Raw genomic sequence first — 72,089 nt, forward strand, 5'->3', positions numbered from 1 at the left:
TAAAAAATTAGAACTACCATATGATCCAGCAATTCCACTGCTGGGGATATATCTGAAAAGAAAAAAGATTGGAAAAGATACATGGACCTCAGTGTTCATAGCAGCATTATTTACAGTGGGCAAGACATGTAAGCAATCAAGTACCCATCAACAGACAAGTGAATTAAGAAGATATGGTAGAGATACACAATGGAATATTACTCAACCACGAAAAAGAATGAAATACCACCATCTGTGGCAATGTGGATGGATCCAGAGAATATTATGCTTGGAGAAATAAGTTAGAGAAAGATAAATACTCTATTTTATCACTTATATGTGGAATCTAAAAAATAAAACGAATGAATAAAACAGAAACAGACTCACAGATATAGAGAATGAGGGAGAAAAAGGGGTAAAGGATTAAGATTTACAAATTAGTGTGATTAAATAACCACCAAGGATATAATGTACAGCACAGGGAAATATGGCCATCAATTTGTAATAACTTTAAATGGAGATGGTGAAGGACAGAGAAGCTTTGTGTGCTGCAGTCCAAGGCATCGCAAACAGTTGGACACGACCAAGCAACTGAACAACAACTTTAAATGGAGCATAATCCATAAAAATATTGAATCACTATGTTGTATACCTGAAACTAATACTATTGTTAATCAACCATACTTTAATTGAAAAAAAAAAGGGAAAGCAGAGAAATGCTTTCTCCCTGGCTCCAGACCCCACCTACCTGCCCAGCACTCAGCTGGATGTACTGCCTCTCTGAGGGTGGGGGCACTGGGGCGCCCCTCCCTGCTCCACCCATGCTCACAACTTCTGCTGTCTCTGCACTTATCACCCTGTTTTGGGATTGCTCCTGGAATGCCTGCATCTTGCAACCCCCACTGCCCAGGGCACTGGGAGGGATCAGGATTCGGGATGATGAGCCAGAAGGGAGCACAGCCATGGAGGGGCTCTGTGAACATGCTTTAAATAAATGAATGCCAAGTCCTCCTGGATTGTTTTTGTCTGCCATGGCACTGGTTTCAGAACCCATTTTAGAAAATCAGTCCTGGCATGCTCCCATCTCTCCACAGACCAGGGTCAGTTTTGTCTCTTGTTTACTCAACACTGTAATCCGGAGATATGTCACCAGGAGTTTTAATCAGGGGCAGACCCTGTGAGCTGTGTAACCTCAAGCAAGCTATGGAACCTCCACGACCCTTAGTTTTTACATCAGTCAAAGAGCTGCTCTTTTTCTGCCTCATGGATATGTGGTGTCTCCTGCTCAGTTCTGAAGCAAAAACATGGGTATGTGGATTCACGACTCTCTATGGGCTCCGAAACAAAGGCACAATCAATGAGTTTCTCAGAGAAGAGCTGGTTAGTATGTGTATACGGAGGGGGCAGATTGAGTCTCTCAATAGTCTTTATTCAGAATTGTGAATTTTAAAAAAACTTAATGAAAAGTATGCTTAAGTTGTGGCTCAGATGGTAAAGAATCTGCCGCCGAGGCAGGAGACCTGGGTTCAGTCCCTGGGTTGGGAAGATCCTCTGGAGGAGGGAATGGTAACCCACTTTGGTATTCTTGCCTGGGAATTCCCATGGACAGTGAAGCCTGGAGGGTCTATGTTGCAAAGACTCAGACATGACTGAGCAACTTTCACATGCTTAGGTTGTGGCAAAATATACATAACATAAAATTTACCATCTTAGCCGTTTCTCTTTTTTTGGTGGGTTTGCTGACTTTTTAAATTGAAATATAGTTGATTTACTATGTTGTGAGTATGGTTTCAGTGTGTCTGCCCTCTGATGCCCTCTTGCAACATCTACCATCTTACTTGGGTTTCTCTTACCTTGGACGTGGGGTATCTCTTCACGGCTGCTCCAGCAAAGCACAGCTGCTGCTCCTTACGTTGGACGAGGGGAATCTCCTCACTGACGCCCCTCCTGACCTTGAACGTGGAGTAGCTCCTCTTGGGCCTCCTGCACACACATGGACATCACCGGATGGTCAACACCGAAATCAGATTGATTATATTCTTTGCAGCCAAAGATGGAGAAGCTCTATACAGTCAGCAAAAACAAGACCGGAAGCTGACTGTGCCTCAGATCATGAGCTCCTTATTGCCAAATTCAGACTTAAATTGAAGAAAGTAGGGAAAACCACTAGACCATTCAGGTATGACCTAAATCAAATCCCTTATGATTATACAGTGGAAGTGAGAAATAGATTTAAGGGACTAGATCTGATAGATAGAGTGCCTGATGAACTATGGACTGAGGTTCATGACATTGTACAGGAGACAGGGATCAAGACCATCTCCACGGAAAAGAAATGCAAAAAAGCAAAATGGCTGACTGGGGAGGCCTTACAAACAGCTGTGAAAAGAAGAGAAGCAAAAAGCAAAGGAGAAAAGGAAAGATATAAGCATCTGAATGCAGAGTGCCAAAGAATAGCAAGAACAGACAAGAAAGCCTTCCTCAGTGATCAATGCAAAGAAATAGAGGAAAACAACAGAATGGGAAAGACTAGAGATCTCTTCAAGAAATTAGAGATACCAAGGGAACATTTCATGGAAAGATGGGCTCGATAAAGGACAGAAATGGTATGGACTTAACAGAAGCAGAAGATATTAAGAAGAGGTGGCAAGAATACACAGAAGAACTGTACAAAGAAGATCTTCACCACCAAGATAATCACAATGGTGTGAATGTGAAGTCAAGTGGGCCTTAGAAAGCATCACTATGAACAAAGCTAATGGAGGTGATGGAATTCCAGTTGAGCTATTTCAAATCCTGAAAGATGATGCTGTGAAAGTGCTGCACTCAATATGCCAGCAAATTTGGAAAACTCAGCAGTGGCCACAGGACTGGAAAAGGTCAGTTTTCATTCCAATCCCAAAGAAAAGCAATGCCAAAGAATGCTCAAACTACTGCACAATTGCATTCATCTCAAACGCTAGTAAAATAATGCTCAAAATTCTTCAAGCCAGGCTTCAGCAATACATGAACCATGAACTTCCAGATGTTCAAGCTGGTTTTAGAAAAGGCAGAGGAACCAGAGATCAAATTGCTAACATCTGCTGGATCGTGAAAAAAGCAAGAGAGCTCCAGAAAAACATCTATTTCTGCTTTATTGACTATGCCAAAGCCTTTGACTGTGTGGATCACAATCAACTGTGGAAAATTCTGAAAGAGATGGGAATACCAGACCACCTGACCTGCCTCTTGAGAAACCTATATGCAGGTCAGGAAGCAACAGTTACAACTGGACATGGCACAACAGACTGGTTCCAAATAGGAAAAGGAGTACGTCAAGGCTGTCTATTGTCACCCTGCTTATTTAACTTCTATGCAGAGTACATCATGAGAAACGCTGGGCTGGAGGAAGCACAAGCTGGAATCAAGATTGCCGGGAGAAATATCAAGAACCTCAGATATGCAGATGACATGACCCTTATGGCAGAAAGTGAAGAGGAACTCAAAAGCCTCTTGATGAAAGTGAAAGAGGAGAGTGAAAAAGTTGGCTTAAAGCTCAACATTCAGAAAACAAAGATCATGGCATCTGGTCCCATCACTTCATGGGAGATAGATGGAGAAACAGTGGAAACAGTGTCAGACTTTATTTTTCTGGGCTCCAAAATCACTGCAGATGGTGATTGCAGCCATGAAATTAAAAGACGCTTACTCCTTGGAAGAAAAGTTATGACCATCCTAGATAGCGTATTGCAAAGCAGAGACATTACTTTGCCAACAAAAGTCCGTCTAGTCAAGGCTATGGTTTTTCCAGTAGTCATGTATGGATGCGAGAGTTGGACTGTGAAGGAAGCTGAGCGCCGAAGAAGTGATGCTTTTGAACTGTGGTGTTGGAGAAGACTCTTGAGAGTCCCTTGGACTGCAAGAAGATCCAACCAGTCCATTCTGAAGGAGATCCGCCCTGGAATTTCTTTGGAAGGACTGATGCTAAAGCTGAAACCCCAGTACTTTGGCCACCTCATGCGAAGAGTTGACTCATTGGAAAAACTCTGATGATGGGAGGGATTGGGGGCAGGAGGAGAAGGGGACAACAGAGGATGAGATGGCTGGATGGCATCACTGACTCGATGGATGTGAGTTTGAGTGAACTCCGGGAGTTGGTGATGGACAGAGAGGCCTGGTGTGCTGCAATTCATGGGGTGGCAGAGTCGGACACGACTGAGCAACTGAACTGAACTACAATGTTGTATTAATTTCTGTTGTTCAGCAAAGTGATCCAGCTTTATATATATATATATATATATGTATTGGAGAAGGCAATGGCACCCCATTCCAGTACTCTTGCCTGGGAAATCCCATGGACGGAGGGGCCTGGTAGGCTGCAGTCCATGGGGTCACTAAGAGTTGGACATGACTGAACGACTTCACTTTCACTTTTCACTTTCATGCATTGGAGAAGGAAATGGCACCCCACTCCAGTGTTCTTGCCTGGAGAATCCCAGGGATGGGGGAGCCTTGTGGGCTGCCATCTATGGGGTCACACAGAGTCGGACATGACTGCAGCAACTTAGCAACAGCAGCAGCAGGGACCTCGAGGACTCAGACAGTACTTGTTCTTCTGTTTACTGGTTCAGTTCATGTAGCATTTGTTGTCGTTTTTTATTTGCTGAGTTGTTTATTTGCTTGTATTTTGCTAAGTCTGACTCTTTGTGACCTGATCGTCTGTAGCCCACCAAGTTCCTCTGTCTGTGGAATTCTCCAGGCAAGAATCCTGGAGTGAGTTGCCATTCCCATCTCCAGGGGATCTTTCCCGACCCAGGGATTGAACTCAGGTCCCCTGCACTACAGGAAGATTCTATACCATCTGAGTCACAAGGGAAGCCCTCACCTACATAATGTCCTCAAAATTCACCCATGTTGTAGGCTGTGTCAGAACTTTCCTTGTTTTAAAGGTTGAATAATATTCCATTTATAGTCCAAGTCATTTTATCTTTTCACCTACTGATGGACACTTGGGTTGCTTCTGCATGTGTGCGTGCTAAGTCGCTTCAGTCCTGTCCTACTCTTTGTGACCCTAGGGACTATAGCCCTCCAGGCTCCTCTGTTCATGGGATTCTCCAGGCAAGAATTCTGGAGCAGGCTGCCGCGCCGTTCTCCGTGAGTTGCTTCTGCTCCTTGGCTAATAAGAATAATGCTGCTATGAATATGGGTGTCCTATCAGAACTCTGAATTGTATATTATAGCTTGACTCACATTCATTCTCTCAGCATCCTTGGTTTTCTTGGTCCTGTGGTTGATTTATCTAAAGCTATAAGAAACCTGAAATCATCTGAGCTGTTGTTCCTGCACAGTCTATGTTTTAAACTATTAAAAAAAAATTCCACAAGGTTTTTGTTGAGGGAGTTAAACATTAGATAACTTACAGTTTTATGGTTTGGGAGATACAGTTACTATTTTTTTTTTCCTGAAGAATCATCTGTTTTATCTCCACTTGACTTTTTTAAAATGCTGGAACAGTTTTTTGATTGAACATGAAGCTTTTCTTTCTTTCTTTTTCCTGTGATGTTTATATGACCAAAGGTGGAAAAATAAGACCTTTGCTTATTAACAGAATGAATCAATCTCTTTCCCTCCTGGGAAATTGAAAACAATTTGGAGAAGAGAGTAAACTTCAGATTTCCTGTGATATGAATTGGGTGGACCTTTCCTCGAGGTAAGATTTAAGGTGGACCTAGCTGGGCTTGACAGACAGTGATGGAACCTGGTGTTACCATATTACATTCCAACTGGATCATTCTTTTCAACTGGAACCACCTGGCTCTCAACATTGGTACAGCCTCTTACAGCATCCCCAGGGAGAGCACAGACGGAGAATGTCACTTTGTTAGCAAAGGTCACCCAGGGAGATATCTCAGCCCAGAGCCTTTCATGAGGCTACAGTGGACACCTGCTCCCACAGCAAATTCTTGAAGGCAGCGGTGGTTTACTGTTTGGTTCTTTCTTCCTTTTTTCTTTGTATGTGTTAGATGTGTTTGGGGAAACTCCCCCCAAGACTGGCGCATGGTTCACACATCCTTTGACTGTTTCACACGTTCTCCCTCTGGAGCTGGTGGCCGGGAGTTTCCAGCCAGCCTGAACTGGAGCCATTGGCCAGGGCATGCTGTCCATGGCTGGAGTTGTATCTAGTAGCATCTGGTACTTGCCCAGAAGTGGGACACAAAGAATAAACAAAGCAAAGAGACTGCCTTGGAAACTGGACTGCAGAACTGAGAAGATACTCAGAGAAGTGGCTTCAGGCCAGCTCCTACTCTCTCCAAATATGCCAGGAATGCAGGGCCCGGAGGAAGGGGACAAAACAGTGGAAAGAAGGAAAAACCACAGCCCATCACCAAGGGCACCCTTCCAGCTCCTCGTCTAGCTGTCCAAACAAAGCAAAAGGATGCGCCTCACCCCAAATAAAAGTGTATCGGAACTGAAAAACAATTGTTAGTACAGTTTGCATTTATATTGGGCAAGCATCTCCCCAAACAGATCTCTGAATCTTTTTAGCATCCCCTTTTTGGGTGAGGACCAGTAAGAGTGAGGATTTATAGAAGCACCTACAGGGAGCGAGCAGGGCTGAGATAGAAAACTTTAGTTGCCAGGGAACTGCTTGGAGCTGGAGATTCTTTCTCAGTTTGAGATGAAGATCAAGACAAAGGACAAAAGGCCAAAGCGGGGTTGGTTAAAGAACAAAACAAAAACAGGAAGTGGCCGACTCAGGGATTTTCCATGGAAGGTTAGGAAGCATATCCGGATATAAAGAGAAAAAGGAAGAAAAAGGGCACCTCTGAATCTCCTGGAAGCCACTTGAGATGCTGGGAAATTGGGTTTTCAGCAGACCCCAGCTTGATGGAGGCACAGCCGGCGATCAGGACACCAGACGGGAAGCCAGAGCCCTAGACTCAGCGCCGGCTCATCCTTGGCATGTCCCCAGGTCTCTGACTGCCTTTGTTCTTCTCTTCTAAGGAGGCTTCTTCACCTCTTGAGTTCCTTAGAGCTGTTTCTGTGTGTCCTAACGAACTGTGAAAACAGTCTAGAATAACCCAGAAGCACATCCTCACCTGTAAGCAAGCATTCCCAAAGGATATTTGGCACACAGATGGAAAAATATACGTGTTCCCTGCCTGTTGCTGTTAGGACTATATGACTCAGTTCTTTTGCCACCACATTTAGAAGAGGCTGTGTGATGGGGGGCGGGGAGGGGAGGTGCTGTCTGCTGTCCTTTTCATCTTGAACTCTGCCCTTCCCTTACTCCCTAGTCAGGGCAGAAGCAGGCTTCTTAGACCTGGCTCATTCCCCATCTCTGCCTTCTCAGAAGTCAGTGGGTGAGGGTCTGTGGGGCAGGGGAATGACCCATCTTGGGTGAGGGCCCAATAGAGAAAATGTCTCTGTTGCTGTCAGTAAATCTCAAGAGCAGGGATGTCCTGGATGCAGACTGTGTCCTCTGGGCAGTGGTCCTCGAAGGGCCCCACTTAGCACCATGAGGGAGATGTTGATTTGAGTTGAAGAGGTTTTTTTTTTTTTTTGGCCAAGACAGGAGGAGACAGGGAATCTCCGGTTCCCGCCTGGGCTTGTTTTGTCTTGAGATCTTGTTTTACTCCCTAGTAGATCAAGGAAGTCAGAATTTTATCTGAGATGAGAAGAAGGTGCCAGAGGGTTTCTAACACCCTTTATGCAGATGAGCCAGGAAAGTAGATTGTAGGCAGCCATCAGAGGTCAAAGGTCACGCTCCGCAAGTCAACAATTATTTTGCTCCAAATGAAGGAGGGCAGCAGGACTGCAGGAAATGAGTTGCAACTACCTCAATTCATGTGTGAAAGTTTCCAATTAGAAATTCAAAGGACTTGTTTAATGAAAAAGTGAAGCAAATTCCTTTTATGTGTTTCCCAACTTCCTTGGTGGTCTCTGTTGAAGAGCTGGATCGTACTGCAGGAATCCTTTGGTTCCTGACCAGAAGCAGAATCTGAAATAAAGGAAAGGTCATCGATTACTTGGCTTCTGTTGCGAGCAGGGCGGGGTGGGGGTGGGGGGAGGGTAGGCATGGTGTTGGCACCCTACTGCCTGGGCCAAATCTGTCCCACAGCCTGATTTTGTCAATAAAGTTTTATTGGAACTCAGCTTCACCCATTTGTTGGTAGATGATCTGTGATTGGTTTCATAGTACAAGGGCAGAGTTGAGTAGCTGGGGCAGAGATCATACAGTCTGCAGAGTCAAAATATTTACTTTCTGTAAAGCTAGTTTGGAATGCTCAAACTACCGCACAATTGCACTCATCTCACATGCTAGTAAAGTAATCTCAAAATTCTCCAAGCCAGGCTTCAGCAATACGTGAACCGTCAACTTCCAGATGTTCAAGCTGGTTTTAGAAAAGGCAGAGGAACCAGAGATCAAATTGCCAACATCCGCTGGATCATGGAAAAAGCAAGAGAGTTCCAAAAAAATATCTATTTCTACTTTATTGACTATGCCAAAGCCTTTGACTGTGTGGATCACAATAAACTGTGGAAAATTCTGAAAGAGATGGGAATACCAGACCACCTGACCTGCCTCTTGAGAAACCTATATGCAGATCAGGAAGCAACAGTTAGAACTGGACATGGAACAACAGACCGATTCCAAATAGGAAAAGGAGTACATCAAGGCTGTATATTGTCACCCTGCTTATTTAACTTCTATGCAGAGTACATCATGAGAAACGCTGGACTGGAAGAAACACAAGCTGGAATCAAGATTGCCGGGAGAAATATCAAGAACCTCAGATATGCAGATGACACGACCCTTATGGCAGAAAGTGAAGAGGAACTCAAAAGCCTCTTGATGAAAGTGAAAGAGAAGAGTGAAAAGGTTGGCTTAAAGCTCAACATTCAGAAAACGAAGATCATGGCATCTGGTCCCATCACTTCTTGGGAAATAGATGGGGAAACAGTGGAAACAGTGTCAGACTTTATTTTTTTGGGCTCCAAAATCACTGCAGATGGTGACTGCAGCCATGAAATTAAAAGACGCTTACTCCTTGGGAGAAAAGTTATGACCAACCTAGATAGCATATTCAAAAGCAGAGACATTACTTTGCCGACTAAGCTCCGTCTAGTCAAGGCTATGGTTTTTCCTGTGGTCATGTATGGATGTGAGAGTTGGACTGTGAAGAAGGCTGAGCCCCGATGAATTGATGCTTTTGAGCTGTGGTGTTGGAGAAGACTCATGAGAGTCCCTTGGACTGCAAGGAGATCCAACCAGTCCATTCTGAAGGAGATCAGCCCTGGGATTTCTTTGGAAGGAATGATGCTAAAGCTGAAACTCCAGTACTTTGGCCACCTCATGTGAAGAGTTGACTCATTGGAAAAGACTCTGATGCTGGGAGGGATTGGGGACAGGAGGAGAAAGGGACGACAGAGGCATCACTGACTCGATGGACGTGAGTCTGAGTGAACTCCAGGAGTTGGTGATGGACAGGGAGGCCTGGCGTGCTGCGATTCATGGGGTCGCAAAGAGTCAGACACGACTGAGCGACTGAACTGAACTGAAAGCTAGTTTACAACCCATGTTCTCATTCACTGGTTCTTCCAGCTACCCCCTCCCCGTCATTCACTGGCTCTTAATTTTTGATCTGCAATGGGTCCCTTTGGAAATATACGAAAGTTCTATAATCCCATTTTAGAAAAATATTAATATGTGATCTCTTGGTTAAAAATACCTAGATGCAGGACTTCTCTGGTGGTCAGTAGTTGGGACTCTGTGCCCCCACTGCACAGGGCACAGGTTCGATCCCTGGTGGGGAACTCAGATGCCTCATACTGCATGGCATGGCCAAAAAAAAGAAAAGTAACATGGGGGACCCAGTTCAACTCTTCAGAACTCAAGAGAAACAACTCAGAGCCCAAGGCCCCCTGGCAGAATGGTCCACAGTCCACCTTCTACCAGAGAGAGGACACACAATTTGTCTTGGCCAGATACAGCCTGTCAGGGACACAGACTTACTTTTGGGCTTACTTACTTTTGTCTTACTTTCAGTTTTAAAATGAAAACAGATACATAATTTTCTCTGATCATAAAAATGCTTTGTGTTTCTTATCAAGAATTTTAAGAAGTACAGAAAACATGGAAAAGGTAAAAATCACCTTGAAATCCACCTCCACAGAGATGAGCAGTGCTAACAACTTGATAAACCCTTTCAGGTGTCTCTTTTAGGCCTACACGCCATCAACAAGTCCATAGATGGGCTCCACATATTCTATCTCCTACTTCTATCAAAATCATCCAGGAGAATATTATTATTAGGGACTTCCCAGGTGGTGCTAGAGGCAAAGAACCTGCCTGCCAATGCAGGTAAACTTAAGAGACTCAGGTAGAGACCTGGGTTTGATCCCTGGGTCAGGAAGATCCCCTGGCAACCCACTCCGGTATTCTTGCCTATCCTATGACAGGGGAGGTTTGGGAGTCCATAGGGTCACACAGAGTCAGACAAGACTGATGATCCATGTGAATATTGTTCTCTGGCTTTGCATGTACATGTCCAACAACAAAGTTGCACAGTACTTTTATTTATTTATTTATTTACAATAAATATTTATATATTTGGCTTTGCTGGGTCTTATTTGCGGCACACAGACTTTCAGTTGTGGTATGTGGGATCTAGTTCCCTGACCAGGGACTGAATCCAGGCTCCCTGCTTTGGGAGCTTGGAATCTTAGCACCTTAGTCTTAGTCTCCCGTTGGGAGGTCCCAACAATTACACAGCATTAATAGTTTATTAAGTGGGGGTATAATTCACTGGCTCAATCACATCTAGGTTGTTTCCTGTTTTCTTGGTTTTGTTTTATATTTATTTACCACACAGTCATGTGACTTTCTTTGTACTTACCTTTTTGTGCGTTTTCCTGATTGTTCAGCTGAGGCTAAATGTCTAGCCTTGAAATGAAGGAGTCAATGTTACTCATTAATAATGGTAATACGCAGGATCAAACTGCCTCCAGAAAATGTGTAACACTCCACATCCACCAACAGTATAGGGCAGTGCTCGTTTCTCACTCTCTGGCCACTGTTAATATTTAAGGTTTTAGTCAATCTGATAGGTTAAAACTGACACAATATTGTCATATTGATTCGTTTCTTAGGTTGTTTTACATTTTTTTTAGCCGTGCCTCTCAGCACTCAGGATCTTAGCTCCCTGACCAGGGACCGAACCTGCACTCCCTGCAGTGGAAGCTCGGAATTGTAACCACTAGGATCTCCAGGGAAGTCCTAAGATTGCTTTACTTTCAAATAGCATTGTCTATGATTGAATAGAGGCAAAAATAATGACTTCAAATTAGGTTCTCCTTATTACACAAGAACCCAACACTGGCACGAAAGCAGAGTTACTATTCAGAGGAGCCAGTTGCCTAGCACAGGACAGTTTGAAGCTCTTTGAGGACGATACTCTTTCATTGATTGATTTATTCATAGGATCACTGGTGACTACTTTCGGGTGCTTACTGAATGGCATCTGGAAGGCCACATGGTTTCGGTCAACAAGAGGCTTGGATGACAGGGATGACCTTTGTAACATTCTTGCAAGACTGCTTGCAGGCAGAGAGCCAACTCCGTGTTCTGTTAGTGACTCTACTCTATGTTGCATTCCCCCACTTGTTTGGCTGCTCAGGCACTTTGTTTGAGCACAAGGCCTTTGTCAGTTGCAGCGCGCAGGCTTAGTTGCCCTGCAGCATGTGGGATCCTACTTTCCAGACCAGGGATCGAATCTGGGTCCCCTGCACTGGAAGGTGGATTCTTAACTCCTGGACCACCAGGGAAGTCCCAGCTCCCTGGGTCTTGAATGGATCTGCCCATTTCTCTCCCTCCCAGCACTGGAAGATGACAGCTTCACGTTAGCCAACACAACCAAGAAAGCCGTAAGAACAAAGTCAGAAATGCTGTCTGGAACTCAGGGCAAGAGTGGATCAGAGTAGAGGACAGCCATGGCAGACAATGGAGGAGAATGAGTCCCCAGAGTGGCAGCTCCGTCCTCTAGGCTTTATGGGGTCCTCAGGATGCCCAGGCGCGCCAGAGTCAGCTGCAGAATTGTGGTCCCTTCTAGGTCTGCCCCTCCGTGGTTTCCTGCCCGGCTGAATGGCCGTTGCTCCGTGGTGATGATTCACGGCATTTGGAAAGTGTGGCTGTGTTCTGAACAGGGAAGTGAAAAATAACCCAGCCAAGGGCAGCACAGGACAGCAATGGGGCTGTCACAAGACGTGAAGCTTTACTTTGGAAAACGCAGGGGGTGGGGCACCTCGGGGAAGTGGGTCTTGGTGGTTCGGCCCTGCTAGCCCTTCTGCAGAGCCTCAGCTTTTCCGAGCACTGGTCACCGAGCTGCCCCTTGGAAGCGGCTGCTGGTCTTGGCCCAGCGGCTGTGGGTAGAAGGAAGTGGACGGGTGATTCAGTGACTGTCGGCTTCCTCTCTGACTCAAGACTGGATCCGTTTTTTAGGGTGGTGCCAGGGGCCCTAGGCTGCTTTAGCTAGAATCTTTGGAGTCAGAACAGAGGCGCTGACCCCTGTGGTTGCTGGCTTTCCTCCGACCCTTTGGGATGGGTAAGGGGATTAGGCTGAACTCTCTGCCTCCCTCCTCGTTGGGTAAGCCCTTCTGACTTGAGGCCTGCCTGTGCTTCCAGCTGAGAGAGATCAGTGAGCTGGGGAGCAGAAGCCTCTCTAGGTCTGTGGCCATCTAGGGGGCTTGCTTGATTTGGGGGTCATATTTGGAAGAACATTTGGGCTCTGACGGGCTTGGCTTTGGCAGGTATCAGACGTGTTGAACTAGCTTTCATGGAGTCCATCTGTCCATCATGGTACACAGGGGCCCTGCTGCTCCCTTCCCATGAGCAGAGTCATGATCACCTCCATCCTCTGTGTGCTGCTTACACACCATCACCACCATCACTGAATCCTGTTCTAAGAAACACTTTAACTAGCCAGACAATGACCTCTGCCTGAGAGTGTCCAATCCTGAAAGTACTGACTTGATAAAGACGTGGAAATCCTCTCAAGAATTGCAACAGGGGTTCTGTATTTCAGTGTCCTAAACAACCTTGGATGATGGTCCCTTCTCCTCTCTTTTCCCTCCTGTTCCCATGGCCAAAGCTGAGGACAGCTGGTCTTGCTTGGGCAGGATGGCCAGAGTCCACTCCCTGGTGAGTTTCATGGGGAAGCTATTATTCAGTTCAGTTCAGTTCAGTCACTCAGTCATGTCCGACTCTTTGTGACCCCATGAGTTGCACCACGCCAGGCCTCCCTGTCCATCACCAACTCCCAGAGTTCACTCAGACTCATGTCCATCGAGTCAGTGATGCCATCCAGCCATCTCATCCTCTGTCGTCCCTTCTCCTCCTGCCCCCAATCTCTCCCAGCATCAGAGTCTTTTCCAGTGAGTCAACTCTTCGCATGAGGTGGCCAAAGTACTGGAGTTTCAGCTTTAGCATCATTCCTTCCAAAGAAATCCCAGGGCTTATTAGCCACACGAAAGAGAAATGTGACCCAGATCACTCAGGGCTTCAAGAAGGGACTCAGGGCTTCAAAAAGGATGCCTGAAATGGGACCTGACCCTGCCAGGCACTCTCATCACTTACAAAATCTTGGTCTCATCTACCCCAATATGGATTTCAATCTCTTTGATAAGCTTTCTCTACATGGCAGGGAATGTACAGGACAGCAGCTTCTGCTTATCACACCTCCCAGCTTCACTGCTGGAGAGGGGGCCAAGAGTTCAAAAGTTCCACCTGATGGCCTTTGTGGGGGTCAGATGATAGTTCCCGGTTCCATCTCTGTGGTCGGGGGAGGCTCTCTGAGCAAGAGGCTGCCCACATTGGGTTGCTATGATCAGTTCAGGGGTGGCAGTATTTTCCAAAGAAGGGGGCGTTCATCCTCGGTAGACAAACAGTAGGTCCACTAACCCTGGGCACTGCAGGCTGGGGTCCTGGGCCGCCTCACCTCTGTTTGTAGGGGCTGCAGTGAGTGGCCTGGCCAAGGGGAGGAGGTGACTTTTGAACACTCAGAAACCATCATTTTACTGCTTGAAAATCCATAAAAGATGGGGGTTTCCTCAACCATCTTTTTTTGGGGGGATACATGTTTGAGGCCACAGCTGTGTGTGATCTGAGGGGACGGCCTTGGAGGCTCAGAGCAGAGTGAGAAGAACAAAGGAAATGTTCTGAGAAGCATGGCAAAAATGAAACCAAATAAAAACCCCATAAAAATCCCTCCGAGGGCAGAGGAAATACCAACCCAAGGCTTCTGAGCCACAGATTCGGTAGTAAAAATTGAAGGACAGGCCACTCGGAGGCGATCCCATTGGGGCCAGAGAAAGAATGTACTGGAACACAATAAAAGGGAATCATCCGAGCAGGGAAGGACCGCTGGGGTGTGTGTCTGTGTGCTGTAATTCAGGAACTGACTGATGACCAGGGTTCACGGGGAGCCTGACAGACATAGGCCACAGGAACCGGTTCAAACTGTGCTTGCAGCGGCCTCGATCAGATGATGGACAGCTGGCCTGCCCCCTGCAGGCTCTGACTGATGGTCCTGGGAACTCTGACCTCTACTAGGCCACAAAAAGACCTGTTTAGAAATCTCTTTACTGATTAAGTAAACACCCACAGGAAAGATAATAATAATTGTGTGACGTGGCTGGTGTGCTTGCAGTCAGGAGAAACACGTGTTAATAATGACTGGGGCAGGAATCTTGCCTTTCTGTTCCTCTTCATTGACTTCCTGGCTCCTGGTGTCAGTTCTAGGCTCAGAGAGTATTTGCAGGGGATGGAGTTGAGGGTGTGGAGACTTTCACTCATTTCACGGGTGTCGACATCACAGGGATAGGACCCCACCTGTCACTGCATGGCAGCTGGTGGGCAGGTGGTCTTCCTTCCTGCCCTGGCTAACCTGAGATGCTGCTCCTGGTGGCTTTCCATCTGATTTGTGGCCCTGGGGCCACTGGAATCATAGCAGGAGTGTCTCCCCAGGTCTCCCCTGGAGTAGTAGGCTAAGCATGAAGAAAAGTCTGGTTTTCATCTGCAAGCATCTCTGAGCACACTGATCCTGTTTAGTTTTAGCCAAGAGCTGGTCAGACTCCCCTGGACAGGGAATAGAAGCCCCTTTGCCACTTTGCTTCTCTAATGATCTCTGAGACCCCTTTGTAGATGGAGGTGGGAGTGGGCTGCTGGCTCTGGACTCAGCTATGCTTCTGGACGCAGTATGGTTATGTCTAATCAGCTCTCTGGGCTCCAGCAGCAGTTTTGATGTTTGTTCATCCCATTCATTCATCATTGATCCATCCACTGACTCACTTGCTAGGACTGTCATTTAGTCATTCAGCCACAATGAGACTGTATCTTCTTATCTTTGGTCTCTGCTGTCTGGCATGGCTCCAAGCCCATGGTAGCGGCTCTGTGCGTTTGCTAACTTCCTTCCTGGCCTCACTTTTGTGGAAATTCTTACTTTTGGGACCTCAGAATGTGGCTGTATTTGGATGCAGGGTCTTTAAAGAGGGGATTAAGCTAAAATGAGGCTGCTTTCAGTTAAAAATGAGGCTCTGATTCAATCTGGTTGGTGTCTGTATACGAAGAAGAGATTAAGGGACTCCCCTGGTGGTTGGATGGCATCACTGACTCAACAGACATGAGTTTGAGCAAACTCCGGGAGACACTGAAGGACAAGGAAGCCTGGTGTGCTGCAATCCATCGGATTGCAAAGAGGTGGACATGACTGAGTGACTGAACAGCCACAATAACCTGGTGGTCTAGTGGTTAAGACTCTGCCTTCTACTGCAGGGGGTGCAGGTTCAGTTCCTGATCGGGAAAGTAAGATCCCACATGCTGCAGGGCAACTAAGCCCATGTGCTACAACGAGGGAGGACCCCAAAGAGCCCATGCATTAAAACTAAGACCTGACACAGCCAAAAATAAATTTAAAAAAATTTTAAAAGAAGAGATTTAGACCCAGACACACACAGCGGAAAGACGGTGTGAAGACACAGAATACAGCCATCTACAAGCCCAGGAGAGAGGCCTGGCACAGATCCTTCCTTCATGGCCTCCAGAAGGAACCAACCTTGCTGACTCCTCGATCGTGGACTTCCAGCATCCAGCCCTGGGAGGACATACATGTTTTCTGTTTAAGCTATCAGGCTGTGGTTCTTTGTTCTGGCAGCCCCAGCAAACTGGTACAAGCTTTCAACACATTCACCAAGCACAGGACCACATGCAAGGTGTTCTAGGAGGTCTGGAGACAAAGCAGAGAAATAGATACAGGGAAAGAGGAACAGCTAGGGGCCCATCCTCTCTATACATTTTCTCCTCCCAAACCCCTCTCTACTCGGCCTCTCCTTCCCTCTACCTCCAACAGAAAGAGGAAACACAGGGGGAAATGAAACAGAGGGTTCCCCAGCAAAAGGACTGGCATCCTACAGAAGCTCTGTAGTAGAATGCATATAGAATCAGAAGCACTTTTGTCTCTTTGTTTTTTACACAATAAAGAAGTTTATTTCAGTCTCATATCAAAGAAGTCTAGCAGTAGATAGCCTAGGACTGCTTTAGTGGTTCTACACTCATCAGTATTCCATGTACCTTTCTTTCTATTCTTAGAATTTGGCATCTATTGCAAAGAACACCTCATGGTCCAAAATGGCTGCTTTAGCTCTAGCCATCATATCCTTATTCCAGGCCACAAAGGATAAAGCAGGTAAATAAGTCATCTTTGCTGGGTTAACTCCCTTTAAGCACTCATCCAAAAAGTATTTTCCATGTGTATTTGCAGAAGTGCTTTTTTTTTTTTTTTCCTGGCTACCTCTCTCTCCACCGTCTTTACTTGGTGCATGTATGTATATGTGCATGGCCAGCCTGAATGTGTGTGTGCACCTGAGGAAGGCCTGGGAAAGGGTTCACAGCTGTTGTGGACACATTGTGAGCATTCAGCTGGCAGGGCCTTCCCCAGGGTGCTTGCCAGCCCCAGTTTTATGATACATGGTGGCTGGGAAGGGCCACGATCATACCTTTCTCGGGATCATGAAGTACATCCCTTGTTGTGCTTTTTGACTAAATATGATGCCAATGTTGTGTCTCCACGCAACTGCTACAGGAGAAATGTCCTTTGGTTTATGGCCCTGGCCAGTGGTCGTGGGGCTGTGACCTCCTTGTCTTCAGGAATCAGGAGCTCTTGTCATCATGCAATAATCTTGTGATCTCTGGCAACTTCTCTGAGCCTGCAGACCTAGCCTATTAAGAAACTAAGTCTATTTGCAAATGTGCCTGAGATATGTCTTGATACTTCTGGTTCTTCCACGGTGTCCACCACTTTTCAATCAAAGACATTTTGCACCACACAGCTCAGTACTAATCCTGTCCCTCATGGGTCTCTTTTGCAATCCTAGCTTAGCTCATCGATTTTAAAGGGAACTGGAATTCCAGGAGCTCAGTGTTGACCAACCTGTCCCATGTTGCGTAGTGCTGGGTCCCCAGTGGACTTTGGCAGAGATGTAACCGCCCCTGTGGTTGCAATCAGCTTCTGTGTGCATGTTGGGGGTGAAGTTTGCAACAGGGTCACTTGTACTGATCGTGGCGTTTCTGAAGCGTGGTGCCAATTTCTTCATTTAACGTTGATGTGAAAGAAGCTTCCTTTCTTTTTTTTTTTTCGAACTTTAAACTTGCTATTTTGTATTAGGGCATAGCTGATTAGCAATGTTGTGGCAGTCTCAGGTGAACAGCAAAGAGACTCAGCCATACATATACATGTATCCATTCTCCCCCAAACCCCTTCCCATCCAGGCTGGCACATAACATTGAGCAGAGTTCCATGTGCTATACAGTAGGTCCTTGTTGATTATTCATTTTGAATACAGCAGTGTGTATATGACCTTCCCAATCTCCCTGAGTATCCCTTCCCTGCCGGCAACCATAAATTCATTTTCTAAGTCTGTGGGTCTCTTTCTGTTTTTTAAGTCCATTTGTATCATTTCCACAAATAAGGGATTCCATACACTGTTTCTTCCTCTCTGTCTGCCTTAGTATGACACTCTTTAGGTCCATCCACTTTCCTGCAAATGGCATTATTTCATTCTTTTTACGGCTGGGTAATATTCCATTGTATACATGTACCACGTCTTTATCCATTCCTCTGTCAATGGACATTTAGGTTGAAGCTGCTTTTCTTTTCTGCATACAGACAAATGAACATCTTCCAGAATAGTCATGTCCTGCATGTGCTGGGCTCTCCCCAGCCCACTTCCTCCTGCAGTGCCCTCCTTGCTTGGCTTGCCTGCCATCCTTGCCCTCTTTTTCTTGCTTCCTGATTCTCACCAAGCATAATCCCCCTACTTGATAAACCTTAGGTTTTATCAAGAGGCAACTCCAGAGGTTATCTATATTTTAGATTTCTTTGATGTCTCTTTTAAAGTCTATATTGTTGTTACAATATTGTTTCTGTTTTATGTTTTGATTTTTTTTTTTTTTTTGGCTGAGAAGGTATATAGGATCTTAGCTCCCTGACCAGGAAACTGAACCCTCACCCTCTGCATTGGAAGGCGAAGTCTTGACCACTGGACCACCAAGGAAGTCCCAGAGGTTACTGGCATTTTAAATGAGTGATTCATGAACAACTAAGCTTTCAAAACCCAAAGAAATGATCTTCCATTGCTTGAATGGAGCCAAGGGTTTCTATCTGGACTGTTTGTGCACACAGGTCTACTTTGCTTATTCAAATATCCAAGCTGGGGCTTGGTGGTCCAGTGGTTAAGATGCAGGGAACCTGGGTTTGATCCCTGGTCTGGAAGGATCCCACAGGCTGCAGGGCAACTAAGCCTGTGCACCACAACTACTGAGCTGGTGCTCTGGAGTCTGTGCTCTGCAACAGGAGAAGCTACTGCAATGAGAAGCCTGCATACCAAAACCAAGAGTAGCCCTTGCTCATCGCAACTAGAGAAAGCCTGCACACAGCAACAGAGATTAATAGATAAATAACCTTAGAAAACCCCCAAATATCCAAGACTGTGGCCAGTCTCCCTCTAAGCCAAGTGGCACCACCTTCCTTGGTGTGTGTCTTGCATGATGCAGGTGACTTTTCCAGCCATGGCTTTGACACCACTCAGGCTATTTATCACATATCTTTCTGCAAGCAGAGGCTGACTAGGGTCTTGGTGCCATCTCTTTGCTACTTACCCTAGACCCAGAGCTATATTTATTAGTTAGCAGATTACGTTTTTAGGGCTTCCCCAGTGGCTCAGTGGTAAAGAATCTGCCTACAAAGCAGGAAATGCAGGTTTGATCTCTAGGTTGGGAAGATCCCCTGGAGGAGGGCATGTCAACCCACTCCAGTATTCTTGCCTGGAGAATCCCATGGACAGAGGAGCCTGGAGGGCTACAGTCCATGGGGTCTCAAAGAGTCAGATATGACTGAGCAACTGAGCACAGAATATGCTTTTAAACTCACATCCTTTCCTCCCAGGCTTCAATTTCATAAATTTTGGTTCTTCCAGAGAACTGAACAGGGCCCGCAATCCTGCACATACTTTTCAATAATCCCATGACTAGTCAGCGAGGATGGAGCAGTGACCCCGAGATAGAAGACTTCATTCGGCATGACTCATCCTTGGAGACAGCCAGGTCTCCTGGCGTGTGTTGTTAAGTGCCTGGTTCTGTAAATATTGACAGTTAGAAACCATCCTGAGAGCTATGAAGCGATGACCTTGCTTCATAGGAAGGTAATGTATATGAATATGCCCTGTGATTAGGCAACACTCGTTATTTGCTCCGATTTAGTCACTGATAAATATCACTGCACTCTTTCTCTTCCTAATAGTGGCTCCTCTGTTCATGTGTGACTCAGACCTGATATATTATGGGGTCTGATTCAGCAAGGAAAGTTTGGTCTGCCACAGCAGAGAACAACATCCAAGGCCACTTCGGTTTCCAGGATACTGGTTTCTTAACAAGTGTGGCATTGCCAAGAAGGAAAAGCTCAGAAGGAGTCTCCATATTTGAGAAACTGAAGCGGGTGTGGAGGGATAAAGAGCAGAAGAGTGCTTAAAAAATTTTTTTTATTTATTTTAAAAAGTATTTTGGCTCAACTTGAGGCATGTGGGATCTTAGTTCCCTCACCAGGGATCGAACCTATGGCGCCTGTACTGGAGACTCAGTGTCTCAATCACTGGACCAGGAGGGAAGTCCCCAGAAGGGTGCTTTTCATCATTCTGAGCCTGTGTGTCAAAAAATGCTGGTCCCTTAGGCACATTTCCAGTGTATTTCACCCACTGGCTCCCCAGGGGGTGACCTCTCTATTCAAGCCAACCCTTTCAGGCTTGTGAGCACTGCCCTCAGAGAAGGGGTGCGGATGCCCATGCAGAAACTGGGTTTACCTCTTGCTCTCCCTTTCTGATAACTTAAAATTAATGGATCATTACCGACGTTTTCTGAGGGCTTTGGTTGTTTGGTTTCTGAAGTTTTATTCCTGTGAAGGAATTTCTCATTTGAATTGAAGTTCAGTTCTTTTGAATGGCCCTTGTTTATTTCCTACATTTTTCAGGACCTGTCCTGCCAAAGCGGAGATGAGCTTTTCAATAGGTGGGATTTGAACATGGGCTTTTGGCAGACCAGTATGTGGGCTAAAAGTGTGGCCCTTGGCCAAGGTCACGTGCACGCACACATGCACACACACACACGTGCAAGGCTGCAGCCCTCTGCATAATCACTTGGCACTTACTCCGTGTAGTCTTGTAAAGAGAGCAGAGCTCGGCTTGTGCTAACTGCATCAAGAGGCAGCACAGCCCTGTGAAGGGAGCATGCTTTGGGGCTGGCACTGAAGCACTGATTACCTCAATGTTAGATATTTCTTTACTGCTGACTGTGTGACTTTGGGCAAGTGTCTTAACTTCTCTGAGCCTCAGAAACCTTATTTGTAAAATGAGGATCCTAACACCTACCCAACTAGCAGGGCTAGTGTGAGTCGAGATGAGACAATGCATGGAACACACCTGGTTCATAAAAACTGCTTTGTCCACAGTGGCTATGTTATTGTCTTTAGGACAAAGCCAATGTGAAAACTGCTGCTGCTGACAATTTGGGATTGTTTTGGATTCAAGTTATGAAGTGCTTACTCTGAGTCTAAAGTTTTATATGCATTGGCTCAGCCCCTCAAGGAGGTATTACTAGCTTCACTTTACAGATGAGGAGCTTGAGGCTCAGGAGGGAGTACAGCTTGCTGGAATTGGAGCCAGGCATCTCTGGCTGTGGGGCTTCCTAGCTGGAGCTAGTGGTAAAGAGAACACCTGCTAAGACGTAAGAGACACGGGTTCAATCCCTGGGTCGGGACGATCCCCTGGTAGAGGGCACAGCAACCCACTCCAGTATTCTTATGGTCCATAGGATCACAAAGAGTCGGACACAACTAAAACAATGTAGCGCGCATGCATGCATGTCTGGCTGTGGGGAGCCTGCACTGATTGCGAGATGGGCCATCTTTTCAGGGACACTGGAGGTCATGAGTGTGTGTTAATGTGTGTGGGTGTGTGTATTTAGCAGAGGCTAGCAACTTGCTGTGTCAGGAGGACACTGGGGCACCTGCTTCATCTTTACCCCATTACATGAGCACAGGTCGGTCTGTGTGCTGTAAGCCAAACAGCTTTGCAAAGCCCTTGCTTAGCCACCTCACAGTGGCTGGGAGTTCTGTCCTTTTGTTCAGGTAGATCCCACACCTGCTGAGTTATGACGCAGTGTTCTGGAACCTGTTGTTAGTCCCAATTTTTAATGGAATGTCAATGGGTGGGTGACAGGCATCCTAGCCTTTGGCTGGGGGTGGGTGGTGGTGGGTTCTAGGATGCTGGAGGAGATGGAAACTCAGAGTGACAGTCACCTTGCTTGTCTGGGTGACCAGAAGGAAACAGATGGTTTAAGTTCCTCATCTAAGCCCCCTCCCTCAGGGAAACATTTTACCTGAAATGATGAGATTTCAAATTATGCCCTCTTAGGGCTGCTTTCTGGAGGAGGGAATGGCAACCCACTCCAGTATTCTTGCCTGGAGAATCCCATGGACAGAGAAGCCTGGCAGGCTACAGTCCATGAGGTCACCAAGAGTTGGACACAACTGCAGCGGCTGAGCACACACGTACACAGGGCTGTCTCTCTGATACCAGGACTACACAGCATGTTTGGAAGAAAAGAGAAGCGGTCAGTAGGGCAAATGTACAGACCATGAATAAAGGAGACTTCCCTTGAAGTGGCCCCAAATGAAGGAGGTGTGTTTTCTGAGCGGAAAGGTGAGGTAAAGGATCCTTGTGACGACTTGAATGGAGAGCCTGTTTCTAAGTCATAAACAAGAACTTCTAGGCATGAATGCTTCAACTGGATGAAACCTATGTTTCTTGTTCCTCTCTCAAAGGTGAAAGGTCTCCCGAGGCCCCCGAGGAGAGGGCTCTTGCCATCACTTCTACTTACCTGGGTCCCTAAAGGTCCCAGGAGGTGGGAAGGTGCTTCCATCAGGGCCCAGAGGTCACCCAGCAAGGTCAGGGCCTTGATGAAGGGGTTGAAGGGGTGTTCCCGGAGGAAGCATCAGTGAGTCTCAGAGGCATCTGTGGAAGGTCTGGCATTTCTGAGAGAAGGAAGGAGCAGCAGAGTGGAGGCAGGGAGGCTGGCTTTGGCTGCCTGGAGATCAGATCTCATTCCTTTCCGAGGGGTCTCTGCTCCGTGAGTCAGCAGGGGAGCAGGGATCCTCTCTCAGCGATGGCCGGTGGAGGCAGAAACAAGAAACAGTGGAGGCAAGACTAAGCAGGCAGGTTGGACAGACTTTAAAGATGCACATGGGTTGCTCTGTATTGACTGGATCTGCTTCCAGTCCTTCTAAATCTTTCAGGTCCAGGAATCTCTTCCTTGGTGCCCCAAAGAGCTGACAGATCCTCCAGCTGGTTTCCACCTCTGGAGGGCGCCACAAAGACTAAGTCGGTGGTGCCAGGTAAGACACTTGCAACATCTGGTACATAGGATGTGTTGAGTACAAGTCACCTAATGTTACTGTCACTTGTCAGTATGTCAGACTCCATTTTGTGTTTACACTTTAAAAAAAATTTTATTTTCAAATTTTTTTGGTCGTGCTGTGTGGCATGTGGGATCTCAGTTCCCTGACCAGGGATTGAACCTGTGCCCACTGCATTGGAAGGGTGGAGTCTTAACCACTGGAGGGCAGGGAAATCCCTGCATTTTACACTTTAGAAGTCTGTTCTCCTTCAAACAGAATGGTTCTTTCTGGCAGACATGCCCCAGCCCATCCGCCTTACCTCCCAGAAACTGTGGGCTCCTTTGTGCTTCCTTTGTGTTCCAGGTTCATTTCTTATGTTCATCTCCTTGCTCATTCATTGGTCCTCCCAACACTTATGCTAAAGAGATCGTGGTCCGTGCCCTTGCTGAAGAGGTGTCACCCAACCCACTTGTGACACTCCCTCGCACCACCCCACCCTCTGCAAATACATACGATGAATTCTTTAGTCGTTCTGGTTCCACGTCTAATTTCTGAATAGATGCACGTGACCTCCATTTTTGTGTGAGTGTATTTTTTCAATGCCAGTAGACTTTTCAGGGGAACTCAGTGCCCGCAAAGAGCATCTGGAGGCTCTGATTTAGAAAGCGCTCCCTGTTCCAAGGTCCTCTGAGGCTCTTGCTGTCTAGATCAGAGAAAGATCAGGGAGGAGGGAGGAGTCACCAGAGACTGATGGAAAAAACCAGGCCCACGTGTACACTGGGCTGCTCCTTAGCCTACCCTGCCTGGAACCATACTCCCTAACGTGACATCTGGATACCGACGTCTGCTTTTCAAGAGCTGCCTGGGTAAAGAATACGAGTCAGGTTACTTTAGAAACTAAGTAGTCTCTTTTTTAGTTTTTTGCATCAGAATCTACGTTTTTTTCATTTTATGTTTTTAAAATGGAAGTATAGTTGATTTACAATGTTGTACAAACCAAGCAGTCTTGCTGAGCTACATGACAATTACTAGCCACACAGAGAATTGTCGGCCCCACCAACACTCATCATGTGACTGTGGGCGGGACCCTGCCGTTGAGTGACCACAGCGGTCCTTGTTGAAACAACTGGGCCCCAAAGTCAACTTAAAGGGGAAATAAAAAGATAGCAGGGTCAGGCTACAAATGCTTACGTATATAGCCGTGGAACGCTCATTCGAGATCGTTCTATGTCAACATGGGGGCAGCTGTTGCTTCCTTGCGTGAGGATAGGAAAAACAACTGGGTGGGGAGAGGTGCGGGGGGCGAGGGTGCTGGAGAATTCAATGCACAGCAGAGGGGCCTGCCTCCCCCCTTCCCCGGGTGCAGCAGCAGGGCGGCGGGTGCATGCTCTCCAGGATTCTATTTCAAGCCGACTGGAGGCAAGAATGTGTTCTTTGCCACAGGAAGAATGTTCCCTCAGACAGAACTGCTAATCAGGCGAGAGGATGGGAGGAACGTACAGCCAGTGGTGGCGGCTGCTGGTTTTTTTAGCAGCCTTTCCCCTCCTGGCCTGAGTAGCATGATTTTTGGCCGGCTGAGACAGTGGCTGAAGATCTATACCCCTCCCCACCCCGCCGCCTCTCCAACCTCATGGCCTTTGTTTTTGAAAATACAGGAATTTTCTGAGCCTGCGAGCTCCGTTGCACAACTCTGAGCGATTTTCCAGAGCTTCCCTATGTCATCTGTCTCCGTGACAGCAAGAGGGAAGGAGGAGGGAGGAAAAAGACCAGGGTGCACACGGGCCGAGGAGGGAAAAGCAAGGGAAAGGCGGCGGGGGGCGGTCAGTGGAGAAACATTTTGGTGACGTCAAAGAAGACCACACTCCCCAGCATAACATTACTTGGTACCTCATCCGCCCACTCTCTAATTTACTAGAAACCAAACAGCCTGTTTGGAAACCTGTAGCCTACAGTCTTTTTTTTTTTTTTTTTGGTTTTATATTTTTTGTTATTCTCCCTGGACCCAAAGGGCCATTCATTGTTGGGAGTTTGAAAGCTACCTGATTTCCTGAAACAGAGGGGATTTCCACGAGTAATAATTCAGCCCGTGCTGGTGCGAGGCGCTGGAGCTCGAGTAAATTGATCCAGCTGCTCACAGGCTGATGGAAAAGTGCCCGGGGGAGGGGACGGCATCTGCAGCTGGGGCCGCAGCGGGCGCGGTCACGTGGCCAGGCCGGCGTCCGCAGAGCTGACTTGGGCTCGCCCCCGCCCCGCCTGCATCCTCCGACCCCGCCCCGCCCCCCCGGCGCGCCCGCCCGCCCCCCGCGCGCCCCTGCCCGCCCCCCGCGCGCCCCTGCCCGCCGCGCCCCCGCCTCCCCCGCGCGCCCCCGCCTCCCCCGCGCGCCCCCGCCTCTCCCGCGCGCCCCCGCCTCCCCCGCGCGCCCCGCCCCCGCGCGCCCCGCCCCCGCGCGCCCCGCCCCCGCGCGCCCCCGCCCCCGCGCGCCCCCGTCCCCCCCGCGCGCCCATCCCCCTGCAAGCGCCCTCCGACCCGGCGCGCGTCCGCGCTCGCTCCTAACTGTGCTCTCTGCGCCTAGACCCCGCCTTCCAGCCCGCGCTGGCCTCGCTGGAGGAAGGCAGTTTCCTGGGCCATGTGGCAACCTCTTTCTCGGGAAATGCGAGACGCCAAGGATGGTGGGGGGCGGCCCTACGTCCTAAGCTTCCCCAGAGTCACCCTTTTGGCTCCGTTGACTGTGCTTCCCAGAAGCCTCCCCCATTTCTGTTGTCTGGACAGTCAGGGCCTATTGACAAATAAAATCGGAGCTGGCAGCGGTAACCTGGATGAAACCCGAGGCTAAAGAAACACCGTTTCCAATACCCAGATGGTAGAGTTCAATCTGTTTTCTGGCCAAGGCCGGGCAAGTTAATTTTTATCCTAGTAAAAATAATAAACAGGGCATTAGCAACTAAATGTTTATCAATTTGCAGTTCATTTCCAGCCAGTCTATTTCACTCCCGCATGCTTTTACTGTTAGCTGATGAACTGGAGTGCTTTACATGAAACCATATGTGACTAGTTAAGTCCTAGCCCCTACAGCATTTCTATGGTGCTTTTCACCTTAATTGGTTAATGTTATTTGGCTGTTTCAGCCATGGTCTTCCAATATAGCCTTTTAATGATAAACTTAAGTGGAGAAAGGTTAAATGACTTGCTGGGGATCACCCCACAGTTGAGGAGTGGGGCCGGTAAGGATGCCCTGGTTGGGAAGATGTCTGATTAAATGGGCAAAAAGCAAGGAGAGCTCAGAGAGACGATGATAAATACTTGTGAGCATCTGGTCACCCACAAGCCAAGCCTTTCTGCAAATGCCGTGACTGGTTTTGTTGTCTTAGCGGAATTCACAAGCCCATTTGGTGGTGTCATCTATTGTTTATCCACCAACTATTATATTCGGAAACAATTTCAGCGATGACAAAATGGAGTGATGGCTATACTGTGAATCACACAGGCAGGGAACCCTTCTTTCAGCCTCCCAGTTTTCCTTCATTGAGTATATAATAGAAATCTTGATATTGCCACATGGTTCAACTCAGATCTAAAGTGGTTACTTAGAGAAAGGGAGAGAAGAAAGAATTTATGAGGTAGCGGTGTAGAAAGAACTAAGTCAGACCTACGCCTACGTTCCATCTTTTTCTCCTTGGGAGAATAACTCACTTTCTTGAAGCTTCAGTTTTCTTCCCAGTGAAAACATGGGGCTGGCAGGATGCCCTTGGAGGGCTGCTGCTGCTGCTAAGTCGCTTCAGTCATGTCCGACTCTGGGTGACCCGATAGATGGCAGCCCACCAGGCTCCCCCGTCCCTGGGATTCTCCAGGCAATGTATTCAGGGCTTGGCACTGTGCTTGGAGTCTAGTAGAGGCTAGTAGGAATCCTTTCCTTAGGAAGAGTAGTCTTGGCAGGGCTGGCAGGCAATGGGTTGAGGACACCATATATGCAACTCCAAATATGAGGCAATACCCCATTTCCCAACGAGCAAGTTACAAAAGTCTTCTGTTTGTGCACCCGTGTCTGTTTCTTTTCTTGGCTGGGTTGAATATGTATACTTTTAATGATGCAAGTGGAATAGTCAAAATTCTAGTTATAAAATTTAATTTATTGGTTTCATTACATGCCTATTTAAAATTATAGGTGTAAATATACGTATTTAGACTCTTGCCCTTTTGAACTCATTATCCAGACTCTTCATCATCACCTGTCTTTGTCATCACTTGAGCCCCGCTTTTGAGTGATCTCACTCCATCTTCCAGAACTTGCTTCTGCCCACATATTTTTGAGTTTGTATTTGCAGTCACTGGAAATGTTATCTCAAGCTTAATATCCACTCGCTATTTATGATATCCCTAAAGTAACTTCTTCTTGTCCTGCTTAAAAATCTTAACAGGGTTAAGATCTTAACCCATTAAAGATCTGAACAGGGTTGTGCCTAGGTTAGGAAATAATATTCATGTGTTTTAATGATGCATCCCCAGATACCAAAGCGTGAAATGACGTGAGGTTTGGGATGTTCCTTGAGACAATTCAGCAAAGAGAAAAAGATAAAAGAAAAAAAAAAAAGAAGGACCAGTGAAGCAAATGTGGAAAAAATCTGGATAATTAGTATCTGGAGAGAGAGTATATCATCATACTGTATGCTCTTCTTTTGATTACAAATTTTCATAATAAGTTTATAAAAAATGAGCTTTAAAAAACATGCTTACATTATCTGTTACTTGCAGTTAGAGGCACACCTTCAAGGATAACTACAAAAACTCCTACCTTACTTTGATTAAAAAAATACAACTGTTCTTCGGACCTGTGGACACAGGATTCGGGGGAAGGAAAGGGTGGGACGAACTGAGAAAGTAGCCTTGACTTATATACATGACCATGTGCAAAACAGGTAGCTAGTGGGCAGCTGCCGTATAGCACAGGGCTCTCAGCTTGGTGCTCTGTGATGACCTACAGTGGTGTGATGAAGCGAAGTTGGGAGGGAAGCTCAAGAGGGAGGGGATAAATGTATACTTGTAGCTGATTCATATTGTTGTACAGCAGAAACTAATACAACATTGTAAAGCAATTATATTCCAATAAAAAAAAAACACTGTAAAAAGCAAAAACACCCACAACTGTTCTAGGCAACCTCTATGAACATGTTAAATTTGTATTGATTGAATGCCTTTAAGGGCATTTTGTTATTTAAAAATAAAGACACTGAGTGAGCACTCTATAACATGAGGAACTTTGGATAGACACACTTATAAGGTGACATCTTACATTTGCTCATATGAGTTATTTTCCTTGTTGATCTGAGTGAATGGGGATTGGTGATGACCCGAAATAGAGAACTCCCATAAGAGATGTGGAAAGACCTCCTGCAATGTCCTTTGTCAAAAATACCCATTACCTAGTGCCCTCATTGGCATCTGAGCTCGAAAGCCCAGGATAGTAGGGAACATACAGTCCTGGAGGCGGGCCTGGTGACACCTGCCTGAGGATGGGGTGTCAGTGGTGATGTAAAAGGGGAGAGACAACATTTTCCTCATTGGGCAATGTTTATCCCCTGGGGAGAGGACACAGAGCCGTGGTCCACGCAGCCAAAGTGAGAGGCTGGTTGGGTCATTGTCCAGCAGGTTGCAAGTCAGGCAAGACTGTTAAGGCCTGTGCCTGGTCACTCAGTCCTTTCTGGCTCTTTTTGACCCCATGGACTGTAGCCCGCCAGGCTCCTCTGTCCATGGGATTCTCCAGGCAAGAATACTGGACCAGGTAGCCATTTCCTTCTCCAGGGCATCTTCCCAACCCAGGATAGAACCTAGGTCTCCTGTATTGCAGGCAGATTCTTTACTGACTGAACTGAACCAGGGAAGCCCATTTTGCCTAAGAGTCCTAAACTACCACTATCGGAAGGGATTGGAAAACTGTTCAACGTTTATGTTTGTTTTATAGCAATGGGTTTTCCAGAGGACGAAAGAAAAAGTGATTATTTTAAAAACGTTTTGAAGAATAGGATGTTTTGCATAAAATGAAGTAGACTACTTGCCAATGAGGATTATAATTAAAAATATCTTCTTGATCTGGGTGGAAAGTCTCCAGAATTCTTTGATTTTTACTGTTTTTTCCCCTGAGGATACATCATGCTAGGCTATGGTAGACCTGTCATCATTGTTGAGAGATTTACTTCTGACACTTTTCTTCATCTCGTTGTTCACACTCAGCATTTCACAAGAAAGACGATTTTTAGTATTTTGAAGGAATCCTCTCTCAAACATAAAAATCACAACATTCTGGCTTTCCAGCGTCTGTCTCAACATTTTAGCGCAAGCAGATTGATTGGAATGCAGAAAAACAAAAGAAGATCAACAAAACACCAGCATGCTCAAACTGAGAGCTGGTTCTTTTTGGACAGTGTGTTTTTTTGATGAGCTAAGTGTTGATTCTAACCCAAAAAGACTGAGAAGTGTGAGGTTAGATAAGTGTCTGCTAGATTCATTATTGCCATGTGGATTCTGTGGAGTCAGCTTAGAGTCACTGGGTGTAGCTGCAGAATAAAAGTTTTTCTGGTTTACCTTCGCTCTGATTGGACAGTTAACTGAGAGCAGGGACTTGCAACATCTTCCGGAAGCTCTCTGGTAGCTTCAGGTCTGCGCCCAGAGGGTGGACGCCTCTAGCAAGGTAGTGCAGGATGGATTCTGCAGGCGTTGCTCAAGCAAGTGGCCCCCGGCCAGCGTAGGAGTTAAACCAGGAGATGGCTATCAAGGGCAGTTGTTAGGTTTGGCGCTTGTCTCTTGAGCTGCCGTGCTGAGCAGGAAAGAGAGACATTTGTTTGTGGATTTAGCTCATCGCGCTATAGTGCACTCTGTAATCTGAGTCTTTCTCTTTGCTCCAGAGAAAAACAAGTCTGACTTGCGTACCATGGAGGATTTAGATTGGCCAGTTTACATCTTTCACCCAGGTTGCTCGGAGCCCGCTCCCCACGATTTTCTACATTCATTTCCTAGCAATCTGGACGGCAGCCTCATTTGGTGGTTTGGGACGTAGTTAACATTTTCCAGTAGATGTGCTGCACACCCTGGGATGAATATAATCTTTTTCCAAGAACCATGATGATTTCTGACACTACCTTTGCCCCCGTGTGTATGTGTTCGCATGAAAAACAGTATGGCTGTACTATGGATCATTGATCTGACTGCAGAGCAGTTATTGTTGGGTTTTCTTCAGGGTGGTTATCCTCCTTCTGGTCAGTGGATAAATGGTGTTTGGATAGGACCTGGCACAGATACTCTAACCGTTCAGCTTAATGTATAACTACTATGTTTTTCTTCTGTGTCAGCAGTTGGCAGCATGATCCTGTAAGTACCAATGCTGGTGAATAAGTGGATGTCTGTGGAGCGAGGGGAGGCCAGGGCTGGAGGAGGCAGTTTTGAAATCCATGCCAGTGGTTGCTGCAAGTGATAAGATCATTTGAGTAACCTGTAAGACCTGTGGATTCACGGGTTTCAAAAACAGGAAAGTCTCTTGTTCAAAAACCCTCTAAAGCAACATGTGGGCTCAGAAAAGAAGCTGGCTTGTGGTTTGGTGATTGTAGTTCCTTATTGATATAATGGCCAGTGACGCAAGGCCTCTTGGGATTGCAGTGCTGTGACCGCAGGTGACAGTTACCCTGACAGGGTTCTGAAACAGGCCCGGGGCTTTCTGGACGGATGAGAAGTCTAAAAATTTCCCTTTTCATTTCCTCTCTTGTGTGACTTTGTCATTAAAAAAAAAAAACTGGTTCTTGACAAGGGAATTTTGCCCCAGCTCTTCAGGAGTTTAACTGGGTGACTTCTCTCCCACTTCCCAAAAATCCCTCCCTGAAAACCCCAAGCTAAAAAAAAAAATTGTCTGGTCTATTCTTGCAGATTTTTCAGTGGGTCTATGTTTGATCAATTAGCTATGAGGCCAGATTGATAACAAGCAGATTTCAAATACATTTTATGATTTGGAAAAAAGACCATCAGGAACATCTCTATATCCTGAGTCTTCTGGGAATTTTAAGCCTTGAGTAAATGCTATGCCTCTCATAAGGAGAGGGAGGCTTGGAGAGACAGATGCTCCCAGGACCCCTGCTTGTGTCCTGAAATAAATGAAAACAGGTGCCATTCCTGCGTCACACGGCTAACTGACCGCCGCACAAACAATTCTGTTGGCTGGATGTGTGGGGCTATCTTGGCGTGAAAAACATTCTGCTTTAGAAATAAACTTCAGAATGGGGCTTCTGATCCCCTGACTGCTCGGGAGGGGATTCGGGTGTGACAGTTTGGTGGGATGAATCTACTTTTAGAAGGCTACTTCTGTACTTTGCCTGCAGTGGGGAGAGAGGCCAACTTGGGGGAAGCCACCTCCACACCCCAATTCCTCCCAAAGTCCTTGTGAACACTTGGTATGCTTGTATGTAGGTATATATGTCTCTTTGTGTACATGCCTGTATGTGTATTACCCGTGTTGTTGGACACAACCCGCAAATTCCTTTTATTTTTTGGTGAATTCAGAGGACATAACATTTGGAAGAAGGGTATGCACCAGGGTTCCAGCAAATTATCAGTCAAGTATGCCGATCCTTACTAAATGAACCCATCTTGGTGATTCCTCTGTGGTGGGCCTGATGACTTGCCTGGCATTATTGCACATCAGAATTTTCTGCCCATCCTCTCTCTTTCTCTCTCTCTGATAAGCCCAGTAAGTCTGCCCCAGTCACGTCACTGAGGTCCTAGGGAAATGTGATCCTGCCAAGAGTGGGAGCTCAGGAGAACCGCCAAGAGCCGAAGGTTACACTGAGAGCAAGAACCACTTTCTGGGTTATGCATGTGTGCATGGGTGTTGTGTGTGTGTGAACTGTGTGTGCATTTGTGTTCTGTGGACCTGCAGGAGCGCTAGGCCTATGTGGAGTGGGTGTGTGTATTGCCTCTGTGTACCTGCACACACGTGCGTGTCCACTGTGTGTGACACATGGAATATCACAGACCTCTGGGGGCAGTTACAGGAAGGATGCTGGTGTATGTTAGCCTGCTTGGGAAGAGGTCAATCACTTCAGTACAAAGTGCTTTTCTTCTAATATGCTCCCCTTTCTCCTGTCAGCAACGTGTATGGAGATCGCAGAAACCTTACAGGCAAGCAAAGGATCTATGACATTTCTCCTGCCTGCCTGCCTCTCAAATGAGTTCTACTCAAACCCCTGTTGTCTTCAGCCTAAGGAAAAGGGAGAGAGTTTTAGAATTGAGAAGAGGGAGCAAGGATTCAATCGCACCTGGTCTTTTTCATTGTGTTTTGAGTGTATGTTTCCTGTACATCCAAGGACAGGAGAAGGGATAAAAGGGCGGGGGTGGGGGGGGGGTGGGGGGGGTGGGGGGGGGGTGGGGGGGGTGGGGGGGGGGTGGGGGGGGTGGGGGGGGTGGGGCAGGGAATCAGATGGGGCAGATTGTCTGATTTTGGACCTGTAAAGTAACATTTCTATCCTTCTACTCAGGACTCTGCCCCAGTTTCCTGTCTCTAACCTCCGAGTCTGACCCATTTCTGGCTATTTTTATTTGTTTCCCTGAAAATGCTCCCTGTAGGATTGGAGTTGACTCTTTGCCAACTTTGTTCTTATCCTCCCTGCCATCTGAGTCCAAAAGTGCAGCCCTTCCCACCTCACTCCCAGCAATTATGGGTGAGTTCAGAGTCAAAGAACGGCAGGGTTTCATGGTGATGTGACAAAGCGTTGACTTCTTTTCTCTCCATGAGACACAAAGACACGCAGCTGCTACCTGCATGCAGAGCTTTGCACCCACAGCATCACCTTTGGTCTGATTTTCCTCGCCAAGGGAGCAGGCTCCTGTGGGGACAGCAGTTCCATCTCCAGCATCCCTGGGGGCACACGGATGCTGGAACACTCACCCCAGGCACTTATCTCCAATTACAGCCTGAGTCAGCAGGGGAACCGGGAAGTGGACTCCAGGTCCATTGCGGTATGGAAAGTTGGGTGTATTTACTTTTCTCTTAGAGCAAACTTTGATTTACTCTTTAATAAGTTACCACGAAGGATATGGTGCTGGAGAAATTTGACTTGGCACCTAAATCTAAGTCATATATTGATAAAGGAGGAGAGGGAACTAGGAGTCTTTTGCGTTTTTCTGGCTTTATCATTAACCCAAAGTTTGGAAATCTATTTGCTTTTAGAAGCATCAGTTTCCAAGTCTTCAAGAAGGTGTTAATTCTCCACTGATGAGGGATTTTGGCATCTTGAGCTGAAAGGTGTGATAACTGGGGTGACCTGTGAGACGCTGTGGAAACCCTAGAGGGGCTGTGTGACCAAATGAAGACTGACCTTGACTACAGGTTGAATTCTTGATCCTGTCACTTCCAGTTCCACTGGGGAAAATCGATTCATTTCTTTGGCCTCAATCACCTCATCTGTAAAATGGGGGTAGGGGGAAATCCTATCTCCCTCCGAAGGGCTTCAAAAGAGAGATGTGAAGGGCCACGTGGGAGACTGGAAGGTGGTGTTTCACTTAGCCTACAAAATGTCAGGGTTAGAGGTCTTTAGTCACTTTATTGGGTGGGAGAAAACATCTGTTATCTCTTTCCAGAAGTTTCTGCAGAAGTCACCTGTACAAGGTAAAAAACGTGATTGCATCCTCCACGCTTTTTCTACTTGTTTCTACCCAAGTGGATGGAGCCCCCCTGCAGAGCAGTGATGCTCTCGCCTCACTGCTGATAGGGGATGCAGACCCTGAGAGCAGCCAGGCTGAAGGTTTCCTATTTTTGCTGACAGCGCTTCCTCATTAAATGCAGCCATCTGCAAAAAGGGAAAGAAGAAGAAGGAAAAAAAAACACTCAAGAAGGGAAAGGTGGAACCAAGGCCCCTTCTCAGGCTTCTCTGGTGATCTCTGGGGGGGAATTGTCTCTTTGTTTGTCCGAAGGGCCTGGCATAACTTCTTCTCTGGAGTTCTCTCTCCCCATGGCTCCAAGAGTGGAGACTTAGCACCTTTTGTAACAAAAGCAGGGCTTCCCAGATGGCACTAGTGGTAAAGAACCTGCCTGCCAATGCAGGAGGCCCAAGAGATGTGGGTTCGATTCCTGGGTCGGGACGATCCCCTGGAGGAGGAAATGGCAACCCATTCCAGTATTCTTGCCTGGAGAATTCCATGGATGGAGGAGCGTGGCAGGCTACAGTCCATGGGGTCACAAAGAGTCGGACACGACTGAAGCGACTTAGCATGTATACATGTGATAAAAGCATCAGCAGAGAAAGAGAGAAGGGTGTCATTCGGGAGATGAGAGTGCTGGGTGGGCAGACCTCAAGTGTGGTCATGAGGGGTGCGCTGTCTCTGGAGTTTTCTGCTTTAAAATTTTTTGATTGCTGGGTACCAGTCATTCTACACAAACTTAGTGATAAAATACTCCCTTCCTCGGGCAGCTGCTGCTGCTCTGTGTGCCCTGGGTGAGCACGTAGAAAGTAGACAGCATAACCAGAACTCAAAGCAACCTGAGATGTTTCTTCCCCTTAAAACGGGCTGGAGGAGCCAACTGCTCAGGCAACGCTGGGCATCCAAAGAGTAATGAAAGAGACGGAGAGAGAGGTGACCCTAGCTCGGAGAGATGCGTCCAGCTGGTTCTCCTCTCTCCCTGACATGTCCAGAGGCAAGGCCTGGGAGTGGAGCCCATGATGGGGCCGTGCTGGGCTGGGGAAGTGGGAATGGGGGAACACTTCAGAGAGAATCTGGTAATGGGCCTCCCAGCAAAGCAGATGGCCCTGGACAGTGAGGGTGTGACAGAGAACGGCAGCGTTCCAGCATGTAGAGACCCCCTCCTTCCGCCCCCACCTGGAAGCAGGTACTTCTGCCCGGCTGTGCTTCTGCCTTTTCTGGTGGAAATAGCTCTAAAGACTCCTGCTTACACTTAGCAGGTGGGCTTATTGAACCACCATAACCAGCTGGTGAAGTGCATGTAATCATGTCCTTTTTAAAGAGGAGGAAACTGAGGCTCAGAAAGGGACAGGAACCTGAGTCTGCCTCCTGCTCCCAAAGGCTGAGAGCAATCATTTCTTCCCAGGGCCTTGTGTCACACGGAAGCCCTTTCAGGTGGAAATACACAGAGCTCCCCTTAAGCTCGGCGGGCCAAACTTACTGCAATGCCACAGAATGAAAAGGCATCACCTCTGAGGGTCCTTGATGGGCACAGCGCCAAACAAACAGGCAGCCCCACCTTGAGCACGAGCTATTTCCAGAGCGACTGGTTTTCCCTCAATGGCAGACCTGTGATTTTCAGAGACCAGTTTGCTTTGAAGGTGGCCCTGGGGCACATGTTCTCTGTGGGATCCTGGAATCCTTGCTCGCTCAGAGGCAGCCTGCTTGCGGGGACCCATGGGTTGAAGTGCTTCCTTGGGCTTTTTTGGTCCAGAGGATTTAAAACAACCTTTCACCTCCACCCCAAAGCTCAAGGTTGGCTCCTCTCTGCCCACCGACCTCTCAAGCAAAGAGGAAACCTCAGAATATGGGATACAAAGGGACTTCTCCAGTGTTCCCGTGGTTAAGACTTCGCCTGCCGATGCCGGGGTTGCGGGTTCAATCCCTGGCTGTGGCGCTAAGATGCCATCTACCTTGAGGCCAAAAAACCAAAACATAAAAACATAAGCAATATTGTAACAAATTCAGTGAAGACTTTTTAAAAATGGTCCATATTAAAAAATCTTAAAAAAAAAAAAAAAAAAAGAAATGGGGAAAAAATCTTAAGTGGAGTCCAGCTAATGTGACATAACCTGGTGTAATGCAAGACCCCTTGTCATGACTCATCATGGCCTTTATCTACTAGGTTCCTTGAGTCACAGGCACCTGAGGGGCCACCCTGTTCTTGGGATCCCGGGCAGTAGTGGGCCAGTCTGAAGGATGGGTCAGCTGGAGGCTTCAACCAGAGCTCAGGGCTGGGCCAGGAGGAAGAGACCAAGAGCCCACAGACCCTAGGTCTCAAGGGATTCAGGTGCTGGCGGAGGTCTGCCTTCCTGCCCTGCCTCCCTCAGGATTCGAACTCTTCTGAATTGGAGAGAGAAATCTGGAATTAGAGAAGGAAGACCTGGCCTGTCCAGGTTATTTATGTGTCCGTGGATCTGCCTTTGTTCTACAGAGCGGTGAGCATGAAAGGCTGGCCGGGTGGGAAGCAGTGTCCATCAGTAACTTGCACAGGAAATTGGAAATTGGAAACCTGAGGGTCTACCCCCACCCTACCTCTGACTCGTGCTTAAACAAACCCAACACCCGCCCTGACCTTTGCTCCCTGCATCTGGGGCAGCTGGACCTGCCAGCAGCTCACGCTCCCCATCAGTGGAGGGCTCTTGAACGCACAGCCTCTGGGCCACTTCCTGTGGGAGAGAATCCTTTAGGCCCAAAGCAATGCCATAGAGGCAGCCCATGTTTTTTTTTTGTCTTCCACAAAGTGAATTCTTAAATTTTTTTTTCTCTTTAAATTTTCATCCATTATATTCATCAACGCAGAGAGATGGAACATTTGGCAAAATTATTTTAAGTAGCACTTCAACCTGTGATCATAATTTTAAATCAAGGAATTTGCCGAGCAGCTGTGGGAAGAACAAAGGCCCAGGCAGTGATTTAGGGGCTGGGGGAGGGGAGGCTGCATGGCTGGTGCAGAAGCAGTTGGGGGGGGCAGTTTGTTTGCCTACCCAGGGGGAGTCAGCCTTCTCAGCCCCGCCGTCTGTCTCCGTGGGGTGACGCTGTGGTTTCCATCTGCTGAACTCACCACGCATGGCAGTCCGTGTCCACGGAGCAGAGGATTGAAATTCAGCTTCAAACGGTGGCTGAAAACTTCGGCTCAGGAGTGGGACAGACCTGGCCTTGAGTCTTGGCTCTGTCCCTCACCAGCCTCAGTTGAGTCCTCTGTAAGATGGGGATTATCATAGTAATCATGTCTTAGACTCGAGAGCAATTACTAGCACGTGTTAAGTTTGTTTGGCCAGGTTTCTAGCACACAGTACGTCTTCAAAATGCTCTTATTTTTGCCAGTTGGCAGAAATGGACCATTTACGTGTTTTGCCTTTACAACTGATTCATTCAACAAACATCTAATGAGCACCTATTATGTTCCAGGAGCAGGGCTGGGTGAGGCAGGGCTACAAACATGTAAAGCATAGAAACTCCTGCTATTAGATAAATAGAAATGTTCCTTTGAGTAAAATAACGACTCCCAAGAATATTTCATTAATTTATAAAGAGCTTTTCTTAGCAGAGGGTCTATTACAAATGATTTGAAAAACGTAAAAAATTTTAAACAGGGGAACTGTCTTATTTCTAATTAATTTTGAGTTCATTGCTTTTCAATAAAACTATTACCTAAATTAACTTAATTTCTTAAAATAAGCTGTGCTTCAGATCTGAGAACTTCAATCAGCTGATTTGCAGATAATCAGAACTATTGGCAAAAATTTGGTTGGTCTAAGTGCCTTTAAGATTCGTGACATGTGGATACTCAGAAAAAAATATCATTTGTCATAAGGACGTCATTATCCAGTTCTGTTAAATTACAGTTGGAAGAATGAGAAGTGAGCTAGTCCAATCTCTCATCCTTGTAGCAGAGTTTCTGATAGATAATAGCTGGGCTTCTGCTCCAACTCTGCTAGGAGCAGAAAGCTCACTACAAAACCTGTGGGGTTGAATAACTCTATCAAGGTGTGCTAATTAATGGAGATACATCAGACTGAATTTGCATAGAGCACATGGAAAGTGCCAGTGGCCTTGTTGTTTTTCCTTTTATCTTGCCGTCTATCTCTGTAGTTTGGTCTTGCTTTGGTCTTTCCCCTTTTATGCTGAGCCTGTCCTCTGCCCAGAGGGGAACAGCAATGGCCCCGGTCACTGTTGGGTGGCCAAGCATCCCAGGCCTTGGAGAGCCAGCCTTCAGTTCCTGGGCTCCTCGCCCTGTTCTCTGGGGTGGCTCAACCAGGTCCTGCTTTCTTGGAAAACAACAGTGAACTTTGTTCAGTCAAAGCCATATTTCCCAAATTCTGATATTTGCTTGCTGGCCCTCCTCCCTCCAGCTGTTCCCAACTGCTGACCACTTCTTATGTGCCCTGCTAGCTGCTTCCGATGTTCCAGCACTTCTTGGAAGCCAGCCACCAGGGCTGAGGCAGATGCAGAGCGCCGCTATTGCCTGTGGCCTTGGCTTGTGGTTGGAATCCACCGCTGGGTCATTGGGAAAGAGCGGGTGTACGCCTCCCTTGGAAACCAGTGGGCTTAAGCCAGGATGAACAAAGCAGCTTCACGAAAACCTATGGTTGCTTTATTTTTTTCCCCATTTCTGGTTGCTTGTAGAATTATTAGTGTTTTGTTTTTTTTTTAAAGGCAAGTTGAGAGCAAGTAAAAAGAGAAAAGTGATAAAAGGCAAAGGTTTATTTTTGGAGCTCTTGCAGTTCAAAACTGTCTCTCTCACTTCTTCTAACTCAGCTCTTTGTTCTCCTGGGGGCTTTGAGTCTCTGATCTCTCTGGAGACTCTGAGTGCAGAGGCCCTTCTGGCATCCTGGATCTTGGTGTGAACCCTTTCAATGAGGTCCGCCCTTGATTTCCTGTCCCTCTTTTGTTCTTCTGTTTTCTGGCATTCTTAGTCACCACGTCTGACACTGGCTGATGGGTGGTTACCAAACCATGCTGGAGAAAGCCACAACCCTGGGGTGACTGGTCCCCCGAACTCTGAGCGCTTCACCCAGAGGCCTTAAACCCCAAGGACCTCATCTGGAAGATAAAATGGGTTTTGTTTGACCTGGACAATATTTATAGTAGTTTGATTTTGTTATCAACAATGAAGACACAGGGGATTATAAGAAAATCCAGATATTTTGCTATTCTTGAAAAGTTGGTGAGCTGGCAGGCCTGGATCTTTGCTAACTCTGGCACTGAGAGCCAGTGGCTCCCCTGACATGTGGCACATACGCTCTACTTTGTCACCATCTCTGCAACAACAGTGAGGATCTTTCTGGACACACAGACTGAGTATGAGACGCTCATGATCAATGGGCTTCTCTCTGCCTCCTCCCTGCCAATGTACCTCATTCATGGAGGACCTGCCTGATTCTTCCAGGCCTTGGAATCTTCCTAATCATTCCCTCCCTCTTCCCTCCATCCTTTCTTTATCTCTCTTTCAACACTTAAAAAATTATAAAATAAAATGTGCCTTTGAAAGAGTGGTCAAATCCAAGATCAATAGATCAATGATTTATTATAGTCAACATCAGTGTCCTTACCAGGCAGGACAACAAATATAACCATGCCATACTCTGGAAGCTCTAAGCACTCCCTCTTTTTTTTGTATTTAAAGATTTTTGGGGATGTGGACCATTTTTTTTTTTTAAGGTTTTCGTTCAAGTTGTTGCAATATGGCTTCTGTTTCATGTTTTGGTTTTATGGCCTTGAGGTATGTGGGATCTTAGCTGCCAGGGGGATCAAACCTTGCCTCCTACATTGGAAAGCAAAGTCTTAACCACTGGACCACCAGGTAAGTCCCTCCCCACTGCCTCTTCTTGCCTCCCCCATTCCCTCCCTGCCACGGGTAACCTCTATTCTGATTTTCATGGTAAAATGTCCTTGATTTTTTTCTTTATTGTTTTACCATCAAAATACAATGCAGTCCTTAAAAGCTAAAGTTTTGTTTTGCCTGTTTTTACAACTTCATATAAACATAACTACAGAGTATGTAGTCTATTACACATGATGCCCTTCATGCATTATACTTGTGAAATTCAACTGTGTTGTGTTCAGCTTTAGTCTGTATGTTTCATCACTGGATAGTATTACATTTTATAAATGTGACATGATATGCTTATCTGTCTACTCCTGTACATTTGGGATGTTCCAGGCCTAGTGCAAATAGTGCTGCTGGGATCATTCTTGTGTTTGTACACTGGTGCGTGAGTGCATGCACTTCTGAGGGTATTACCTCCAGACCTGGGGTTTTCTTTGTGGAAGGGTTTTAAATTAGGGATGCAATTTCCATGAAGTTAAAAGACACTTGCTCCTTGGATGAAAAGCAATGACAAACCTAGACCATGTTTTAAAAAGCAGAGACATCACTTTGCTGGCAAAGGTCTGTCTAGTCAAAGCTATGGTTTTTCCAGTAGTCATGTACAGATGTGAAAGTTGAACCATAAAGAAGGCTGAGCTCCAAATAATTGATGCTTTCAAACTGTGGTGCTAGAGAAGACTCTTGAGAGTTATTTGGACAGCAAGGAGATCAAGCCAGTCAACCCTAAAAGAAATCAACCCTGAATATTCATCGGAAGGACTGATGCTAAAGCTCCAATTTTTTGGCCACCTAATGCAGAGAGCTGACTCATTGAAAAAGACCCTAATGCTGGGAAAGATTGCGGGCAGGAAGAGAAGGGGACGGCAGAGGATGAAATGGTTGGATGGCATTACCGACTCAATGGACATGAGTTTGAGCAAACTCCGGGGGATAGCGAAGGATGGGGAAGCCTGGCATGCTGCAGTCCATGGGGTCACAAAGAGCCAGACACGACTGAGTGACTGAACAACAGCAATCCAACTGAGTGGGCCCTGGATTCTATCCCTGATCCTCTAGCCACAGGATGCAGTGAAAGGCACTACTTGGCCTCTCAACCTCTTTCCTGCTTGATCTGGAGCTGAAGAACAGTCCAGAGGAAGAGCAGCTTCAGATTCCAGCTGCAGGTCTCCTCTGCCCTCATTTCCCCCAGTTCCTGGCTTGCTAATTCTTCACTGTGGTGAAGACTATCCGATGCCTCTAGAAAGATGATTTTTATATTTGTGTAGCTAGTATGTTTGTCCTCTTTGGGAAGACTGGGAGAAAATTGCCTGGTCTGCCATGGTTCTCCACCTTTAATTTCTCTTCATTGTCAGACTTTTTTTCACATCTTCTCAAAAGCAAGCCCTTACTTGTGTGATCTTTCTCTCTGTACATGTCTAGAATGATAAAGCATCTTCACTTTCTCCCTTCATATTAGGCCTCTCCTTACAAACATGGTCAACTGATCTCTACACAAACAAAACCGTGAAAAACCTGAACTGTGGTTCTTTCCAATCACCAGCCTATGTAGTACTATTTGGGTGACAATTCTTGCTAGAACAGTTCATCAACTCCTTTTTTCTCCTGTAATAACATTGACAGTTTGCTCACGGTTAGTGTTCCCATTTTTTTCCCCTTTTGGTAGAATGGTCTTTTCTTTTTTTCTTAAATTTATTATTCTTATTTTTTTTGTCCATGCTGTGGACAAAAAAATCCCCAACTAAGGATTAAACTGGTCCCCTGTGCATTGGGAGTGTAGAGTCTTAGCCGCTGGACCACCAAGGAAGTTCCTAATTTAATTTTTTCTTGAAGTATGGTTGATTTACAATGCTGTACCAATCCCTGCTGTAGAGTGAAGAGATTCAGTTATACACATATAGACACTCTTTTTAAATATTCTTTTCCATTATGGTTTATCACAGGACATTGAATATAGTTCCCTGGGCTATACAGTAGGACCTTGGTGTTTATCTGTCCTATATATAATAGTTTATGTGTATTCCCATCTTGACTGATGGCTTGATTTAATATCACAGGTCTGCCAAGATGGGTGAAATAGTCATGGGCCTTTAGAACCACCATAGCCTCTGTCTGTTTTTGCTCTCACAGTGTAGTGAAATTTAAGTAATTATCTAGTGGCTTATATGGTAGAACTGGCTTTGGCTGGAAAGGTCCCCAAATCCCATTACTTCTTTGTGGGGCCCTAAATGGGAAACCTTAAAAAAGATGAGTTACCTTTGCAGTCAGAAACTAAGATGGCGCCTGGCGGAAGACATAGGGGTGTGGTCTATGTTAAAGTTTTTGATTGGCTCTCTTGATTTCCGTGCACGTGGATAGCGTGTGATCACCATAGACTCCTGTTATAATGAAAGCACATGATGATTTGACCTGTAACGTGATTGGTGCAACTATGGCATATTCCGATTTGACCTTTAACATGATTGGTACAACTACGGCATATTACGATTTGACCTTTAACGTGATTGGTGCAACTATAGCACATGACGATTTGACCTTTAACATGATTGGTGCAACTATGGAAAGTCCCTCACAAAACCCCCCTGCTTGCCTATATAAACCAAGAGTTTGTGGCAATAAAGCAGAACTGCTCAGATGGAACCTCTGTCGCTGAGGGGCTGGGTTGGTGGACAGCAGGCCCACTTCCCCTGGGAACCCCTCGGCTTTCCTGAGGGAAGTTCCACTGCCTCTCTTTTTCTGTGGAACGTCCCCCCTCCCCTCCTCTCCCCACACCCCCCCCCCCCCCTCACTTCTTTTTATTTTTTCTCTATCTTGATAATTGCTTCAACTCATGACTTCTCTAGATCTTTATTAAATCGCCTGTTGGGTCCAGGCAGTCATCTGTTCCTACTCTTATTTCTCTCTTTGACCTTTTCTTTTCCTTCTTGGACTTACAGGTGGGGAAGGCTGGCTGTAATTGTCCTGGAAAACCAGCCCTCAACTGGGAAGTGGCCGTTTTCTGAAAGTGCCTCAGGTCCAATACACGTTTCTTCCAGGATGGACATGTCAAACACTGGTCTGCCTCTTGGCCTATCAGATACAGTTGAATAAATGTGGCTGAAGCTCCTTCAAGTTGGTTATCTTCTGCTTTCAGTTGAGTGTAGCTTTCATTATGGTCCAACTCTCACATCCATACATGACTACTGGAAAAACCATAGCCTTGGGTAGACATTTTTGGCAAAGTAATGTCTCTGCTTTTTACTATGCTGTCTAAGTTGGTCATAACTTTCCTTCCAAGGAGTGTCTTTTAATTTCATGGCTGCAATCACCATCTGCAGTGATTTTGGAGCCCAGAAAAATAAAGTCAGCCGCTGTTTCCACTGTTTCCCCATCTATTTCCCAAGAAGTGATGGGACCAGATGCCATGATCTTCATTTTCTGAATGTTGAGCTTTAAGCCAACTTTTCCATTCTCCTCTTTCACTTTCATCAAGAGGCTTTTGAGTTCCTCTTCACTTTCTGCCATAAGGGTCGTGTCATCTGCATATCTGAGGTTATTGGTATTTCTCCTGGCAATCTTGATTCCAGCTTGAGCTTCCTCCAGCCCAGCATTTCTCATGATGTACTCTGCATAGAAGTTAAATAAGCAGGGTGACAATATACAGCCTTGATGTACTCCTTTTCCTATTTGAAACCAGTCTGTTGTTCCATGTCCAGTTCTAAGTGTTGCTTCCTGACCTGCATACAGATTCCTCAAGAGGCAGGTCAGGTGGTCTGGTATTCCCATCTCTCTCAGAATTTTCCACAGTTTATTGTGATCCGTGCAGTCAAAGGCTTTGGCATAGTCAATAAAGCAGAAATAGATGTTTTTCTGGAACTCTCTAGCTTTTTCCATGATCCAGCGGATGTTGGCAATTTGATCTCTTGTTCCTCTGCCTTTTCTAAAACCAGCTTGAACATCAGGAAGTTCATGGTTCACGTGAAGCCTGGCTTGGAGAATTTTGAGCATTACTTTGCTAGCGTTTGAGATGAGTGCAATTGTGCGGTAGTTTGAGCATTCTTTGGCATTGCCTTTCTTTGGGATTGGAATGAAGACTGACCTTTTCCAGTCCTGTGGCCACTGCTGAGTTTTCCAAATTTGCTGGCATATTGAGTGCAGCATTTTCACAGCATCATCTTTCAGGATTTAAAATAGCTCAACTGGGATCCCATTGCCTCCACTAGCTTTGTTCATAGTGATGCTTCCTAAGGCCCACCTGACTTCACATTCCAGGATGTCCGGCTCTAGGTGAGTGGGCGTGATCACACCTTCATGATTATCTGGGTTATGAAGATCTTTTTTGTATAGTTCTTCTGTGTATTCTTGCCACCTCTTCTTAATATCTTCTGCTTCTGTTAGGTCCATACCATTTCTGTCCTTTATCGAGCCCATCTTTGCATGAAATGTTCCCTTGGTATCTCTAATTTTCTTGAAGAGATTTCTAGTCTTTCCCATTCTATTGTTTTCCTCTATTTCTTTGCATTGATCTCTGAGGAAGGCTTTCTTATCTCTCCTTGCTATTCTTTGGAACTCTGCATTCAAATTCTTTCCCCATATATATATATATATATATATATATATATATATATATATATATATATATTCATATATATAAATATAAATATATTCTTTTTTGTATTCTTTTCCCTAATAGTTTATTACAAAATATTGAGTATAGTTCCCTGTGTTATACAGCAAGTTGTTGGTTATCTATCTTATATATAGAAGTGTGTTTGTTAATCCCAAACTCCCAATTTATCCTTCCCTGCCCTTTCCCTGAATCCGTGGCTTCTAATGGAAGCAACTGCTATGTGCTAAGCACTGCTTAAGCAAATAGGACAGAGTTGTTGCACTCAGGAAGTTAATTTTCTCATGATTATAGATAGCAAGTTCATTAAGAGACCCAATAATTTCACATACAGGTATGTTATATATAGAAGATTAAATGGAGTAATGAGGCTGGGGTGGAGTGTTGGAGGCTTTAATTAGAATGGTCAGAAAGGGTCTATTGGTGTGACATTTTTGTAAAGTTTTGAATGAGAAAGAGGCAGCCATGCAAAAGCCTGGGAATAGTGTTTCAAGAGGAGGGAACAGGATGTGCAAAGGCCTGGAGAGAGGAATCCCTTGGCAGCTTCAAGGGAGAAAAAGAAGGCACTTGTGGCTGGACTGGGGTGGATAGAAGAAGAAAAGAGGGGAAAGGGGTTATAAACTGGGCAAGCATGAGGTGTTGAAGACCTTACAGGAGTTTGGATTTTATTTTGGTTACAACAGGAAGTCACTGGAAAGCTTTAAGCAGGGAAGTTGTAGTAAGTTGAAGAGTAGCCTCAAAAACTCTGCTGGGACTTCCCTGGCAGTCCAGTAACTAAGACTCTGTATTTCCAATGCAGAGTTTGATCCTTGGTCAGGGAACTAAGATCCCACATGCCATGCTGTGCAGCCATAAAAAAGTTCATGTCTGCTAGGAACCTCAGAATGTGACCTCCCTTGAGAATTGAGTCTTTGCAGATATAACGAAGGGAAGCATTAAGACGAACTCATCTTGGATTAGGGTAGGCCCTAAATCCCATGAGAGTATCTGTATGGGAGACAGAAACAGGGTGACTCGGAGCAAAGACAATGGGAAGAGGGAGGCAGAGACTGGAGTGATGTGTCTACCAGCCAAGAACTCAAAGGACTGCTGGTAACCACTGGAAGTGAGGGGAGAGACATGGCACAGGGAGGACATGGGACAGCTTCTCCCTCGGAGTCTTTAGGAGGAACCAACCCTGCCAATATCTTAATTTTGGACTTCTGGTCTTCTCAGCTATGAGAGAATACATTTCTGTCATTCTGAGCCACCTGGTTTATGGTAATTTTTTCATGACAGCTATAGGAAACTAATAGAGGAGTAGTGTGCTCTACGGAGAAGGCGATGGCACCCCACTCCAGTATTCTTGCCTGGAACATCCCATGGACAGAGGAGCCTGGTAGGCTGCAGTCCATGGGGTCGCTAGGAGTCGGACACGACTGAGCAACTTCACTTTCATTTTTCACTTTCATGCACTGGAGAAGGAAATGGCAACCCACTCCAGTGTTCTTGCCTGGAGAATCCCAGGGACAGTGGAGCCTGGTGGGCTTCCATCTATGGGGTCGCACAGAGTTGGACATGACTGAAGTGAGTTAGCAGCAGCAGCAGTGTGCTCTAATTACTGCTGTGAAAGATCACTCTGGCAGCTGACTGTCTGGGTGTTTCAGTGGTCCAGGACAAAGATGATGTAGCTTGGTCTAGGGTAGTGTCTGGGTAGATGGTGAGAAGCTTTCAGTTTCAGGATATTTTAGAGAACTCCTATGGGCTTTGCTCTTTGATTGGCTGTTGGGGGATGGCTGGGAGACAAAAAAGAAGAGTTAATGTGACTCTTAGGTTCACGGCCCATACAACCAGTATGGTTTATTTTTATTTTAAAAATTCATTTATTTTATTTAATTTATTTTTTTGACTGAACTAGACCTTCACTGCTGTGCACGGGCTTTCTCTAGTTGCAGTGAGCGGGAGCTACTCTCTTGTGCAGCACAGGCTCTAGAGCATGGGCTCAGTAGTCGTGGCACACGGCCTTAGTTGCCCTGAGGCTTGTGGGATCTTAGTTCTTTGACCAGGGATCGAACCTGTGTACCCTGAATTGGCAGGTGGATTCTTAACCACTGGATTACCAGGGAAGTCCAGAATAGTTTATTGAGATAAGAAAGTTTGGGGATCTGAGTTAGGATCAAGACTTGGTCATGCTAAGCTTGAATGACTATTTGAAACCTAAGTGTTGATGCTGAGCTAGGCGATTTACCAGTCTAGGGTGTTAGGGAGAAATGGGCACAGGGATAAAATAAAAAAAATCATTAAAGTATAGATGATATTTAAAGTGTTGAGATTAGGTAGAAGAGAGAAGAGCAGATTGGGATATTCAAAGACGATATAGAGATTGGGCAGAGACAAAGGAGCCTGAGAATGAGGAGTGTGTAGGAGAAACATTAGCTGTAGGTGGGATTGTAGAAGTCATCTGAAAAAGTGCTTCTGGGAGGGAGTTATTGACTATGAATGCTGTAGAGGGTTTGGGAAAGAGGAAGACAGCACTGAGCAAGCCCATGGTGTGATGGGGTCTCTGGTGCCCTATTTTAGGAAGGAGGTGGAGATGAGAGCTTGACCCGGGCAGTTGGAAGAGAGAAGCAGCGGTGCTGGAGGTCAAGGAGGTGGTAATGGTGAGTCTATACAACTCTTCAGAGAAGTTAGCCTTCTGAAAGGAAGGATGGAAGTGGTTGGGTAGTGGGGGAGGTGGAATCAGGGAGACTGGGGGTGATGGCAGGAGAAGTGTGCTTGAGGAGATGGGGAAGATTCAGAGGATGAGTGATGGTGTTGGCCGTTGATGGTTAGGGACACTCTCTCTGCTGGATTTCAGAAGGTAAGGCAGAGTGTGTGTACAGGGCCAACAGGGCTGTGCAGGCTGGTGCAGAGCACTGATGGTTGGTAGAAGGGGTGGTGGAAATTGAGCTCAGAACTCAGTGATGACTGCTGGAGCCTCTGCCATCAGGACTCTTGTGGGAAGTCACCCCTGTCTCAAAGGTGGTTTGTTTAATTCACATCAGCAATGTCCAGATGGCAGGAACCCAGGGCTCTGTGTCAAAGAATTAAACAAAAAGTGTCCCTTTTCTCTTAGGATCTAGAACCACTGCTTTCCTTTCTTCCCATCACTCCTTGTCCCCCAGGGAATTCTGCAGGGGCAGAGTTTCTCTGTCCTAAGAGTCTGATTATACTCCCTGTCTCTAGAATAATCTTGCTCCTCCTTTTCAAAATAAAGCTAATGAAGTTATTTCTCTTTCTATTCTCTTTGTCTGAGACCGTGGGACCTTCACTCTGACCCCCCCCCCCCCCCCCATTTTTTTAAAACTAGAGTTCTCTCTGACCTCCATTCTCTTTTTTTCTTGTCCCAGCCTTCTTTGGGGGCTCCTCTCATGGAATTGGAACTTAATTTTTTCCCTAAAAAAAGGGAAAAGCCTTCATACATTAAACCTTAGCTAACTAATAATATGGTTTGACTGGTTGGCCTTTTATCTGCTAGGGCAGTTTTTTCCAGTCTTCTGTAGACCACTATTCCTGGGAAATATTCTGCCCCTCCAAGAATTTCTTGGTTAAACCAACTTTGGACATCGTGCATATTAAAGGTTCAGAGAAATCCTGCAGTTAAAAATTTAATCATTCTGCTTCATCCAACATTTCTCAAACAAATTTGGCCATGCAAAACATATTTGGCATGTGTTCTGCAGAACACATATTGAGAAACTTCTACCTATGCAGGCTTCGTGTACTGGAAAAGACAGTTGTCCCTGCCTAACATCTGAATTGATGCTTTTGAACTGTGGTGTTGGAGAAGACTCTCGAGAGTCCCTTGGACTGCAAGGAGATCCAACCAGTCCATTCTGAAAGAGATCAGCCCTGGGATTTCTTTGGAAGGAATGATGCTGAAGCTGAAGCTCCAGTACTTTGGCCACCTCATGAGAAGAGTTGACTCACTGGAAAAGACTTTGATGCTGGGAGGGATTGGGGGCAGGAGGAGAAGGGGACAACAGAGGATGAGATGGCTGGATGGCATGACTCGATGGACATGAGTCTGAGTGAACTCCGGGAGTTGGTGATGGACAGGGAGGCCTGGCGTGCTGCGATTCATGGGATCGCAGAGAGTTGGACATGACTGAGCGAATGAACTGAACTGAACTGAACTGAACATCTGGATCCAATGGAACCTTTAAAAAATATTTTTCAGTCATTGTACAAATAATCTGTAGAAGTAAGAGCAGAAAACAACTCTATTAGATATTTGGACACTAGAATTGAACACAAAAAGTCCACATCTTTCTTCCATATTTTCCTGATTTTTGATGTAATACCCTTTGAATGCAGCTCATTGCCCTTCAGCTGCTGCACATCATTGTAGAACATGGTCCTGTAAATACTGACTCAGAATTCAAACACATCTCTAGGAAGTTCTAGGTTCTCACTGTTTCTGCATCTTCTTGCACTTGCATCATCAAAATATGAGAAAAAAAAATTGGGACCTTTGATAGCACATGATTTTGAGGAAGAGATGATGGCCATCTTCTTTGCTTCATAACTTCACAGACTTTTCATTTTTAAATTTATAAATAGATTAAGATGATCAGTCTAACAAGTTTCTCTATTGGCTTCCCATCACCTCTGTATATACATCTGCTTTCAACATTTGCCCACTCAAGTAAATTCCCAGCACCTAGACATCATAAAAGATGAAAGAGCACTTCCAAACATCCTTTTAGCAATGCAATGGTCCAGGCTCCTGTGACAAAATATTGCATGATGAAGTCTTTCTGGTTTGCATAGCTGATTGAATGAGAATGCTATATTTCCTTCTTGTCCATAAGAATATGTAATTCACCCATCAAATTTTGAGTTTGAGAAAATCCATCAAAGATACTGTTATCTGAAGACTTATTGTCTGAGGTTTCATGCATATGATCAATTTCATCATTGTCATTAGAGCACGGAGGACTGCCGCCTCTGTCTTCATCTTTTGATTCGTCAAGGAATTGTGAAACATCGTCCGTTAGTTTTTTCTCTATGCCATTATAAATAGAAAGTAAAAAAGATGCTCAGTTTTCAAGTGTGTTCATGCAAGCTCCAGAGATGAGGTGTCTACTCTTCTTTTATAATTCTTAAGATGATGCCATGCTTTTAGCAATGCAATAGGAAAACCAAGAATGATGCAAATGTGATGATTTATCTCACAATTGCATTATCTTCTTAACCTAGGTCATTCCATCATTTTTCTTCTACTCCTTTTTTTCCCACATTGTTCAGAATAATTGTGACTAATGATGAAACAGCAAACGTGTTTCAAGATATGAGAAAAATAAGCAACCTAAGATCTGCAAAAGTAACTTAGGTGTATAAAAGGGTCTTAGGGATGGTATGATCATTCTTTTCTCTACTTGTGGTGAGTGGTGACTGTTCTCTACTTACAGTGCTTGGGCTTCTCATTGCAGTGACTTCTCTTGTTGCAGAGCATGGGCTTTAGTGTGTGCGGGCTTCCACAGTTGCAGGATGTGGGCTCAACAGTTGTGGCGCACAGGTTTAGTTGCTCCAAGGCACATGGAATCTTCCAGGACCAAGGATCAAATCCATGTCCCCTGCTTGGCAGGCAGATTCTTAATTGCTGGACCACCAGGGAAGTCCAAGAATTAATCTTAATCTTTTAAGAAAAACAGTAATTACTTCTTTTTTCCCTTTGGAGAACCCCTAATAAAGAATAGTAACAGCAATCCTTACCAAAAAAATAGAACTGCTCAAAAAACAAAATACCTCCAAAATTAAAATTGAATCTAACAAAGAGGAGCCAGATTGGGCACCAGCCTGTCCAGGATGGCTTGGGGAGGGGGAAGCTGAAGCCCTACCCCCAGCCCCTGGGAAGAACCAGCTGATCAGGCTATGAGGTCACATGTGCCACAGCCTGGCTGGTAAGACCCTGGCTGGGAGTCACCAGTTGAGGCTCTGAGGGGCTGTGGGGAGCCCACACCCAACACCAGAATATGGAGCCTCTCAAAGATTTAGAACACCCTGGGTCTCAAGCTTTTATCTTCCACACTCCCATCAGGGAAAGAAAGAGTGAGAGGAAGCCAACAGTTAAGAGACTTTGTGCTGTTGTGTGTGGCTGTTGGGGCAGCAGTCCCTAGAAAGGACTGGTTTGTCCCATTAAGATTTCTCTCTTCTGTCCCCGTTGGACACAGGAAGTCATGGAGTGAAGAAATAATTTCACTCTCTCCTCACTCTTCAAAGCTCAGTCCTAGTTCTAGCCTTGAAGTCACTCAGACTCTCCAACTCCTAGCAACACAGCTGCCCACCCCACTACGCCCCTGGAAAGCACACAGCCCCTCTTCCTCTGCCTTCCACATCAAACAGTGACTGACTGACCACACCAAGGCGACCTGCCACCAGGCAGGGTCAGCGCTCTGTGTGTCTTCAGGCCCTGGCACAGTCCCTGGGCCCGGTTAGGGCCTGTGCATGGATATGGAGGGCACGGACGTGGCTGTGCTCTTGCACACAGAGTGTGGGGTGGTGTGGTCTGTGCACACATGGGTCACTGTCTTGCCCCAAGGAGCTGACTTATTACTTGAGGAGATATAGCCCCATGAAAGAAAAATTCGTAGTATGGTAAATGACATTTGGAGAGATGAACCCTTCTCTTCTTATTCCTCCCAAACCCATCTGGGAGTTTCTAAAAGATCCCATTGCCTCCTGGCTGGCATTGTCACTGGGTGGGTGAGACCTAGGAGGGAATATTCCCAGCTTTATTTCCCAAGTATCTAAGCTGTAGTCTTATGAATTCTCTTCTGCCTACTGTTAACCCACAGTTTCCTTTTGGGTAGATAAATAACGATTCTCTGTCATCACCCAACATTCCCTGCCCCTCTCCCCCACACCCGTGCTCCCTGAACGTCTTCCAGCTCTTTTTTTTTAAATTTATATATTTATTTTAATTGGAGGCTAATGACTTTAGAATATTGTGGTGGTTTTTGCCATACATTGACATGGATCAGCCATGGGTGTACATGTGTCCCCCATCCTGAACCCCCCTCCCAGCTCCCTCCCCACCCCATCCCTCAGGGTTGTCCCAGTGCACCAGCTTTGAGTGCCCTGTTTCATGCATTGAACTTGGACTGGTGATCTATTTCACATATGGTAATATGCACTCCCTGTTCCAAAAATCCATTTAATATATGTGAAGGCCACCCTTTGGGATTCTAAGAGAAACCTCCTAGTTCTCAATACAGATTGACTTTAGAAAATCAAAAGCACTTTGGTTTTCAGAGTCTTGTTTCAGCCAAAGGGGGACAACTAAGAGCCTTGAGAACTGGAGAACTAAGAACTTGAACTTGAAGCGGACAGTGTCAGGAAAGCCATCCTGCCCCTGAGCTGGGGAGGGGCCAGCAGGCCACCACCCGGGGGGGGGGGGGGGGGGGCAGGTCAGCTTGGGCGGTCCTAGGGCCCACCACTCATCACAGACTTTATAGATGTGCTGTGTCTACAGTGACAGTGATCTAAAGGTAGCGTTTTAAGGAAGGAAAAATTTTTGTGAATTTGAAAATGAGCCGGTGGAGGGAAGAACAGGAAACAGTAATGTCTTCATGCCTTACAATACTACCCCAATGTCTTCATGCAAAGTGTGAGACACACCGGCAGTGAGAGCCAGGGGGGTCAGGGAGAGGAGAGAGCGTGGTTGGAGACTGGGAGGGTTACAGAGGCGATGCACTGGAACTGGGGTTTGAAGCGGAACCAAGGGACTTCCCTGTTGGTCCAGTGGCTAAGACTCTGCGCTCCCAATGCAGGGGGCCCCAGTTCAATCCTTGGTCAGGGAACTAGATCCTACCGGATACAACTAAAAGATTCTGCATACTGTCGCTAAGACCTGGCACAGCCAAATAAAGAACTATCTAAACAAACAAACCTAAAAAAAAAAAAAAAAAAAAGAGGAGCCGAGTAGGCAGATTAGAGGGAGAGGAATGTCTAGGTGAGGTTATGACATAGACAAAAGGGTGAGGGGAGAGATGCTCCCAGAACAAGTGAGTATGCTGAGGCTTTGGTGTTGGGAGGATGCAAGAGAAGCTTGGGAAGGTGGTTTGGGGTGGGGAGGGTGGGGCTGGGGAGGCCCTGAAGGCCAGGCTAGAGACAAGGTCACTGGAGTGGGTGGTGTAGGAGGGCAGCCTTCAGACAGGAGGCCCTTCTGGGATGAACCTGGGTCAACACAAGGCCTCGCATAGTGGAGCAGGAAGGTCTGACAGCAGGGACTCTCTGAGGTAGGATAGGAAGGAGTCTAGGGCTGTGGGAAAGGCTAAACTGTGACAGGAATGGGGAGGCCAGAGGGGAGCCGTCAGTGGGGCCTGAAGGTGGTGATCCCCGGTGGGCAGCCGGTATCAGGCCTTTTGAGGACAGCTGAGTGGTCAGGACATGTCCAAGGGGCACCTGCACAGAGGTGGCCCTGCCCTGGGGCGAGGCTGGGGGAGAAGGGGACCTCAGCAGGAGACCAGAGCCGTCTGGGAATGCCCACGGTGGGCGCACCCAGAACATTTTTCAGATTTGAAGTCGGTATGCACGACTTGGAGCTTGTGGAAGGGGCTGCTGATTTCTCATTGTTCTGTGATGTTGGTTTCAGTTTTGCAATGAGTGTTCATGAAAAAAAAAAAAAAGAAAGAAAGAAAACCTGGCACAGTGAACATCCCAGGGGCCTAATCTCTCTTTCAGGGTTGCTGATTGACCTTGAACTCTGTGTCTCCTCCTACCCCACCCTGACACCCGCGCCTGGGCCTCTCTGACCTCTAGGAAGGCCTCACACCCCGGCTGGAGATTTTCCACGCAGCTTTGGTGATTTACATTTTTGGTATCATAGATTTTTGAACGAGCGATCTGGAGATGGTGATTTTTGTGGGTGCGCCCCCCCCCGGCAATGGTTGTCTTTCTGGCCTGATGAGTCAAGATGACTGAGTGGGTGGCGGATGAGATGATGTCCTTTTTTTGGCATGAGATGTCTTCCAAGTGAATGAATAGGCTACTTTGAAAAACACTGCAGTGGGAGGAATGGGTGCACACGCGTCTGCTCCAGGCACTGGGGTTCCTGTGCATCCTCACCACCATCTCCATGCACTTGTGTTTCCCCTCAGCGGCCCGTTCTCCTGGATCTGTCTCCCCACCCTGGGATCTGATTGTGAGAACAATGAAAAACGTCAGCCACAGACTGAACCAGGCTTCCTTCCCTGAGCGCTTCCGACAGCCAGGAAAAATCAATAAATTAGGATAAAGAAAATGACATTTGGCTTTGTCTGGGCTCTCCCACCAGTGTGTTACTACCGCCTTGGTGTTGAATGGAAATTCTGTTTCCTCCCCCCTCTAAATTTACAGACTGTGTTTCCTGCTTTCCTGTTAGGGCCTACTCTCACTTAGACACTTCTGACACTTACGGATCGACCTTTTTTTTTTTTAAAACCACAGATTTGAAAAGTTAAACACATATAGATACACATACTCACGGGGAAAAAAAATACAAAACAACAAACCCTCTTTAAGAGCTGACTAAGCACTAAGGCTGGCCCTCCAAAAGCAAGGGGCCATGACAAAAATTCTCAGCTTAGCTGACTTACACAGCTTGAATTTTTAATAGTTCACAACTCAAGGAAAGCGATTAGCACTTTGTTGTCTAGAGGATGGATACCTCATATGGTTCTTCCATTAAGACATACCACTGCTGTTTGAGAGAAAAGCAAACACTTGTTTGCAGGAAAGATGGGTCAGGTGGCCAAGTGGGTTGGTACCCAAATCAGATGGCACAGGGCCAGGCATCTGGGCATGGCTTTGGATGGCTGGAGTGGATCATCTTGAGCCTTTCTCCCCGCCTTTCTGTCTACCCTGATGGTCACTAAATGCTCAGAGCAAGAGAACAAAACATCTTTGCCGTCATCTTGAGTGCACATCCCAAGACTACTGTTAGCACCATCCTGCCGGAAGCGTGAAGTTTTCTCCTGGTGGGATATTTGATTTGAGATGAAGCAGTGCTGCCTAAGGGCTTCCTGGGTGGCTCAGCAGCAAAAGAATCTGCCTGCAGTGCAGAAGCTGTGGGAGACACGGGTTCAATTCCTGGGTTGGGAAGATCCCCTGGAGGAGGGCATGGCAACCCACTCCAGTGTCCTTTCCTGGAGAATCCCGTGGACAGAGGAACCTGGTGGGCTACAGTCCGTGAGGTCTCAGAGAGCTGGACATGACTGAAGCAACTCAGCATGCACACGTACAAGTGGTCTAAAGTCGGTAGTGAGGTGGGGTCCCCATACAACCAGTCTCACTTCTTGATGAGAACTTTGGTTTCTGCTTCTGGGCCTCGGGATTTGCTCCACTAGGCCGAACACCATTAGAGCTCTGGTTGAGCTCATGCTGTAAGGTACTGATCCCAAGAATGAGCTGCCAGATTTATAAAGAGACCACTCGTACCCACTGGATTTTGTGCTGCATTTGCTCAGAGGAAAATGTGCAAACTTGTTAGATAATGAGCAGTGATTCTTACCCACGGGTGAGACCAATTCCACAGAACTTCTGTACCTTGAGAACACATATGCTCATCGTTCAGCAGTGGACTGGGGACTTGTCCCTGGCGGACAAGGCCAGGGTCTGCCTTCTAGGGGCCTACTGCCTCAGGCAGGGCTATGGACATTTCCGCAAAGGGCAAGTATTTCCTGCTGTGAAGACCATGTGTCTCTGAGGCAACTACTTGGTCACTGTTGGGTGAAGGTAGCTTGGTTGTGGTTGTGTCTCCATAAAACTTTATTTACAAAACAAGTGCTGGCTGGGTTTGGCCCATTTGTTAACTGCCTAGATTTTTCCTCTTAGTTTCTGAAGTGCAGGAACAAGTTCTATTTTAATGTTATTGAACTATAGTTGATTTACAATGCTGTGTAAATTTCTGCTGTACAGCAAAGTGATTCAGTTATATATACTTTTTCATGGTGATCTGTCATAGGATATTGAATATAGTTTCCTGTGCTATCCAGTAGGACCTTGCTGTTTATCCATTCTATATATAATAATTTGCATCTACTAATCCCAAACTCCCAATCCTCCCCTCCTCATTCCCCTCCCGCTTGGCAACCGCAAGTCCGAGGAACAAGTTCCTATTCATGTTTGTCTAGCTAGAGCCTGGTGCAGGGCCTGATTTTTCAGACTGAGAGTTAATACTTTTGGAAACGAATGCACACATGCACATGTATGAGATCGATGGCAGCAGCACTATTTTCATTAGCCCTAAACTGGGAACAGCCTAATGTCCATCATGAGCAGAGCAGATGAGACCCTCAGGGGCGTGTGCTGAGTAATACACCATGAAGATCTTCCAAGGAAAATGCCGTGGGTCTCTAGGTATATTTATAATTCCCACCTTGAGCTGCCTTGGAGTCATGATACTACACTATTTAAAATAAAAGACTCAGCATATCACATACACACAGGCACACACATAGGCAGTTATCTTACAATTAACCTTTCAGGTGTATGGATAGCTTATATTCCAGTTCTGTTGTCCTTCCAACTCCCTCCTTTTCTTATTCCTCTCTCTTTCTCCCTCTTTCCCTCTTCTCCCTTCTCTCACCTCTTTTCTTAAATATTTATTATTCATCTTCTATGTACCAGGCACTATGCTAGGGTCTAGATAACAAAGAGCAACCAAGACATAATATCTGCCCGCAGGGAAATTATAGTCCAGATGCACTGGAGAAGGAAATGGCCACCCACTCCAGTGTTCTTGCCTGGGGAATCCCAGGGACGGGGGAGCCTTGTGGGCTGCCATCTATGGGGTCGCACAGAGTTGGACACAACTGAAGTGAGTTAGCAGCTGCTGCTGAGGATGAGATGGTTGGATGGCATCACCAACTCAATGGACACAAGTTTGAACAAACTCCAGGAGATGGTGAAGGACAGTGAAGCCTGGCATGCTGCAGTCAATGGGATCCCAAAGAGTCAGACACATCTTAGCAACTGAACAGCAACAACAAAAGCTGAACCCAAAGAAAGGAAAAATAAAGGCAGAATTTAATAAACTAAGACATAAATATAAAATAGGGATTATCAATAAAACCCAAAGTTGGATTCTTTGGAAAAATAATAAAATTTATTTTAAAAGTCAATACTTTTAGCAAGATTGAGCAAAAGGAAAAAAGAAGGTAAAAATAATCAATGTCAGGCATGATAAGGAGACATCACAACAGAACCCACATTCATTAAAGACCATAAGAAGTTGTTATGAACAATCTTATGCCCATACATTTGAAAATTTAGATAAAAGGGTATATTCCTAAAATATATAATTTACCAAAACTGACAAAGAGTATGAATCTTAACTCTTCCAATATCTATTAAATAGATTAAACCCTTAATTAAAAAAAAACAACAACCTTTCCACAAAGAAAACCCCAGGCTCAGAGGCTTTTAGAAAGGCTCATACTTTTAGAAACGAATGGGTGCAAAATTTGGAAAACTCAGCAATGGCCACAGGACTGGAAAAGGTCAGTTTTTATTCCAATCCCAAAGAAAGGCAATGCCAAAGAATGCTCAAACTACCACACAATTGCACTCATCTCACATGCTAGTAAAGTAATGCTCAAAATTCTCCAAGCCAGGCTTCAGCAATACGTGAACCATGAAATTCCTGATGTTCAAGCTGGTTTTAGAAAAGGCAGAGGAACAAGTGATCAAATTGCCAACATCTGCTGGATCATCGAAAAAGCAAGAGAGTTCCAGAAAAACATCTATTCCTGCTTTATTGACTATGCCAAAGCCTTTGACTGTGTGGATCACAATAAACTGTGGAAAATTCTGAAAGAGATAGGAATACCAGACCACCTGACCTGCCTCTTGAGAAACCTGTATGCAGGTCAGGAATCAACAGTTAGAACTGGACATGGAATAACAGACTGGTTTCAAATAGGAAAAGGAGTACATCAAGGGTGTATATTGTCACCCTGCTTATTTAACTTCTATGCAGAGTACATCATGAGAAATGCTGGACTGGAAGAAACACAAGCTGGAATCAAGATTGCCGGGACAAATATCAATCACCTCAGATATGCAGATGACACCACCCTTATGGCAAAAAATGAAGAGGAGCTAAAAAGCCTCTTGATGAAAGTGAAAGTGGAGAGTGAAAAAGTTGGCTTAAAGCTCAACATTCAGAAAACAAAGATCATGGCATCCAGTCCCATCACCTCATGGAAAATAGATGGGGAAACAGTGGAAACAGTGTCAGACTTTATTTTTCTGGGCTCCAAAATCACTGCAGATGGTGACTGCAGCCATGAAATTAAAAGGCGCTTACTCCTTGGGAGAAAAGTTATGACCAACCTAGATAGCATATTGAAAAGCAGAGACATTACTTTGCCGACTAAGGTCTGTCTAGTCAAGGCTATGGTTTTTCCTGTGATCATGTATGGATGTGAGAGTTGGACTGTGAAGCAGGCTGAGCGCCGAAGAATTGATGCTTTTGAGCTGTGGTGTTGGAGAAGACTCTTGAGAGTCCCTTGGACTGCAAGGAGATCCAACCAGTCCATTCTGAAGATCAACCCTGGGATTTCTTTGGAGGGAATGATGCTGAAGCTGAAACTCCAGTACTTTGGCCACCTCATGTGAAGAGTTGACTCATTGGAAAAGACCCTGATGCTGGGAGAGATTGGGGGCAGGAGGAGAAGGGGACAACAGAGGATGAGATGGCTGGATGGCATCACTGACTCGATGGACGTGAGTCTGGGTGAACTCCGGGAGTTGGTGATGGACAGGGATGCCTGGCGTGCTGCGATTCATGGGGTCGCAAAGAGTCGGACACGACTGAGCGACTGAACTGAACTGAACGTGTATAACAGTGATGGCAGCAACGCTGTTTGCACTAGCCCTAAAGTGGGAACAATGCAAATGTCCATCAGCAGCAGAACAGATGAGGAAAAATCAAAGCCACAAAGTATTTGGAAGCTTGCCCTGAAGCAGTGTATGCAGATGGTTGCTCTGTGGTGCTGGAAAAGATTTTCAAGGGAGAGGTGCTCCTGTCTGGAGGCTTGAGAGAAAGAGCAGATTCCTGCTGGTGGATTTGTTAGGAGGGTGGGGAGGGAGCAACACACCCTATGTGTTTGGGAAGGACAGGCGCTTAGGGAGCTGGAGATTAGGAGCAAGGAGGAAGGGCTGGAGGTGATTCTCGGTGGGCCAAGGAGAGCCATTTAGGGGTTTAAGCTGACAAATAATAGAACCAGAGCTTTCTGTTTTAGAGGGATTCTCTGGAGGCTTTACTCTGAAGGCTGAATGGAAACTAAGCCCAGAGGGAGCACTGGAGAGATGCACAAGGTCAGCTAAGAGGGGGTGAAGCAGGGGATGGGGCCATTGCCGCAGAGGGTAGACAGGGGGGAGTGGAAACAAAAGCACTGCTGGATTGAATCTGTGTGACTTGGGCAGGGAGCGCATTCAGGGCCGAAGGGGAGAGAGAGGAGGCCAGGACAGCCCTCAGGTTGGGTTTGGGTGGACAGGTGGCTAAAAATCCCATCCTCTGGGAAGAGGTCAGGGAATAGGAGGAGTTAGGTTTGAGGCATATTGAGCTGGAGAATCCAGTAGGAAGTTGGGCATTTGGATGCAGGGCTCAGAGGCAAAACTGCGCTGGACATCAGTTCATTCGCTCAGTTGTGTCTGACTCTTTGCGACCCCATGCACTGCAGCACACCAGGCTTCCCTGTCCATCACCCGCATAGCAGCTGTCAAAAGGTGATCGGAGGCTTCCCTTGTAGTCCTGTGGTTAAAAATTTGCCTGCTAGTGCAGGATATGGGTTCGATCTCTGGTCCAGGAAGATTCTACCTGTGTGGGGCAACTAAGCCCACGTGCCACAGCTACTGAGTCCACGCTCTAGAGCCCGTGCTCTCCAACAAGAGAAGCTTGTGCGTGCAAGGAAGAGTAGCCCCTGCATGCTGCAACTAGAGAAAGACTGTGTGTAGCAATGAAGACCCAGCACAACCAAAAATAAGATACATAAATTTTTTAAAAAAGGTGGAGGGAGAAGATTCTTTGGCCAGCACCCACGTATCTGACAGTCATGGGCTGTGGTGGGAAGGTTTCTACTGCAAAGAAAGCGCAGAGCCTTCCTTTGAGGTTGTCTGCATGTGCTGGGGCAGAAGTTGTCACACTGGCTGAGCGAGGGCTCCTGTGGGATGGGGACCCAAGGAAAACAAGCCCTTAGATGCCTTTAGATGCTGCTTCCTTCCAGCAGCAACTCCTGGTCTCCATTAACATTTGCCTCCCTCCAGGAGGCTTTTTGCTTCCTTAAACAATAAGGAATTAGAGCCATTGGTTCTGGATGTTGAAACAAAGCATGCTTTTTTTTATATCATCAGTCCCATAAGGAATGAGAAGCTTCAGAATGGCTTGTCTTGTCTGGGAATGGCACTGTTCACGGGGGCTCCTTTCCTTCAACTAAGGAGTAACTTGACAGTTTTGAGAGTTGTCTCAGCCTCAAAGCCACAGATTCGGTTTGAAAACCATTCTGCACATATGCAGTCCTGCATGATTTTCGTTTTACAGCATAGAGGCAGAAATGTGTGCCTATTGTTTTGATGAGCTTTATGATCAAAGTCTATGGAGTTGGTCGTAGATATTTTAAAGGCAAAGAGGAAGCAAGTTCTCATCTGGGGGACAGAAAACTAAGCTAAATGGACCATTTGAAAATGGAAGGAACGTACCCAAGGAGACTGGATAAGACAACTTTGGAAAAACATAATGCAGACTCAACCTTTGCTTAAATAAATCTTATCAAGGGACCCAGTAGGGCTTCCCAGGTGGTGCTAGTGGTAAAGAACCTGCCTGCCAATGCAGGAGAGGTAAGAGACGTAGGTGCAGTCCCTGGGTTGGGAAGATCCCCTGAAGGAGGAAATGGCAACCCACTCCAGTGTTCTTGCCTAGAGAATCCCATGGTTAGAGGAGCCTGGCAGGCTATAGTCCATGGGGCCGCACAGAGTCAGACACATAACTAACACGGGTCAGTGCTGAGCTGCTTGGGGCTTTGGAGCCCACCCCTGAAGGTGTCGCATCCCCTTTATCCACGACCCCCTGCTCCCCAGGCTTCACTCTTGGAGCACGGCTACCATGGTCTGTGTCTGTCCTGCTAAATTTACCCCACACTCCTTGGGCAGTGTCTCTCGTGTAGCCACACACATCTCTCCATCGGGCAGACCTGACTCACAGCCTGTTCATCTGCATGCCGTTCCTGTCTGGTCCTTCTGTCACGGGGAGGCCACTGGCTCTTTTGTTTCCCAAAAAATATTCCAGCCCACCGAGTTTTTCACTTGGGGCTTGGTCACAAAGCTTCTGGTTTGAGTGGAACTGACATCTTGTGTCTGAAGGGGGACAATCGGCTCTGGGCTTTGAGAGGAAAGAAACCCAGAGGTGTGTGCATGGTAGGCATGTGTATGGGTGCCGTGTCCTCCTGGGGCTTGAGGCTGTACATGCACACGCTTCCTTGGGTGTGAGGAAAAGAGGACCGGTGGGGAGTGGGCCCCGCAGGGGCCCAGACCTGGAGGAACTGCTGAGCAGTGAACTCTGAGAGGCTTTGAGGGAAGGGATGTTTAGCACACAAAGGGCAAACATAATTCATATCCATAAACCTGACAAAGGCATGTGACCACTGACCGTTCTACTTTGGAATTTGCTCTTTAACCTAGTAAGGTGGATTCAGAAACTCAGCGAGATGAGGACATTGGTTCAGAGGTCGAGTCTGGCTGAACCACTCGGAGTCACCTCGGCTAGCTCTGCAGGGCCACAGTCTCCTCCTGTCAATGGCAAGCATTCACCAGGCACCTAAGGGCACCTGTTCAAACCTCAGATCCATCCCTACCTTGTCCCAGAGGGTCAGCAGGGCCAGGAAGCATCTGCAGGCACTCAGGGCATGCTGGGCACTATTCTAGCACATTCGGTGCCCCATCTCATTTCATTCTCACAACAACCTTGAGAAGAGAGGCTGGATAAAAGCGATGGTGAGCATTGATTTTTTTTGGTGTGGGCTCACCATGTTATGGGCTTCCCAGGTGGCTCAGTGGTAAAGAATCTTCCTACCAATGCAGGAGACTCGGGTTTGATCCCTGGGTCAGAAAGATTTCCTGGAGAAGGAAATGGCAACCCACTCCAGTATTCTTTCCAGGAAAATCTCATGGACAGAGGAGCCTGGCGGGCTACAGTCCATGGGGGTCACAAAAAAGTCGTACATAACTGAGTGACTAAACAGCGGCAACACCACATTGTAGGTTCTGATTTAAGCCCCCGACATGCACTGGTCCTGGGTGAGCTCTGGGTAGATGGGTGACTTTGGCAGCGGCAAGCAACCCAGTGAGGGCAGAGCAGGGAAGAGCTTCAGGTGCCAGGAGAGGGACCCACCAGGGGCACAGGCAGGGACAGAGTCCAGCATAGAGCAGAACAGCTTGGGGGGAACCCAGGCTGCTGCAGTCCCTCGGGACCTCAAGCAGGAGAGCTCCCACCTCCCTAGGCAGGGACACTTTACAACCTGGTAAAGAAACCCTACAGATTTCCCTTCAAAGTTGGGTCCAATGTGGGTTTATTAGGATAGTTCCAAAGTCCAAGAAAACTCAGTTACAGAATCTGTGAAGCACATCTCTCTCTCTCTCTCCTGGAGCATTTGATGGGGATAAGAGAGGCAGAGGAGGACCGCTATGCAAAAAGCTATGTTCTAAGCATCCATCCTGACCTCACTCAGCCCCAGAGGATGAGAGAAGCTGGACAAGCAGGAAGATCAGGGGAGTGAGGGAGGTTCTCACTTGGGGGCATCTTGGGGTATTGGCCTTTTTCAGTTTAAGATTCTTGGTTCGACTCTCACCTTTATATGCTTTCCTATATAGGGAAATGGTCCGATTAGATTTTTTCAGGGATCAGAAGGAACTGAGCTTCTGGTTGGTGAACAGAAAGTGTGGCTGCTAGAGGAATAAAGGGTGCTCTGGATTCCAGCCTCTGAGGCGGCCAGTCCCGCTCCTTGTTCAGGACTTGAGGGTGGTGCAGGATACAGCCTAGATGTCCCTTGGCCAGTGCCTAGGGACAAACTGGCTTTTCAGGAAGGAGGCTGATGAGCCAGCAGGTGACCGCATAATAAATTTGTGAGAATTTATCTGCCAAGACTGAAAGGAAGGCTCATCCACAAGCTTTCTGCGGTCTCTATCCCAGATGATGCCGTCGAGAAGCGCAAAGGTTGCAGGCAAGGGAATTTGCAGTGTGTCTTTTCATTCTAGGTCTCGGGCAAAATATGTCCCTTGATTGACAAGGCATGAAGGTGAGAAGAGAGCAAGCAGAGCCTCCCAGGTAGACCAGAGGGAGATTTTGCAGGACAGGAGGGCATAGAGGAAGCTTCTCCATAGGGTATCTGCAACTTAGGGAGGTGGGAGATAAGTACAGCCAGAGCCAGCTGGCTCCTGGGGGAAATGGAGTGGTGCTAGGGGGGATGGGTAGGCAGGCTCGCAGGTCGGGGGGCGGGGGGGGGGGGGGGGAACTTTAGCTGCCCTGCAGGGGGACTTAGGAGCCAGCAACAGGATGCAAGAAAGGAGAGAAGGGACGGGGCCCTTTTTCCCCTGAGAAGGAACAATAGCTATTCTTCCACTGGAGGCTGACCTTCCCAAAGAAGAGAGGAAAGGCCTCCAGGGCGAGGGGGTGGGGGGAAGATTAAGGAAAGGGGAAACAGGGGCCACAGACGCCTGCACTGATCCAGGCGAGCAAGAGGCCTTGGGAGCTGACTTGGAATCTGATATGCCCCGTCTCCGGCATGAAAGAACCTGGCCAGCTCCTGCTGATGGCTTTAGCTGAGTGTGACTTTACGACTTCACAAGGCGCCACTGACTCAGCCCCCACCCAGCCTGCCCACCTCTGTGGCCTCCTAGGACCCAGAGCTGTAGGCCTGGACGGGTCGCTGCCAAGCTGCCCATGGTGAGGGTCTCACATGCTGTGTTGTGAGGTTCTGTGAGACTCACCATCTATACACACAGGAAGAAGGATTTCCCAGAAAAAATAAAGGAAGCTGGCCAATGTAATCAACTCACACAAACCCCTCCTCTTTCCAAATATGCGCCTATCTCCAAAACAATCAAAACGGCCCCATTAAATAACACTTGTTCAGTACAAAGGAAGTACAGCATGATGGGATTACAAACCGGTTCCAAGGAAAACATTTCCAATTGTTAGGCATGCAACAATGGATAAAAAAAGCTGAATGGCATTTCCATGGGAGGACTCTCGAGATTGGGGCAAATCCTTGAGAGCGCTTGAGTCCCCTATTGAGTCCCCTGTCTGGGGGTCACCTGGTGGCTCTCCCACAGTCGGCGCCCCCAAGGAGGCTGTCCCTTCTCCACATTGTGTCCAGAAGGGATAGAACCTGGCTGGGGCTTGGCACTCATCACAGCCAAGTCCTCACCTGCCTGCTGCTTACGCTCAGTGACGTGGACATTTGAGCCATACCTGCCTCTGGTGTCAGTCCCCAGGCCCTCAGTGGGAGGCAGGCCCTCTCTCCACAGTGGCCAGTGGCCCTGGAGACTTCATCTGGTGATGGAAGCAGACAGTCGTCAGGGGCCAGAGGCAGCTGAGACGGGGGAGCCTTTCTTTTTTTTTCCCCCCAAATGTCACATTTTATTATTTGATCGAGGACTATCTTTACTGATACAAATGACTTACATAGTGAAAAACAAACAAAAAACCCGATACTTATGGTCTTCCCTGGGGGTCTGGGCTTCCCTGGTGGCCCAAACAGTAAAGAATCTATCTGCAATTCAGGAGATTCAGGTTCGATCCCTGGGTTGGGAAGATCCCCTGGAGAAGGTAATGACAACCCACTCCAGTATCCTTTCCTGGAAAAATCCATAAACAAAGGAACCTGGCCGGCTACAGTCCATGGAGTCACAAAGAGTCGGACATGACTGAATGACTCACACACTGGTGGTCCAGTGGTTAAGAATCTGCCTGCCAATGCGCTGGACACGGGTTCCATCCCTGGTTCAGGAAGATCCCACATGCTTTGGAGCAACAAGGCCCATGCGCCACAACTAACTGCAACTCCTAAAGCCCATGCACCCAGAACCTGTGCTCCACAGGAGAAATCACTGCAACGAGGAGCCCACATGCCTTGATGAAGACCCAGCACAGCCAAAAATAAATAAGTAAATAAATTAAAATGAAAACAATGAAAAGAACCCTCTGCTTAAAACATGTTACACACGCTTGCATTCGACAGTTAAAAACATGTTACTATATCTCTGGGAGATAAACAAATATCATTGTCCTTTTTTTTATAAACTAAGAAACTGTAGGTGAAAGAGATTTTTCCAAGGTCATGTGGATAATATTTCACAAAACAAAAGTAATTATTTATTTTGATTTCCTATGCTATGATAAAAATTCATCATTTGTTTATCATCACACAACATTAGAGGTTGGGGAGTCTTAATTTGTCACCAAAAGAAGGGTTTGGGAAACCTTAGGGACAACAGTCTTCTCTTCTCTTATGGGCTGAATTGTGTACTCTCAAATTCCTATGTTGAAGCTCCAGCTCCTGGTGTGACTGTATCTGGAGACAGGGGTTTTGTGGAGATATTAAGGGTGGAGCCCTGATTCCATAGGATTAGTGTCCCTGGAGAGGAGATATCAGAGAGAGCTCCTCCTGTCTCTCTCTTACTCCCAGTCTCCCCATGTGGGGACAGAGTGGGAAGGCAGCCATCTGCAAGCCAGGAATTGAGCCCTCACCAGGAACCGGACTTCCAGCCTTGGAACTGTGAGAAATAAGTGTGTTCAAGCCACCTGGTCTGCAGTACTTTGTTATGACAGCTCACACTGACTAAGACATCATTCAGTGACAAACCTGAAGGAAAAAGGGACCAAGAAGTCTAGGGGCAAATGAATCCTACAGCCATCTCAGGCATCGCCCATACAACTGATGAGGGCTGCCCTCTCAAGACCCCACTGAGCCTTGTACGCATGGATGTCAGCTTTATGTTAGGGCGTCCCTGGTGGCTCAGATGGTAAAGAGTCTGCCTGCAGTGTGGGAGACCTGGGTTTGACCCCTGGGTCAGGAAGATCCCCTGGAGAAGGAAATGGCAACCCACTCCAGTATTCTTGCCTGGGAAATCTCATGGACAGAGGAGCCTGGCAGGCTACAGTCCATGGGGTCGCAAAGAGTTGGACATGACTGAGCGACTTCACTTACTGAAGCAGAAAAGCAGAACCCAAGCAGAGCAGACCCTTCTTTCAGCCTTCACTGTGTCTGTTGGTTGTGTATGCCTCACCTCTGGGTGAAGGCTGGTGTGCCCATCACACGCCATGTTACATGGCACCTGTGAATCTCAGGCAGGCGGTAAACAGCAGGGAGAGATAAATTCTTAATAAACCAAGTCCTGTTTTTATGCAAATATGCCTGCTGACAAAGAAAAAGGGAGAGAGAACTACAGGATATTTATGACAGGGAGAAGCGGGACTGTTTGGAAACAGACGTTTTATGAGGCTCCCGTGAGGCACCAGCTGCTCTTTCAACATTTCTATTTCAGGGCTTTATGTAGGGAAGCGATCCCTCTATAAATAGCAGGGCAAACACATTTGGGGAGGTGGCTGTCACTGTGTGGGGAGGCTGGGGCCAGGAGCCCCAAGTAACCTTGAGACCCTGTCACCCAACTCTCAGGGGCTTCCCAGGGTGGACACCTCCCTCCTTGCCGATGTTTCAGGGGTTCCAAATTCTTTTCCTTTCTGCCTGCCTCTGGGCTTATTCTTTTTTTTTTTTTTTTTAAACTTTTAAAATATTTTTCTTTATGTTTTGAAAAAAATTCATCCCTCAGAAAAGTTGCAAGGTTATCGTGTGAAGTGAAGTAAATCAGACAGAGAAAGACAAATATCATATGATTCACTTACATGTGGATTCTAAAAAAAATGATAGAAATAACTGATTTACAAAACAGAAATAGACTCAGACACAGGAATCAAATTTATGGTTGCCAAAGGGGAAGAGGAGGAGGGAGATAAACTAGGATTTCGAGATTGACATGTGCACACTGCTATATACATAAAATAGATAAACAACAGTGACCTACTGTATAGCGCAAGAAACTACATTCAATATTTTGTAATAACCTATAAAGGAAAAGAACCTGAAAAAGTGTGTGTATATACAAACATACTGAATCACTTTGCTATATAACTGAAACTATATAACTTGTAAATCAACTCTACCTCAATTTTAAAAAGTTGCGAGAAAACTACAAGGAGTACCTGTATGCCTTTAGCACTGATTTACAAGCTCACATTGTGCATCCTTTCTCTCTATGAATACTTGCTATTTGTAAGTTTTGCTGAGCTATTTGGAATTAAGTTGCAGACAAAGGGGTTCTTCAGGAAGCCAGTATCTCCTGAGAAGAATTTTTTTTTTAATGTAACCACAATATGGTGAGTTTCATATGTGAAGTCCATGTTCACATCTTACCGTTGTCCCCATTATGTTGTCAGAACATCCCCGTCTCCCCCATATACACGATCCTGTCCAGAATCATTTGTCACATTTCCTTATTCTGTCTCTTTAGTTTCCCAATCCCCGAGAATTCTATAGTCTTTCTTTGAACTGCACGGCCTTAATATTTAGCGTTAGGATCCAAAAAGGGAAGCAGCATGACCACGGGTACAAAAGAATAAGAGATTTATCGGAGGATTTGTTTATGGTAGCATCGTGGGAGAAGCTGGGAGGTACAACTCTGGAAGAGGGCATTTGGGGGATCAGAAGAAGGTGCTACCTTGAGGCCACTCAGGGAGCTGGGACCACGTGGATGGAGGCTGTCCTCTGATGCGTTTTGGGGCACGAGGTCTCTGTGGGTGAGCAGGGCAGGGAGCTGGAGAGGGAAGGGGACGCTGAGCAGGGGGAACAAGGATGAAGTGTCTGTCCCCACTGCACTTGGAGGAGAAGCTGATGCCTCCACACGGAGCCACGCCTGTGCCTGGTCCAGACTTAGGGAAGCTGAAAGGAGACTTCGCTGTCACTCAGGGCTTGAAGGTGGCCAGGCGCCAGATCTCAGGAGCCTCTGTGAGCCCTCCAAGTACCGGGGCAGCCACTCCACGTCTGCCTGCATGTGTGCGTGCTAAGTCACTGTAGTCGTGTCCGACTCTGTGTGACTCTATGCTCTATAGACCACCAGGCTCCTTCCTCTGTCCATGGAGTTCTCCAGGCAAGACTGCTGAAGTGAGTTGTCATGCCCTCCTTCAGGGGATCTTCCTGACCCAGGGGTCACAGCCAGGTCTCCTGCATTGCAGGCAGGTTCTTTACTGACTGAGCTACCAGGGAAGCCTCACTGCATGACAACCACCCGGATTTTGAGCACATTCTATTTTGCACACACTCTCCACCCACCTGCCCAGCCAGCTGTCATCCCCACGAACTTCTCTCTCCTCCTGTAAAAGAGCATCTGATAAATGTAAGGCAGGTGAGCATACCTACCAGCTGTCCTTCAGTGTCAGCCCACTTACCAGGTTAGGTCCTTGTCTCGGTTTCTCTTCCTTGTGAAATGGGAGACCTCCCTGGGAGGACAGAACCCAGACCATCCTACTTACAGGTCCACCTCCAGGAGCCAGCCCAGGACCTGGCAGAGTCTTGACTCACAAAATAGCTAGACAGATGAAGGGATGAACTTATTCATCACGACAGATGAACTGCTTTTCTGGAATCCAGACTGCCTGAATGATGCCTTGTATGGTTGTTTGTTGTTTTTTGGTCACTAATCATGCCCGACACTTTTGTGACCCATGGACTGTAGCCCTCCAGGCTCGTCTGTCCATGGGATTCTCCAGGCAAGATTACTAGAGTGGGTTGCCATTTCCTTCTCCAGGATATCTTCTGACCCAGGGATCGAACCCAGGTCTCCTGCATTGCCGGCAGATTCTTTACTGCTGAGCCACCTGGGAAGCCTGACTGGTAGGGTTTGGGTCTCACTATGAGCAATGGCTTAGTTTGTGGGCTGTAGTGGATTGGATCTGCCGCTGTTTCCAGTGGTGACTGTCCTGGAACAGAATTGCTATGATTAGGGCAGGATTCAGTTTCAAGGCCTGGAAAATCAGTATATCCGTTGGCTTAAACAAGATAGGCATTTATTTCTCACATGAACTGCATCCTGAGGGACGCATCCTTGGGGTCCCAGGCTCCCCTGACTTCCAGCTCCACCCTCCCCAGGGCGTGGCCTTCTTTCTTGTCCCTAATGACTATTACCTACTTTCAGGCTACAGGAAGAATCACAAAACAAAGAAGAAACCAAAAGTGTAGCCAAGGGACACCTCTGCTTACACCCCACTACCTAGCACTTGCATGGGCCACGTGGGTGGCCAGGGAGGTGCAGTGTGATCTTTATCCTGGGCAGCCTCCTTCCCGGGTTAAAATGCTGCTGCCACGAGGAGAAAGGAGTGGTTGTGTCTGGGTCCCAGCCGTCTTCCCCACAGTTGTGTTTGGGAGAAGGCCACATGTCTTGGTTTTCACCCTTTCACATGCAGGACATGGGTTTGCACACTCTGGGAGACAGTAAACGACAGGGAGGCCAGGCGTGCTGCAGTAGATGGGGTTGCAAAGAGTCGGACACAACTGAGCAACTGAAAAATAACAGCATGCAAGGTGGGCCAGGGGCAGAGGGCCCAGGCCCCATCTCTGCCAGGACAGTGAGGTTGCTTATCTTTAGCTTCTGCTAGGAGTGGGGCAAGCTGGAGGCTGTGTGTCGTGACTGGACTGCTTGCGTTGAATGGCACGAGGCTGTCCATGATGCAAATGACAAAAATTGAGAGAGTAGGCTGTCCTTAAATGCATTGGGAAAATCCCCCATGAAACAACAACAAACAAAACCCACTCAAAGCCCATGGGAGAAGAGAGGAGGGTTGTGTGTGTTTGTACATCGGAGCCATGGTTTCTCATGGCGGGCTCACTGGCCGTTTTTGCTGCAGTATGATAGAAAGAGCCCGTTTACTGTAGGGTGGGAATTTTAAATCTCCTTTTAAAAACATGATTCTCCTGGGATTGTGTCAGAGGCAGGGAAACTGCTCCCCAGAGAGCAGTTTCGTAACAACTTGTAGCTGAGTTTATTTTGTTTCATTAAAGTATGCCCAGCTGATCATTTCCTCCTGTTCTCATGCCTCGGGAGGCAGAAGGCAGAAAGCAAATTGGCCCCTGAACAGTACAGCAGGCGGCATGTGAACCAGGAATGCCCCTCGCTGTGTTCAGCGGGTGAAACACCCTGACTCCCAGCATCCTTATGGGTGGGGAGGGGTGGTGGGGTTGCCTCTGGTAAGGGAAAGGCGGTGTGTGCTTGTTTTAGCCACATGGCGCTTGAGCATGAACTGCTGGTGTTTATCCAGGTCAGTTTCCCCATGTCCTCCATGCTGGGACCTGGACTATCCTATTATACCCAACACTTCCAGTCTGTGGGATCTGACTTGAAAGGGGATTGTACCATTGTTGGAGAAGGAAATGGCAACCCCCTCCAGTATTCTTGCCTCATGGACAGAGGAGCCTGGCGGGCTACAGTCCGTGGGGTCGCAAAGAGCTGGACATGACTTAGCGACTAACCCACCAACACTGGGCATCACAGGGCTAGGGTTTGTCTATTTAACTTCGTCATTGTCCCTCTAAGCCCTTGTGCTATTTGGCAGGTCAGAGGGGCAAATGCAAGAATGTGTATGTATCAATCAACGGAGTAAACAGAAGCACAAAACAGGGAAGTGAAGTGAAGTCGCTCAGTCGTGTCCGACTCTTTGCGACCCCGTGGACTGTAGCCCGCCAGGCTCCTCCGTCCATGGGATTCTCCAGGCAAGAATACTGGAGTGGGTTGCCATTTCCTTCTCCAGGGGATCTTCCTGACCCAGGGATCGAACCCATGTCTCCTGCATTGCAGTTCAGTTCAGTTCAGTTCATTTCAGTTGCTCAGTCGTGTCCAACTCTTTGTGACCCCATGAATTGCAGCACGCCAGGCCTCCCTGTCCATCACCAACTCCCGGAGTTTACACAAACTCATGTCCATCGAGTCAGTGATGCCATCCAGCCATCTCATCCTCTGTCGTCCCCTTCTCCCCCTGCCCCCAATCCCTCCCAGCATCAAAGTCTTTTCCAATGAGTCAACTCTTCTCATGAGATGGCCAAAGTACTGGAGTTTCAGCTTCAGCATCATTCCCTCCAAAGAAATCCCAGGGTTGATCTCCTTCAGAATTGACTGGTTGTATCTCCTTGCAGTCCAGGAGACTCTCAAGAGTCTTCTCCAACACCACAGTTCAAAAGCATCACTTCTTTGGCGCTCAGCCTTCTTCACAGTCCAACTCTCACATCCATACATGATCACAGGAAAAACCATAGCCTTGACTAGACAGACCTTAGTTGGCAAAGTAATGTCTCTGCTTTTCAATATGCTATCTAGGTTGGTCATAACTTTTCTTCCAAGGAGTAAGTGCCTTTTAATTTCATGGCTGCAGTCACCATCTGCAGTGATTTTGGAGCCCAGAAAAATAAAGTCTGACACTGTTTCCACTGTTTCCCCATCTATTTCCCAAGAAGTGATGGGACCAGATGCCATGATCTTCATTTTCTGAATGTTGAGCTTCAAGCCAACTTTTTCACTCTCCTCTTTTACTTTCATCAAGAGGCTTTTGAGTTCCTCTTCACTTTCTGCCATAAGGGTCGTGTCATCTGCATATCTGAGGTGATTGATATTTCTCTCGGCAATCTTGATTCCAGCTTGTGCTTCTTCCAGCCCAGCGTTTCTCATGATGTACTCTGCATAGAAGTTAAATAAGCAGGGTGACAATATACACCCTTGATGTACTCCTTTTCCTATTTGGAACCAGTCTGTTGTGCCATGTCCAGTTGTAACTGTTGCTTCCTGACCTGCATACAGGTTTCTCAAGAGGCAGGTCAGGTGGTCTGGTATTCCCATCTCTCTCAGAATTTTCCACAGTTTATTGTGATCCACAAGGTCAAAGGCTTTGGCATAGTCAATAAAGAAGAAATAGATGTTTTTCTGGAACTCTCTTGCTTTTTCGATGATCCAGCGGATGTTGGCAATTTGATCTCTTGTTCCTCTGCCTTTTCTAAAACCAGCTTGAACATCAGGGAGTTCACGGTTCACGTGAAGCCTGGCTTGGAGAATTTTGAGCATTACTTTACTAGCGTTTGAGATGAGTGCAATTGTGCGGTAGTTTGAGCATTCTTTGGCATTGCCTTTCTTTGGGATTGGAATGAAGACTGACCTTTTCCAGTCCTGTGGCCACTGCTGAGTTTTCCAAATTTGCTGGCATATTGAGTGCAGCACTTTCACAGCATCATCTTTCAGGATTTGAAATAGCTCAACTGGAATTCCATTACCTCCACTAGGTTTGTTTGTAGTGATGCTTTCTAAGGCCCACTTGACTTCACATTCCAGGAATGCCTGCATTGCAGGCAGTCACTTTAACCTTTTAGCCACCAGGGAAGCCTGCATTTATTGAGTGTGTACTATGTGCTAGGTCCTGAATGGACACCATCTCAAGACATCCTTTGAGGACATAATGACTAACTTTTCACTTTGAGCCAAGGTCAAGGAAGTTGTGGCAATTGAGGAATTTGCCTCCACGTCTGCCTGTGATGGAGTTTGGGGGTGGGACACTCAAGCACGGAGGCAGCCCAGCCCTTTAAGGCTGCCCAGGGGCATCTGTGCAGGAGAGAGAAGGCTTTCTCACGGTGGGGGCTGCACGGGCTATGCTGCAGAGCAGTGTCTCACACGGACAGGCCCTTCCCTCCACTAACGGACCATCCGGGCAGACTTTTTGCCATTAGCAGCGGCCTCTGTGGTTTGACAAAGGTCCTCCAGCTTATCTGGCCCTTGGTTTCCTGTGATATTAATGTTTACACCGAGACAATACCAGTGCTTTCACTGTGGGTTAGAATGAAGAATTTACCTTCTTCAAGTGTGAGATCTGCCCTCCTGAACTTTTCCACACCA

The sequence above is a fragment of the Budorcas taxicolor genome, chromosome 5, assembly GCF_023091745.1.
Source record: "Budorcas taxicolor isolate Tak-1 chromosome 5, Takin1.1, whole genome shotgun sequence".
Lineage (NCBI taxonomy): Eukaryota > Metazoa > Chordata > Mammalia > Artiodactyla > Bovidae > Budorcas > Budorcas taxicolor.